The sequence below is a fragment of the Peromyscus californicus genome, unplaced genomic scaffold (genome assembly GCF_007827085.1).
Source record: "Peromyscus californicus insignis strain IS unplaced genomic scaffold, ASM782708v3 Scaffold_17__1_contigs__length_78620276, whole genome shotgun sequence".
Classification (NCBI taxonomy): domain Eukaryota; kingdom Metazoa; phylum Chordata; class Mammalia; order Rodentia; family Cricetidae; genus Peromyscus; species Peromyscus californicus.
In genome coordinates this window covers 65,287,595-65,359,683 of record NW_026294469.1, presented here as the reverse complement: position 1 = coordinate 65,359,683, position 72,089 = coordinate 65,287,595, and positions in this window count along the sequence as shown.

Genomic DNA, 72,089 nt, shown 5'->3' with positions numbered 1-72,089 from the left:
GGGGTACAGTGAAATGGAAACGGCCTCAGGAGCCTGGTGAGAATGCTTGGTGGGTAAGAGTGCTTCCTGTGACTGCCTGGGGACCAGAAGAACCCACACAGAAAACTGGGCATCACTGTGCATGCTTGTAACTCTAGCTCTGCAGGAGGCAGCGGCAGGAGGGACATCCTTACCATCAGCCCAGTTCCAGCTTGAGAGAACCTGTCTCAAGAGAATGAGATAGAGGTTGATAGAGTGGGGCACCCAGCAGTCTCCTCTGGTCTCCATGTGCATTCATGAGCACATGTACCTACACACATGTGCACATACAGTGCCCCCTAAAGAAAAATGGCCTCAGTAGGCTCAGATCACATGCCTCCTTATGGGGAACATTGTACTGCATCTGCCTGTGGCAGGTGTTCAGTCCAATAGATATTCTTGCTCAGCATTCAGCTGCGGTCAGAGGACAGAGGAAAATGAAGAAGAAACCAGGGGAGAGAGAGTACCACCCCTCCCCTTCTTCCACAAGCATTCGTCTGGTCCTTGCTATGTGTTCTCCATGAATATGTACTCGTGAGTGGAGAATCGTGTGTAGCCACTAAAATTGGGCTCACCTGCACACAATAGAAAGCCCAAGAGCAGAACACTGCACAGAACAAGAGGAGGAGTAATTTCTCTTTCAGTCGGAAGTCCAGAAGTGGTCAGGGATGAGCTTGGATGATGGTTCTGCTTCCTTAGTCACCATGGAGGTCCCAGGCGTTCTCCGATTTCTGGCCCGTTGTCTTTAGTTCATGGCTTCTATCTTCAAGGTGGCTTCATGACAAGATGGCTGCCCCAGTTCCTGCTATCAGGTGTCCTATACCAGACGACAGGGAAGAGGAGAAAAAGGCTCTACCTCCCTATCATGGTTTGTAGATCATGTTCGAGTGGAGGGAAAGGTACTTGGATGGGTTTATAAAGGGACCAGGGCAACACATAGTGCTGAAACCTTGAGTGAGATGAAAAATGAATGAAATCTCCTCCATCGAGACTTGGAATGCTGAGGCCAGTGGAAGCCTGCTCTTCTTGCAGAGACCTGTCTGCACTCTAGTTCATAGGTGGTAGAAAAGGGGAGATGGACATGACCAATTCCTGGAGACAGAGAACTCTGGAGAGACTTTCAGCAATGCCAACTGGCAAGGAACTTGTTGGGAGTTGGGACAGGGACCCCTGGGGACTCACAACTGTCTTTCTTGTGGTGGTTGTAGCAGACCTGTAGGCTGCAGGGACGTAAAGGAGGGCTTCTGGGAAGGCCACTGCCTGTGATGAGGATGGATCTCAGGGTTGTTTACATATAAGGATTCAAAGAAGGCCCCCAAAACAGGAGGGAATTCTCTTCTTCATCGAGTAAGACATTTAAGCTCAGAGACAAAATGAATGCTTTAACTCACCCAGCTAAAGTTGTGGCAAAATCCATCAGGTCTTTAGACTCCCAACCACTACATGAACATGTTTTTCAGAATGGTGGAGAGATTGAATAGGGTGCTGGACAGGGACAAGGTTAGGGGGAGGGGGAGGTCAAGCTGTGTGGGACTCTTCCTCTCTGGTCACCATCATCCATCAGGCAGACGGAACACTGGCGGTGTCGTCCACTGAAGGCAGAAAGACATTGTGTGGCTGGGCATTTCCCTATCTCTTTCCTCTGCCTTTCTCTGTGTCTCTCCTGAGTTCCACACCCCCTTTTGCCTCCATCATATTGAATCACCAGGGTGTGAAATATAATAAAGCATTGTACCGTTCAATCTGTCGGCTATTCCTTAAAGGTGTACTCCAGGTAAATATCCCCTTGGCCTGTGAAAAATGAGCTTACCTGCAACAAATGACTTTGATGAACCTCAGCAGCCAGCCTACTATCATTCTTTTCCAATTGGCTTCCCCAGCCAAGCTGATTTCTCCTGCACAAATTTGTCTTGCTGAAGGAAGAGTTTCTCTAATTCACTTTCCTCCTGATGCCCCAGATTCCTGCCTGGGCATCCCCTTATCCACCCACCATCCTCAGAAATGTCTTTCTTCCAGAGTCCAGGAGCTCCTCTTACGGTCATCAGATGCTTCACCGGGTCTATCAGAATCAGAATCCAGATTAATCAGCCCTTTCACGAGCACCTGTTGGGTATGGCAGACTGGAAGTGGGCCATCGTGAAATGATCTGTCATGTTCTTAGTCCTGCAACTCAATACGCTGCTTCCCCTGGTCCACTAGGACCGGGCAATAGCACCCAACCTTCCTCCTTCAAAGGAGTATCCAAGCAGCAAACACTTTGATGTGTGAAAAGGGTTCAAAAACTGTAAACCACCATATGACTAGGAGGACTGGTGTTTTTATTGTGTACCTGCACTCTCTAGGAGATGTGAGAGAAGTAGGTATTGATCGTCACTAATCTAGCCAATATGTACAAAGCGTTAATTATGTGTCGCAATTGACACAGAGCAATGAGGGGTACTTTATGGAATTAAAAAAGGGAAACACGTACTCTCCCAGCACCTACATGAACCAATAGAGGACAGCAGGGGGTACCACATGCTGATAACAAGCAATGCAGTTTGAGAGGTAAGCGGCTCTAGCCTGAGTGCCTGCTCTGCTGTGATAAAGTTTTAAAAATTGTGGCAATTTGGAGGATGAAATCTAGAACTTGGCATGCGAGGCAGGTGCACTACCGCTGAGCTACAGCCCTGGCCCGTGATGTTTAATTTTATTTAATTTTCAGATCAATGGTAAAAGCTAAGCACGAGCATGCGTTGTGGTCTTTCTGGCTATGGGGTGCACAGCGGCTATAATGGTCAGCGGTCACAAGAAACTTCAAAGACGTTGCCACCCACTTGGATTTTAGGGAAAAAAAGGAGAATTTGCATTGGGTCAGTTTGGACAGAGAAGGCCAAACACACTAATGCAGAGGTCGTGAGCGTGTGAACTACACAGGGAGCAGGGACGACCACTGGATGGACAGATGTTCAGATGGAGGGGAACAGCTGGACAGGGTCAGATCTCAGCAGGGCTCAGGCCTCAGGCTGGCTCATTCCTGAATGGGAAAGGAAAGGTGGAGGGCACAGCTTTGTTAAAAACAAGAAGTGGACCCTGGCCCGGCCAGGCAGCGGCTTTCTTGGCCCTCCGCACAGAAGCCTGACACTAATTAGGTTCGTGAGGCAGGTGGTTCTCGCCCTTCCTTTGGCCTCAATTCCCCATCTAGAAGAGGAAAGGGTTAGAAGACAGGTATGTGGAGGCCTCTTCCTTCTGACTGTGAGACGTCTTGACTGTGATTCCATCGTGACTCTGAAGCACGTGTGTATGCAGATCACAGCCGAGTACCTGCGAGGGCTTTTCTCCTCTGCCGTTGCAATTTTAGATAAGTGCTGAATGCCTCTTTATTCTCAAATATAAAAACATCGAGAAGATTAAGCCACAGCCTGTCTCATAATAATCTGGGCATCCAATTCCAGCTTTCTGATGAAGTCACCACTGTTAGAAGAAAATTGGAAAGTTTAATATTTGCAAAAAATGAACAAATAACCCTCCCCGCTTCCCACCAATGATGCAGAATGTTCCGGCACCTCACGTTTCTCTCTCCAGCTTCTTAGTCATGGAGCTTTACTTGGGGATGTGTGAGGTTTCTGGAAACTTGCTGTGGTCAGTCCTCATGTGAATCTAGTCTCTCCTTTGAGGGTAGAGCCTGGGCTGGGATCACAGTATAATTTGTGGCTTTTGCAAGACAGATCACAAAAGCCAGTACAAAAGGGTCCATTTCAAGATTTCATGAAGAGTCAAGTCCTACGTAAAGCAGAGGACAGCAGCCAAACCTTTTCAACACAGGGTTGCCCCGTAAGAATTGTCAAGACACCCCCACTGTCACCCCCGTTTCACAGACGAAGAAGCCGAGGCCCAAGTGTGGGAAGGGACTGGCTAACCACTAGCACTCAGAAACTGCTTCAGCCTCCGGCTGGACCTGTGCCCCATGTTGATGTTATCAACTGGGAGCACACACTTAGCATTTGCTGTGAGTCAGGCTTTGGCCCTGCCGCTTTGCATCTTCTCATTCACACATACCTTCTAAGGAGCCTTTGAAGTGAGGGCTACTGCCCTCTCCCCATTTTGAAGAGGAACAAACTGAGAGCCAGGAATGCTGAGCAACTTGCCCAAGGCCCCGAGGCTACTCAGTGGCATAATTGGTTCCAGAGCACTGCGCTCCCATGGTGCTCCACCCTCTACTTTGGTTCAGAGATAACTACAGAGATAACTCCTTGGGGCATCTGACTAACAGACACCCACTCTACTATTCCTGGGCCCCTCTGTACTCCAGGTAGAAGCCAACACTGATCTTTTCCCAAAGGCAGCAGCAAGAGCACACGGTGCTGGGGACAGTGGCCCAGGGGAAGGAGCGGCATTGTTATAGAAGGACGTGAAGGACAAGGGACTCCTCCCCTACTTCCTTTCCTGTCCCTCGCCTATGACTTTTTATCTGGTTCAATAGTCTAAAATCCCTCCAGCTCATGGGGCTGAGTTCCCTCTCTGTATTCTCCATTGGAACCCACGTCATTCTTCCCTCTTTTAGCTGGTCCCTCTACTTCTCTTTACTACTCTGTGAGCTCACTGCTGCCTCTTCTGATGCTGGGATGCTCCAGAACAGCCCTGGCTAGAACCGCCTCTTAGCATGAATGGATGGGGAAACTGCTAGCCAGGAGCTATTAGCTGGTACTCACGTATCAAAGTTCTCCAGAGAAACAGACATGCATGCATGTCTGTGTGTTCCTGTGCGTGTTTATTTGTTGTCAGGCGTTGGACTGTGAGAGCAGTCAGCAAACTGGACACCCAGGCCCCAGCTCAGCAGGAGTTCTCTCTCATTCAGGGCTTCTGAGGATTCAATGAGGTTGCTCACAGTGGGAAGGCCATCGCCTTCACCCAGAATCCTTTAAATGTTAATCTCGTACAGGACTTTTTTGGGGGCAATGCTGGGGCAATACTCATTGTTCACTGCTGCGCAGGCGGTGTGCTGGCAAGAAGGGCAGGCGGAATGTTAGGGCAGCCGACTGGTCCTCAGCTAACACCTTCCTCCCGAACTGGGAAACTTCCAGGGTGTGTCAGTGTCCCTTACACCATTCCTCTGCATGCCAAGAGGGAGTGGTCTCCCAAAGGGAAGCTGTGCTTCTGGAGTCCTATGCCAGTAAGCCCTCTGTAGCCATGGAGCTAAGACTGCATCTTCCAGCCAAAGCAGCTTCTCCCCCAAACTGTGCTCAGTTCTGGTCATCTGTATGGAAGGAAGGATATTTATGAACCTTTAAAAGCTCATTAGGAATCACATCCTAAATAAAGTATAGGACAGAGCCAACCATTTTCTAGACAGAGCTGCCTCCAGAGAATCGTCAACACATCCATGCTGTCATCCCCATTTCTCAGATGAAGAAACTGAGATCATAATGGGGAGAAGGGCAGACCCCCCCACTGGCTCCAGCACTCCCCCAGAGTGGTGTGGATTGGTGTCACAGCCTGGTGTCACTGGGGCAGAGCAGGGGCAGAAGTGTGGGCTGACGTTGGCATCGCCACTGAAATCTGTGTCCCCACTGGGGAGGTGGCACCCAGATGACAGAGCATTGAGATCCAATAGAAGATGAACTGCTTCAGGCTGTGACACCTGTTCCTGACAAGACTTTATTTGGGCTGTTAGAGTGATGGAAAAGTATGCCCGAAATACATTTTCAAAATAGGAGACCATTTGGCATGATTCAGGATAACATAAAATAATGAAGAGAATTAACATTTACTATGTGACACCCCTGCTGTATTTTTTAGGAAGTATTTTACTTTGTCCTAATTACTGTGTGGTAGGTGCTATTATCCCACTTTCCAGACTTGGAGACTGAGGCAGACAAGTGTGGTAGCCTGCCCACTCTCTAGGTAATAAAGCAGCTTTGGAGTCTATGTAGTCAGACTTCAGAGGAAGAAAGAACAGCAGAGGGTGGAGGGTTTGTGAGGGTGTATGTGTGTGTGTGTGTGTGTGTGTGTGTGTGTGTGTGTGTGTGTGTGTGTGAGAGAGAGAGAGAGAGAGAGAGAGAGAGAGAGAGAGAGAGAGAGAGAGAGAGAGAGAGCGCGCGCAAAGGTCTGGAGGCGATGGGAAGGGCTGAGATCAATATTCCAGGTGGAGGGTGCACCTTGGCAAAGTGAAAGAATGCGTCTTCCTTGAGACAGGAAGGAGGATGGAAGATGGATGATGGTGATGCAGGAAGTCTCTGCGGCCCAGGGAAGAAAGTAAAGGCAGTACAGATCGGATGACCTTGATCTTCCCAACGTAGGCAGGATCTCACACGCCAAGCTGGCCGTCTTTCTCACCCACTTCCCCTCTTTTCTTTCCTGCCACCCCCGCCCCCAACATTTCACATGGAAGAAACAACACAGGCAGTACTTTTTTCATCTAGGTTGAATGTCGATAGTGAGGGATCCGGCCGTTGCATCCGGGAGGACAGGAGGGTAGGTCAGAGCAGATGGCCCCGTGGAGAGGATTCTGTCACCAATGCATGTGGAAGTGGGCAGGGGAGGTGAGTGCTGTTTTGATTTTATTTCAGGACCACTGTGGGGGAAATGTAAATCTTGCTGGGGTGTTACAATTGTCCCAGAGGAGAGAAACAGAAATGCAGATGCCATGAACTTGGGGTCTGGAGTTAGGGAGGACATTTGTGGAAGGATTGAAAAGCAGAGACTAACAAAAGAAAAAGCCAAGGGCTTTTAAAGAAATCAGCGTCAAGTGCCCGGATAACAGAAACTTGGGAAGTGGAAAAGTGTATAAAAGAGCCAGAAAAGAACCCATTTCAGAGAATGTTTCCAGTTTTGTGTCTTTAACTTTTCTCTATGAATTTAAAAATGTAAAATACTCCCACACATACTCTTAAGACATAATTTATTGTGTTTCTCTCATGTTACTACGACCTTCCATTGAACACATTTTGTAAAGAGAGGGCAGGCAGTGAATGTTAACGACAGTCCATTCAGTTATGTGGCTATGAATGTGGAGCCACTTCTGAATTGCTGGTGGGGGAGCCTTCACATGGAGGCACTGCACTTCCTGGGCTCTTTCTCACCTGCTGGGCAGTTGGCTGGTTGGCATCATGCTTCGGTGTTACGTCCTGAGGAGTGTCTCTGTATATATGCCTTTATGCACAGCTTGAGTAATTCTTTAGCATAGGCTTCTGACAATATAACAACTGAGATGAAAGATGTGAATATTTGAAAGATTGACTCTAGAAGGCCTTCTGTCAGACACTGACGGCCCCTCCCCCATGCAGGAGTACACAGGAGATCAGGAGTGCCCCTACTCTGGAGGTCATGGTCAAGAGGAACAGTTCAACAGGCTGAGTCTGGGCTCCGAACCAGCGGGGGAGGCCGCTTGCTGGCTGCGCTGCCCTTGGTGGGGTGGGCCACTGTCATGTGCTTGCTCTGGTCCAAGGATGGTGACCTACAGGAGTCCTGCCCAGAGAGACTACAGCTCTCTAGGTTGGAACTTGCTAGAATCTTGGTGGGGGGTAAGAGGATGACAGAAAAACCACCCTTGTCCCAACTTACCATCTCTGCAGCACCTCCATCTTCCAAAGTCATAAACATGAAAAATCTAATGATTCTAAGAAGCCTTTTCTGTGACGGGCACACACACACACACACACACACACACACACACACACACACACACACATACACTTCAATTTCAAATGATTCATTGATCTGTAGAGGCCTCAGAGTTTATGAACAATAGGTTAAGAACCTCTGTTTCAGAGACCATTAGCGGTTTGCCTTTCTTTCCAGGTAGTTAGCATGTTGGGGCCCTTTTCCGTACTAGAAGTTTCAAGCTGCACAAGGGACAACTTTTATGATTTGAATCTGGCCACCTCAGGCCAAATCCCTGCACCGATAGCTCTTAGTGTGCCATGGTGAGCTGGACTCTGACTCTCGATATGGGGTTCATAAGGGAAGGTGTCTAATCTAGATGGACTGACAAATGGAGAGAGAATTGTGGGAGAGAAAGCACACATGGGCTTACACATGCACACACTCTCACACATGGACTGTTCTTTCATACCTCCAAGCTCCACATGTTCCTGTACATATAGGCACTCCTCTGTATCTCAGATACACTCGCAGTCGTACGTCCTCACACACACATGTGCAATGTGGTGGTATTGTGTTCCCCAAATTATTGTGCACCCTAATAAACTTATCTGGGGTCAGAGACAGAACAGCCACTAGATACCAAGGCTAGAAAATGGTGGCACTCACGCCTTTAGTTCTAGCATTCCAGAGGCAGAAATCCATCTGTTCTGAGGATGCAGCCAATCATGGTGACTCACGCCTTTAATCCCAGAAAGCGAGCCTTTAATCCCAGGGAGTGACGGTAGAAAGGAAAGATATGTAAGGCGTGAAGACCAGAAACTAGAAGCTTTTAGTTGGTTAAGGTTTCAGGCTTTGGAGCAGCAGTTCAGCTGAGATTTTTTCTGGATGAGGACTCAGAGGCTTCCAATCTGAGGAAACAGGATCAGCTGAGAAACTGGCCAGGTGAGGTAACAGTGGCCTGTTCTGTCTCTCTGATCTTCCAGCATTCACCCCAATATCTGGCTTCAGGTTTGCTTTTATTAATAAGAACTTTTAAGATTCATGCTACACGCTGTCTCACACACGTGCAGACATGTGCATCTAAAACTCTAGTTCTCTGTTCCCTCAGGCTCAGCCCTGAGGACCCCCCCTTTCCTTTCCTTACATCCACCCCGTCCCCCTTTCCCTCCCACCCAATGGTAAATACACCCGCCTGAGTTCAGGCAAATGTAAAAGAAACACAGGAGGAGAGTGGTAGATAAATTTAACAAGCATTAAAGTTAATATATAATTTAAATATGTATAAAATTATTCTACTTATCGATTAGAAAATGGGCTGTTGACCATTTCAAGGCAACAATCAATTTTAGAGTTCACAGGTCAGGTCAAGTTTCTTTCTAATGATCTAAGAAAGAAGGCAGCATTAGGGGATAATGAACTCCACGGCGTGCAGACACGATCTATGGCCAGTGGCAGCCGGGTGGGTGCAGATGGAGTTCTCCTGTGGGCCAGTGTAAAAGCCTGGCCCTGCGACAACCCATGACGTAATGGACACAGCCTTTGGAATGACAGGCCAAGTGGTTGCTGGGAGCTCTGGGTTGCTGGTGGTCAGCTGTGGTGGAACCCCATTAATGTGGTTTGAAAGGAGAGCTTCCCCTTTTCTGGGAAGTGGAAGTGGGCTGGGCCAGCACTGTGAACTACCTGAATTAATGGGGGTGGGGAGGCTTCGGGAGGAGTGTGACCTCACTGCAGGACTGTGGGGATAGCTACTTGCTGCTAAGGAGCAAGGCTCCCCAAATTTGTGATCTCTCCTTCGCTGAGAGTAGAAGACTATTTCCAGGGGCTCCCACACCCCTTTGGGAAGCCGAAAGGGACTAGGGTCTGGTGAGGGGTGGGTCAGGCAGGGCAGAATAGGTGAGCAGCTCAGGGAAGAGGCAAGAAAGCTAAGAGGCTGCCCGAGACCCAAGAGAGTAGAATGAGCACATGAGTAAGCCGCAGGGCAGAGTGGAGAGGGGAGAGCCCAAAGAACAGTCCTCAGAGGGCACAAAAGGAAGGCTACCTCTCCCGCTCTGTGCTGATGGGGGCCGGGTTAAAGAAGAGGGCCAGTTGGATGCCCAGATGTCAGAAGGCTCCTACTTCCTGGCCCCCATCTCTCAAACTGTGAAGCAAGACCTCCTCTTTGAGTCCCCCTCCCCCCACCCCTACCCCCCCCCCCCCCCCCCGTTTCCTTAGTTACTGTTCTGTCTCTGAGGCCAGGCTGTCTCAGAGTGTCAGGCTTCTACTGTTGGGGACAGCTCCTGACTCCAGAATGTCATGTTCAATTCCTACATCACAGACCTATGCGGTGCATACAAGACAGACCAGAAAGCCCCTGGCGACACTGACAGTATTGTTCTTGTAGCTCACCCTGGTCCGGTCACTGTGCCCCACCTTCCAGTATGATGAGGCAGCGGCGCTTCACGCTAAAGGACAATCTGCACCGAGGCGTTGATGGGAACAGCAGATTCAAGAGGCTCAGAGCATTTTTTTGGTTGTTGTCACAGCGGCATCTAGAACAACTCACAACCAGGTTTGTCACAGCCCTCCTTCTCTTCCTCATTAATCTCGTGTAGCGGAGGAAGGAGAGATCTGGGCTCAGCTCCACCATGTCTGTACATTACTGAATTAACCAGGCATGTAATTAGTGCTCAGGTGCTCGGTGGAGGAAGCGCAGCTCACGATTACTCAAATTTAGCTTTAATGTTCTGAAGTTGGGGGAGCTGCTTCATTACTCCCTACTGGCTAGCCTTACCCCACCTCCCCTCTCTCCTGTTCATGCCGTGTGACGTTTGGGGCTTCGGTGAAGTTTATGGAAATGTATGTAACGGTTCCACGTGCTGTCAATCCTGTCCTGATGAAGAAAGTCATGATCCGGGTGCTGCGACATCAAGGAGCTTGCAAAAGTCTGTCAGGGAAGCCAGTCTGTCTCTGTGTCTCTCGTGAGTTGAATGAAGATGACTGCTGTCGTTAATTGTTAAGGGGGCCTTGGTGTTTGCCATCTTCTTAGTCTGCTGAGGAGTCTGCTTTCAGGTTTAGGCTGTGTCACAAGAGAGACCTGAGGACTGGATAAGGGAGCCTCCAGATGACATCCAGCCTCACTTTTCTCCAGCTTTATCTTCTACAGTCTTGATGAGCTGGACATTGCAGAGTGTGACATTCCACTGTGTGTGTGTGTGTGTGTGTGTGTGTGTGTGTGTGTGTGTGTGTATGTGTGTGTATGCATTTGTGCATGTGTGTGTGTGTGCATGTGTGTGTGTGTGTGTGTGTGTGTGTGCATGTGTATTACACCTGTCCTGTTTCTGTTTTGAGATGATTCTTACAGCAGCCTATCCCAGTTCAGTCCCCAGTTTGCCTCTGACTTCCACTGAGAAGCACTGATAAGTGCTTTGGGAAAAAAACTGGAAGCTTGGAAGTAACACTCTCTCTCCAGGCACCAAATAGGGCCGCTATATCGTCCCCACCACTGCCTCCACCACTTCAGGTTGGTTCCGGTCCAGCTCAGTCCGATTAAGCCATATGGAGAAGTATGTATGAGGAAGGGATGGAAATGGAGACATGGGAAAGGAGAGGTTTGGTGTCAGCCCCTGCTAGCTCACAGCCTTGCTGGCTTCAGAGAACTGACTTGACACTGTGCGAGTGCTGCCTGAAAGGATGGCAGTTGGTACAATGACTCATCCCTGGAGCATGCGGACTTACAACACGCTTTGCACAGTGTCTTCACGGTCCCTTCCAAGGACTCTCTTACCTCCTCTATGTGTGATCGCTTTATCTTCTTGTTGACAGTGCTTTGAGTTGGGATTTGCGGGTCTGCCTCAGCATGCAGGTGTGGGTTTTTCAGGTATTGACAACGGAGTCTGTGTGCTGTGCCCTTCTCAGTCCCTTCTCTTCCTGCTTGTCTGGAATTTACAATTCCATGAGGCATGAAGTAGGAGGTGATCGGATGGTGCGAGTGACAGGAAATGTCCCATCTCCCCAAATAACGCACTTACGTTCACATTCTGAGACGGCATGTGTGTCCCCTCAGAGTGTCTGGCTTTTTTTGTAGTTCCATTTCATCATTCCTAAAGCCCCGGTGTTTCAACCATATCAGAACATTCCAGTGTGTTCTGAGATACCCAGCATCCCCCTCTCTCTAAGTTACAACTGGCAGTTTCCATTGCATTTTGCTTTCATGCAAAACCACACTGATGGAGTTTTAGACCACCTTCGGATAAGACACGTCTCTAAGCCGCTCATCTCCAAGCAGTACGTGCCAAAACTTTATTGTTTGGATAGTTATTGACTGCCCTGGATTCCCATTGTTGAATCTGCTCCTTTTGATGAAACACACTCTTTAATTAAAAACATCCTCTAGACACTGAGACGGCCGCTCATTCCCCACTGTGCCGCAACTGGTCTTGGGCAGAGAGGGAAAGGCCACGGAGATGGCTGAGGCCCATAACTTAATTCCTGTGCATTAGTCCTGCCTGCACTTACCCTTTCCACTCTTGGCTTCAGAGCTAGTAAAACAAGCAGGATTAGCGAGTGATAAGAGAAGCCCGGGTCGTAATTACGCCCTATGCGACAGGGCAGCACCAACCACCAGATAAATCCCTGGACAATTATTAAAATGGCTCAATGCATTACACAAATTAGAACAGGCTGGGACTTTTGGGGAGGGGGAGTGAGGACCCAGTATTTAAGTGTTCTTGTAAGCCATCTAAGATATTAATGTTGCAAAGCTCCTTATGAATATTTAAGAACGGAAAATGGAGCTTCACTGTAGCCCCACATCACCACAGAAGCTTGTAATACAGTAGCATCCACTTAAGAAGGCAGAGCTGTGTCCATGGCAGATTGTAGCCAGATGAACAAGAGCTGGCGCATGTGCGGTGGTGGCGTTCTTCTTGCTCAGTCTTCCCATGATGCCGTATATCCTGGGAAAGGTTGTAGGTAGACTCCAACAACTCTGATGAGTGGGACGCCCCAACCCCTTCCCCCGACCCTCCAAAGACCTCAGGTTGATGTTGCCTTTCCTGTTTTTGTGTGTGTGTGTGTGGGGGGGGATTTTACTTATTTTTTTGTTTTATGTGTGTGAGTGTTTGCTTACATGTGTGTCTGTGCACCATGAGTGTGCAGCGTCCATGGAGGCCAAAAGCAGGCACTGGGTCCCTGGAACTGGAGTAACAGACTGTTGTGAGCTGCCATGTGGGTGCTGGGAATTGAACCCGAGACCTCTGGAAACATTGAGCCACCTCTCCAGCCCTGCCTCTGTGTTTTAACACAGAACAGACGACCTTTACTCAGCCATTGGCTCACCTTCAGTTTTCCTATCACCCCATGAGAATGAGAGCGGTGGGAGCCTTGGGGTTCTTCAGGCAGTGGTCACTAAGCTGTGTTTGTGGACCTGGTAAGCTGGGTCCTCATGGAGAACAGTTAGTTGCAGATCCTTATGAAGAATGAAGGAAGCCGTCCCCTGGGTGAGGGAAAGGGAGGGAGTGCTCTGCTGGAAGGCATGTCACACCCAGAAATCAAGCGCAGTGGTGCCTTTCCAGGTTGGCCTGATGAGCCCTTTATCTGAGAATAAGACCTGGGCTTCTGTGAGGTGTCTGGAGACAGTCTGAGGCACACAAGGCTGATCAAGGACAGCTGGGACCTCCAGAGAAACAGCGGAGCCTGCAGGGAGGACCTGAGGATGCCTAAGTGTTCTTCATTGTACAGAAATGTTGGAGTTGAGAGGAAAAGAGAATCCATGTCTGGGGGTGGGTCGTTCATGCCCACGACTTAGGGGGAGCAGATAGACAATGATCTCTGTATGTAAAAAGCAAGGCAAGCCTGCTACAGAATGTTCTGGTCCCCTGGGCTGTCCAGATGCATCCTGGGTTTTCTCACCCAAATGGTGTGAAGACCACACATAAAGCTCTAGTTGAGTAGACTATTTCCTCAGAAGCCCATGATAGAGAACTCCTTGATTTTGTTTTATTTGGAAATTTGATAATAAGTGCTATGTGTGGAAGAATCACATGGCCACTTAAGAGTTGTTGTGTTATTTCCACGTGCCATGTACACGTTAGGGAAGTCCTCCCCTCCCATGTATGTGCACAAAAATTCCCCCAAAGAAACATTTTCTGTTCTACTAGATCTTTTGGCCCACTTTGCCAACCCTCACAGCTGTCCCCAGCCTCGGTGAACCACAGAAGGATCTAGGTGCCATTAATTGTAACTTTACTGGATCTAAATGTGTAGAGTTTTAAGAATACCTGGTTCACAGATCTGGACTCAGGTTTTAACTCCGTATTTACCAGCTTGGGAACTTGCTTGACTCAGTTTCCCATGAAGAACTGGGTTTCAAGGAGTATCTTTTTGAGTTTTGTGTGAGGCAATTCAGATAGTAAGTATTCCCCCAAAGGCTCATGTATTAAGGGTTTGGTCCCCAGCTTGTAGTGCTATCGAGTGTTGAGGAGACTTTTAAAGAGTAGGGCCTGGAAATTAGGTCTGGGGGGGGCACCCTCACAGAGCTGTTGGGATCCTGGCTTCTTATCTCTCTTTACTTCTTGGGTACTATGAAGTGGGCAGCTCTCTGTGCCATGTGTTCCCACCGTGACATATTTCTTCACTACGGTTCACCACATGCCCCAAAGCTTTCTAAACCCCATTAAGTTATCAGGAAATCTTTGGTCTCTTCCGTCTCCACTCACCTTCTTTTCCTCCGCAGTGTGCTGGGTACTTAGCACCTTAGCACCCATGTCACTGTGCTTTGCTGGTCTCCTCAGCTTGATGGCTAAGAGCTGTGGTTCTCCTAGTCTGGGGTGGTGAGTGTGAAGCTAATCTTGGATGCCGATTTGATACACCCAGAAAGAGAGAACCTCTACTGCGGGACTGCCTCTGTCAGATTGGCTTGTGAGCATGACTGTCTGCAACATTTTCTTGATTGCTAATTGATGGAGGAGAGCCTAGCCTACTGTGGATGGTGCCACCCATGCGCAGGTGGTCCTGGGGTGTGTAAGAAAGCTAGGTGAGCAAGCCATGGGGAAGCAGGCCAGTACACAGCATTCCTCCATGGGCTCTGATTCAGTTCCTGCCTCCAGGTTCTGGATTGAGTTTGTGCCCTGACCTGCCACAGTGATAAATTTTGACATGGGAATTTTGAGCTGAAACAAACCTTTTCCTCTCCAGGTTGGTTTTGTTACAGTGACAGAGACCAAACAAGAGCAGTGCGCGCTTGGGAAGAGGGTTGTGCCCAGCAGTGTAATGCCTTGAATACAACAGCTGGTATCAGTGAGGGAAGTTCCGGAAGGTTAACTGAGGAGTAAGATGCTCTGAACTCCATCACACCGACTAGGGGGAGCAGCAGGGAGGAGAAAGCCAGCTGGCTCTGCATTCTCTTCTCTGCTGATACATCACAGCATGCACCACTCTGTTTGATCACCCACCCTCTCCCACTATGATGGGAAGCCAATGGTAGCAGTAGACCCTTTCTCCTTCAAGTTGTGTTTTTCAGGTGTTATGGTCACAGTGATAAGAAAAGTGACTAAAACACAGGACAGCACTGAACTGGCTTTCTGTTCTGGGGGAATGCAATTTTAGATCTGGATCAATTTGTGGATATGGTTCACTTTCCAGAGATGTTCTTCAACATGCTGTCTTGAGTATCTAGAATTTCTAAACACTTTCTCAGATGACTTACTGAAAGTTTTATTCACCAAGGCTCCTAAGAACTAAGAGGGCAGAGACAACTTTGTACAATGTGAAGAACGTTAAAAACTGGTAGATACAAAGTTAATGCGGATTTCTCACGAGTGACTTGCTCACCCACCTTTAGCTGAGATTTCAGTAACTGAAATGGGATCCCTGTGTTCCTTGAGGGCTAGCAGGATCATTAGAGGAGGAGACCAAGAAGTGACACTTTACAAACCTCCTGGGACAAAGTGACACATGTATTATTTAATGCTCTTAATTGCACCAGAATCCTTGCTGGTTGGTTTAAACAAAAATGAGTATGTAAACAGATAACAGAAACCCTCCAAAATGCCTTTGGATGGGACCTACCCAGAGAGCCAAGCTTGGAGCTGTGGGGCAGCTCCAGTCAGGCGCTGAGTAGCACTCAGAACTGGCTGCCAGCTGTTCTGTGCTCTCCTTATTACAGAGTTGGCAGCCTCTGCCACTGTGCTTGCCAGATGTCAGCTCTATGGCATTTGGCCTGCTCTCCATTTCACTCACTTCTGAATCCAGTTTTCACACTGACCTGTCTGATTTATCAGAATGTAAGCAAGCACATTCCCGCAACCTACTGCAAGGCAATCTGGGGGCGTCAGGACCATTAGACACTTCACTAAATTGCAACCAACTGTGCTTCTGTCAGCAAATAAGAAGCAGAGAGAGGCCATTGGAAGCAGTTAAGAGTATCTAGTACCACATGGTCTCATAACAGGCTAGCATGGTAGTCAGAACAGTCAGGGCCACAGAGGTCCTAGGGGAGGATAGTGGTCATGAAGGCTTTGGCTTGAAAACATGCGGACAGTCTTCTAAGAATGTCTTAGTCTATACAATGCAAACACACACACACACACACACACACACACACACACACACACACACACACACACATACCCCAAACCCAGTGAACAGAAGTCTTCTTTGATTCCCTGAGGATAATCCTTGCTCTTCATGCAATTCCTAATCTGGAATGATCATCCCAGAATCCATTAGAAAGAGGGGCCAGATATCGGAAAGGACACTAGGATTGTATTGTGTGTACATATACAAAACACATTACAACTACTCTGTGGTTTGTGATATATACAGCAATATAGAGCCTGATTAGAATAAGGATTTTTTTTGTGAAAATAGACCATAACACCTTCTATTTTTGTTTATTTATTTGTTCTTTTAAAAATTAATTTTAGCTTAGCATACAAAGTAATGGATTCATTATGGATTTTCACAAATGTATGTCTTTATACTTGGAGCAAAATCCTTTGGACTTTCATTGATTCTGATCTAATATCTGGAGATCGAGCATTCTATTCATAGTCTTCTGGTCACGGGATCTTATTTGGGCAAGTGATACATTTTGACATCATAGTAAGTCTAGTAAATCCCAAATCCATTCCAGGATTTTTTTCTCAGTTCCTGGCTGGAGAGCTAGATATTTAAAACACCGAGTTATTACAGTGATTTCCCCAAAGTTACTGTGTTAGAAAACGGGGAATGGGGGCTGGTGAGACGGCTCAGTTGGTCAAGTGTTTGCCATGTAACCATGAGGATTTAAGTTCAGATGCCCAGAACAAGTGTCCCCAGGCACAGTAGTATGCTTGTGCCTTAGTCCTGCAGGAGTGGCCATGTGCGGATTGGACCTGGGAGGGCCGTCAGAGACAGGCCTGAAGCTCATTGGCTAGCCAGCCTATCTGGGCCAGTGATCTCCAGGTTCAGTAAAACCCTGTCTCAAAGAGTAAAGGTGAAATGCAATAATGAAAAGACACCTGCTCTCTACTTCTGGCCTCTGTATATATGTGCACACACATGCATGTGTACTCATATGCATGTGTGTACACACCTACACTAACAAGTCTATACAACACACCACACACACAAGTATATCACACATATTGCACAAACATGGGGGGGGGAGAGAGAGAGAGAGAGAGAGAGAGAGAGAGAGAGAGAGAGAGAGAGAATATGAATACCAATCAGGGTCATTATCGTTGAGCTGCATCCCTAGCTCTATGGAAAGAAAATCTGAATGCAAGACTTCAAGCTGTAAACCCAAAGCCATACCTCTCCACAAGGAAACCCTTATCGTCGTCTGAGACTTTGAAGGTCAGGTATGGTGATTCTAATCATAACACCATTTAAATCACTTGTTGACTGAAGAAGGAGACATCCTGGGGAACAGAGTAGATGACTACCGGTGTAATGGCAAACCTCCAGTTTCAGTATTCCAGACAAGGGAAAATAACCTAGCCCCAACTCCTACTCATCAGCTCTCTAAATGGCTAGTGCTGTTTTAAAATTCAGTTCCAGCAAGACCCAATGTGCCTTCACCTGGTAAGGACTGCAGTCCACTTCACCGCTTGCCATGTGTATGTCCCAATTTAGTCTGTAGAGAAAGCTAGTGATCCTTCCTCCAAAACTCAGGCAGATTCAGCATATTGACAGCATCACACTGCTAGGACTCAGAGTGGAAGGTACTGCAGACAGCAGAGGAAGACGTAAGTGCCAGAGGTTAGAGGTTGAATTACACGACAATAGAGGCATCCAGTTATCATTAAACAATTTCTTATTTCTGTGTAATAGCAACTGTACTATGTAGGCGCAGATTTCTATGGGAAATTTTACATGGTTTGAATCAATCTGCAGTTGTTATTTTATATATGTCTTTATGTGTGGACATTGCTTTTTCTCCAGCCTAAAAATGCCCCTTTCTGCTCAGCATTGCCATTCCGTAGAGTATATTGCTGCTGCTGTTTCTCTGTTCTGAGTACTGTTGCTGGAAGAATCTTCATATAAATTGCTTTGGGAAGTTAGTTATTTCCTTCTGGTGAATTCTTTAAAATATGCTTACTCTGTTAAAGGGTCTAGGTGGTTTGAAATGACTATACATGGGCATGTTGTTGCCTGTCAGATTGTGCATGTTTTATTTATTTTGGTTAGTTTACTGTCATGTACCTTAAACTTGCACTATATATGTGTATTTCATTAATTATTAGGGCATCAATACATGACACAACATTATGCTGCTCTTTGCTATTTTATAGTTAATATTCTAGTGTCTTTGATATGTTTGTGGCAGTAACAGAGACCATGCATTCATCGTCCACGCATCTGTCCACCTGTCATACTCCAACACAGATACCATGCTAGCACTGAGGCATACCAAAGAATCTATACCTCCAAGGAACTCTCCTTATTACACACAACAAGAAGATTAGTGATCATAATTGTTATTCAAAATGTTCACAAAGTTGCAATGGTGTTCAGAAGAGGAGCATCAGGGATGGTTATCTAAACTCTATGGTTACCTGCTCTTTGATGATTGTGGAGTACTTCCAAGATGAACCAGCCTTGTGTTCAGGTATAACCCTCAAGAAGGGCAAATCAAGTGTTGGAAGCTAAATAGAGACTTCCCCAGGGTAAGAGGGAGTGAAAGTGGACTGTGAATTCCATAAGAGTTCACACGGATAATGCTGTGGATGAGTGTTAGACAGAGATTGGCAGGGAATGAGATGAATTTATTAAAGTTAGATGAATTTATTAGGAAATACTGGCTCAAGATAATAGAAAACTTTGGCTTGATTAATTTAGGCAGTAATGTAAATTTGTTATCTCATTAAGAAAGAAGTTCAGAGGTAGGCACACTAACTTCATGGTTTGCTGGAGCCACGAAAGACCAGCATCTCTGTGTGGTTGTGCCTGTCTCCTGTTGCTCTGGTGGTCTGCCTCATCACTGCAGGATACCAGCCTGCTGTTCAAAATATGTCTGGTGGATAGACTAAGTTGGTATGTAGGAAAAGGGAGTTCTTCCTTGTGCTTCTTCTAAACCACAAAGTCCTTTTCCAAAAGTTCTACTACAGTATCTCATTCCTTGGCAATTACTGGGTTGTATATCCACCCATCTGTTGCACGAAATCTATATGGTCTTAATAAAAAACCAGAGCCAGATATTGGGGTAAATGTTGAAAAATCGAAGAGACAAAGACACTAGAGAAACTTCTCACCATTACCGAATTCTCAGGCTGAATGGAAGGCAAGATCCTATCTCCAAGAATCCTCTGACTGAAAGCCTCTGAGTCCTCCACCAAAAGGGCTCTAGTTCATGTCTCCTCACACTTTATATGCCTTTCTCCACCCATCCATTTCAATTCCTTCCTAGTGCTAGAATTAATGGCATGTGTGCTTCCCAAAAACTGGTAGCAAAGGCATGAGATCTCAAGTGCCTTTGAGATTAAAGGTATGTGCCATTACTGCCTGGCTATGTTTCTCTGCTAGACCATCTCTGTAGCTAAAGTTTTCCTGCTGGCCCACAGTCAGGGCAAATCTCTCTCACCTGCTAGTCCCACAGCCACTCAGACCCGACCAAGTAAACACAGAGACTTATATTGGTAACAAACTGTATGGCCGTGGCAGGCTTCTTGCTAACTGTTCTTACAGCTTAAATTAATCAATTTCCATTAATCTATACCTTGCCACATGGCTGGTGGCTTACCGGCATCTTCACATGCTGTTTGTCATCTTGGCAGCTGGCAGTGTCTCTTTGACTCAGCCTTCCACTTCCCACCTTTATTCTCCTCCTTGTCCCGCCTATACTTCCTGCCTAGCCAATGGCCAATCAGTGTTTTATTTATTGACTAATCAGCAACACATTTGCCATACAGAACATCCCACAGCACTTCCCTTTTTTTTTTTTCAAAAAGAAAAGTTTTAACCTTAACAAAGTAAAATTACATACAATTTGGGAATTTGGGCATAGCTTCTCTTACTACTTCCTGCTGGAGGGGGGTGCTGTATCTTATGGGGACACAAAGAAAATTTTAGGATTATGGAATAGTCCATGAGGCTGTATCGTCTGAGCCAGTTGCCTTGAAACCATTCTGGATGTTGGATCATCTGGGCCATGGTGTCATCAGAGACCTTTCACGTGGTCTTGGCTGGTCAAACCTGATGTATCTTAATCTTGAACAAATCCATAGCCTCTGGCTTTCTGTGGGAACAAAAGCAGAGATTCTTTTCCAAAGTAACATATTCTTATATCCAAATTTTGAAGTCAAGGTATCTTTAAAATATACATTTTGGCATAACTCAACAGCTTTTACAATCAAATGTTTTTCTGCAGTTAAAAATCCCAAAGACAACACAATCCAGATTCTCTGTGTAATATCCATTTTTACGTGGCTTATTTTTTATACTACCTTTACTGTCTCTTTAAAGACTTTATTTTTAAAAACTATTTCTTTATATAACTGTATATATTCCTTTTTCTTTCTCTTTCAAGCCTACGTACATTTTTACACACATTGTAAACTATTACACCTGAATCTGTCTTATTGTGAACCTATTGCTTTAAACTGCAGCAGCTGTGGCTACTTGCTCCACCCATCTCAGCTTCCCAACATGGCGGTGTTACCTTTTCCACCAGCTGAGAGCTATCGTGGGTCTATGCTTTTATCCAAGCAGTGTGTAGCCCAGAAACCTCTTTTTTTTTGTTTTGTTTTGTACTAGCAAAGTCTAAATCCACCATGCAGCTTAATGTGCCACTTGCAGAGGCCTCATTCCCGCTATACGGTGGCAGGTCGAGCACACACTCTAGGAACCCGTCAGTAGCTCAAACCAGCAGCTGCCGCTCATTTGAGAGACAATTAGGAACTGTTTTTAGCTCTGTTTTAGAATCTTTTTTCTCAGTTTTTAGGTGGAAACTCTTGCCACCACGTTGGACGCCATTTGTAGCTAAAGTTTTCCTGCTGGCCCACAGTCAGGGCAAATCTCTCTCACCTGCTAGTCCCACAGCCACTCAGACCCGACCAAGTAAACACAGAGACTTATATTGGTAACAAACTGTATGGCCGTGGCAGGCTTCTTGCTAACTGTTCTTACAGCTTAAGTTAATCCAATTCCATTAATCTATACCTTGCCACATGGCTGGTGGCTTACCGGCATCTTCACATGCTGTTTGTCATCTTGGCAGCTGGCAGTGTCTCTCTGACTCAGCCTTCCACTTCCCACCTTTATTCTCCTCCTTGTCCCGCCTATACTTCCTGCCTAGCCAATGGCCAATCAGTGTTTTATTTATTGACTAATCAGCAACACATTTGCCATACAGAACATCCCACAGCACATTTCTGTGAGTTCAAAGCCACCCTGAACGACATCAATCTCATGTAGTTCAGGGTGGCTTTGAACTCACAGAGATCCAGATGGATCTCTGCCTCCCAAGTTCTAGGATTAAAAGTGTGTGCACCACTGCCTGGCCTCTATGTTTAATCTAGTGCCTGGCTCTGTCCTCTGATCCTCAGCAAGCTTTATTTGATACACAATATATCACCACACCCACCAAATTGCATCATGGGAATGATATTATAAGGACTAGTGCAGATGCTTTGGGACATACTTATACATTAAGAGTAGGGTCATCTTCTCTGAGAATTGAAGCTGATCAAATTCATAGTATAGCTAGCAAAGAAGCATGAGGAGAAGGACTTTAGTTAGACAACTCATTGCATTTGCTGTATCAAGCCACTGGTATTTATATCCTCTATGAGGCTGCTTGATTCACAGATGTCACATCTGAATTACTTTCTATTAGCTAACAACAAATGACTTTATCAATAGAGGCCTGATAGTAATGAGGGAGTCATAGCAGCACCTTCTTCATGCTTGCCCAGCAAAACACTGGCCAAAGACAGGTAAAGAGATCCATTAAATAAGCATTACATTGCATGCTTTGTATGTGCCAAGCAGTGCCAGTGTCCACAGACATAGGGCACAATAAAATATAGCACTCAGGTCTTTCTCTCAAAGGGCTCACAGTGAAGGTCTTCTAGCTCTTGGCTGGGATAAGTGAAGGCTAGGGTAAGAAGATAAAAGGGAGGTTAAACAGATCACATCTATCTATCTGTCTATCTGTCTGTCTGTCATGAAATTATAAGCAAAGCAATTAGAGATGACATTTATTGAATATATGCTGGAGTGTATTTAAGAACTGTACCTAACTTTTGCATTTGATTTTTTTTTATAGCTAGCTTTATTTCTTTCCCTTATTTGCCATTTCAAAAAGTGACTCTCACAAGCACTGGGTGGCATATTCAAGTTCTCCTAGCTGGTAATGGATCAGGATGCAAATGGATGTCTATAGACTCAGAGTCCATCCTCTTCACTGCTCTGCTATATGGTGTTTACTCAAACAGTAAAGCGCCATGGATTCCCAAAGGAAGGCCATGTTCCTGTCAAGGGTATGACCATGACTATTCTGCACAAAGTGAGCTTCATCTTGGAAAAGAGGAGGAGCCATCAGGTGACCCAGGTATGGAAAGCCATCTAGCACAGGAGAAGAACACGTGCAAAGAGGAGGATGCATCAAAGAGCTAGAAAATGGGGTTTACCAGGTGCTGGGACCAAAGAATTCAGATGGGCCAGATAGAGACCAGATTGTACCTTATATTTAGAAGTTTAGAATTGCTGTCTCATTGACAATGGCCATCTTCTAAATTTCATAACGAAAAGCTAGGTTTTAGAAAGATCTTCCTGAAGCTATGGTTGTTAGTTTTTATTGTTAGACTGACATAACTTAGAGTCACTGGTATAAAGTGAACATCAGTTGAGGAATTGTCCAGAGCAGACTGTGGTCATCTCTGTGACAGATTGTCTTGACTGATGATTGGTGTGGGAGGGCCCAGCCCACTATGGGCGACACCATCCCTAGGCAGGTAGGCCTAGGCTGTATAGGACAACTAGCTGAGCATGGGCCAATGAGCAAGCCAGAGAGTGAGCCAGTAAGCACTGTGCTGCTCTAGCTCCTGCTTGAACTCCTGCTCCGACTTCCCTCGCTGATGGACCGTAATATGAGAGTGTAATCTAAATAAACCCTTTCCTCCATAAGTGGCTTTTAGTCAAAATGTTTTATCACAGCAGCAAAGAAGCCAACTGAAAAAGTAGCATTTTGGTGAACTCAGCCAAGCCTCTGAAGAGACTGCTCAGAGGGGAGACGGGTGTAACTAAGGAGACATTGCAGGGGAGAATCAAGAGAACCAGGTAATTGATTAGACAGTGGAGCTAAAGAAAAGCTATGATGACGACATCCATTTTGCCCGCTTTGTTTGGGAGATTAAGTTTGTTGTGATGCTTTGTGTTTAGAAGTCCTTCTTTTAGGTGGGTGATGAGAACTCAGGTTAGCTTAAGAAAAACGAGTATCTGAAGACACCTGCAGCTGGAGCAAACTGAATCCTACGAAATCTGCTGACAGAGATGGAGGAGAGCTGAAGGTTCAGCACACTGGGCCAGGGCAATGTCTCTCCTGTCCTTGCTTGCCTCTGCTCGGCTTTATCTATGTTCCAACAGATGAGCACGGCAGCTCTAAATATGTATCCTCAGTGTTTGTAGTAGAAAGATAACGTCTCTTATACATGGGCCTTCTTGAGCTGTGGGCCCATCCCTGATCAATGCCTACATATGGAGAAATGGAGATGTGGTAGCATGCCAGGATCAAATAAGAAAGGAGATAATGCCCACCAGGGTTCACAGTAGATGCTGTTGACCAAGAGAGAAGGGGAACAACATGAAAGGGCTTTCAACCAAGACCTGATTTGGATATATGAGATGCACAGCGTCAAACTCCTCAGCAGACTCCAAGCCTCATCATATGTTATTGACATCAGCATTCTAGAGAGATAAGGTGCTTGACAAACAGCAGATGGCTTCCATACAGAAAGGCTAATCAATTCAAACAACAGCCAGCATAAGAAAGTGAAATATGCACAGACGTGAGGACAGCTCAGAGACGAAGGCTCTCTTTGGCTCTCATGGGGAGAGAGAGGCAGCGTGAGGAGAGGGGCTGGGTATCTGGATGATCTGCCACCCCATAGCTCAGCTCGTGGGTTTCTATCCCACTCTGCTGAACTCACAGGAGTTCAGACTGCTGTGGGCTTTGCCATCATAGGACCCTTGCCTGCTTCTTTTACTATCTGGGAAACTCTGACCCCACCCTTTTTGAGTCTCTTAAGTGCTGGGCCAGTTCTCAAGATCATATTCAAGCCCATTTTCTTCCTAAAGGCTTGATTAATTCTCCATGCATGTGTTTGAGACCTAATTAGCCTAACTGGATTACAGGCTCCTTGAGGATGGGTGGCAGGCCTTATTCACTCCTGAATACTCAAGAGCACTCCATGTAGAAGCTCAAATTAAGTTCTTCATAGTTTCATTCATCTACGTCTAATCCTGGGGTGAGCGGAGTAATGTTTCTTGTGAGACAGAAAAAGCATTTGCCATTAACACATTAGAGTACCTTTACAAATCAACAATACAGGTTGAGAAAACCAACAGGGAGGCAGGCAAAGAAAAGTAACCTGGCGTGCATAGAACCACCCAGACTTTGACCAAGGTCAACATCACTGTATTGAATGCAAATTTTAGCTATATAACTCCAGTTTTGTTTACACGTTTAAAGATTAGATTGTGTAGTGTTAGTGAGCACACAGCGACATGACACTCACATAACAAAGATAGGCCAGCACCTTTTCTAAGATGAATTTTGTTAAAATTCTTAGAAATGTCCACATTTTTGAAATCTATACTTACGCTTCTAGACTGTTATCTGGAGAGTGTATGAGCTGAACACATAGGTTTTGTATAAGGCTTATGACCTTGCCGACTCTGACTTATTGCCTAGAAGAACCCCTAGAGGGAGAGAAGCAGGGTTCATATGTAGTTCCTTCCTATCTGACTTAGAAGTAAGAAAAGACTTGACCAGTGGACTGATGCCTGCAGCAATGTTAAGCATCTTCCTTTCTAGGATGCTGGTGGACCTTCATCTGGATCTTCTGCTGTGAACTCCTGTTTCTTGTGCAGTATGATAGCTCTTAGCAGTTTCTGGTCACCTTTGAGGTCCTGAAGATCTTTAGAAGAGCTGATACATTGTGCCAAACGAGGTAGTCGATGGGGCACAGACAAGAAGAAACCTTGTTTTATTATTTATCAGATTACTTATGCAATGTCAACACACTCACCTAGCCATTTATCCACTTACTCATTCAAATATCCATCCTTTCTATCCACCAGTTCATCCAAATACTCACTGTGTTAGTTAGGCTTTTTGTAACTGTGATAGGTGCTTGAGAAAAACAGTTTAAAAGAGCAAGGACTTACTTTGTTCACAGTTTCAGAGGTTTTGGCCCATGGTTGGCTGGCTCCACTGTTTCTGAGCTGATAAGGCAGAACATCATGGCAGATGCCATTGTGGAGCAAGTAACTCACATTGTGGTAGATGAGAAGCAAGGAGAAGAACAAGCAGGGCCAGGGCCAAAGTCACATCTATAGTAATGTCCTCCAACTGACTCTCTTTTTCACAGTTCCAGCAATTCCAATAATGTAGTCAAAGTTTTAATCCATCAGTGGATTCAATAGTTTTTTTTTTAATTTGTGGAACCCATCAAAGGATTAAACCAATAATGAATTCAGAGCCCTTATGACCTGGAGACATCCATGTAGACATATGAACTATACTTTACTGTATGTCTAGACACAATCAAACAGACAATTAGTGTTATCCATCTCATCTGTCTAGTGAAGGAGCCAGCATCCATCCATCCATCCATCCATCCATCCATCCATCCATCCACCCAGCTTTTCATTCATCCATGCATCTATTTAAATTCCCTTCAAGCTTTGTGCCACATGCTGGGCTGGGTGCTGAGTGTTAGGTTTATACAAGTAATAATATGGTTTCTGTCACTAAGTTACTTATAACTCAGGTCTATAATGGACTAGAAAGTGGACAGTTAAGTGGCTCTTTCAGAGATCAACACACATGAAGAGCTCTGAAGCCTTGGATGAAGAGGAATGTATCTCTACCAGAGATAGGATCTAAATGGAAAAGCCTAAGTGTGATTTCCACACTGCCTTGCACATTAACCTAACAATAAGAGTTTTGGGGGATTGGGGTGGGTATTGAACAGAAGTGGGGAGCACTAGGGTAACTGTAAAGACAGTGTGTCTGGGGTTTGGCAGTTCAAGGAGGGGATAAGGACCCAGAAGGGAAGGGGGCAGCATATGATTTGTTGGTTATTCTGAGGCATCTGGGCTTTACTTGAGAGGTAAAGAGGGAGTACATTGGAAACGTTAAGGGAGAGAAATTTTAAATGGTTTTGAGGGGTTCTGTCTCCCCATTATTTGGCAATTTCATTTAGATCTCCTTCACACATGTAAGTATTTTTAGGAAGCTTCTACTGTCTTAGGTTTCCTCAAAACTGCAGAAATGGCCTTAGTTTTAGCTACACCTCCCCCAAATTCCCTTTGGGAAACCAGACTGGTAGCAAGAAGATAGGTAGATTAGAGGCTCAAGGCTGATAAAGGCATGACTATAGTGGTCTCATTATTGATATAAGGAGCTAAACTAAGAGATAGTAAGAGGAAGAAAGGAAAAAAGTCAAGCAATGCTACCGAGGCCATGTAGATAGAGCTCGGTGTCTACCAAGAGCATATAAGTAATATGGGCATTGCGTGGAGGAAGGAAAGGAAACATTGGAGAAACCGAAGGGTTTCTGGCTGTAGCAGGCTAGTCTATTCCTAGATGTTGCAATGAGTGCAATGGATCTATCCTTGCCACATTTCCTCCAGAAGCTCATTCAGCATTCGGCTCTCACCTATGGCCTACCCTTTCTTCCAGTTTGTCTCCTGGAGGGCTTCGCAAGTAGCTGGTATAGATGTGACAGACCCAGCATTGGCATAATTTCCTGGGGGCACAAATGGCTTTCCCAACATCAAGTTCTCAAGTCTGGCCTTAGGGATGGGAGACTGAGGACACATGTCCTTGCCGGGAAGTTTCCCAAGTGGAGTCTGTACTTTATCCAACAATATTTTATTGAGAGTCCCCATTTTGTGTTTTTTATTCAATGCTCATCTCTTATGCTCTGACTGCATTTTTTATTCACGTTCTAGGCCTAGCTTAAATGGCTGCCATTTGCTCTAAGGAGTCTTTCTTAAGTCCTCACATGCTCCAGGTGCCGTGGGTTAGAGCCCTCTTATGTCCCATGTCACATTGACTTTGGGTGGGCTGGGAATCCCTCAGTGGTGGGAGCCACATAGATTCCCCACCCAGTAGTGCAGGCTTGCTCAGTACCCGTATTTACACTCATTCATTTCCCAGCATTTTCAGTGGTTAGCACTCCTCATTGGGATAGCTAATTCCTTTGGTGGTATAAAACTGTTGTTCATTTCTTAGCCACAGATGGTTACTGTGACTGTTGGGGGTCACACATAGAAAATACTTTTAAGTTTTAAAAGCATATAGCCATGGCCTGAAGCTCTCAACACTCCTGTTTCCTTGGATGGATCTGGCTGCTGCAGGCTAGGCATTTGGGCCTGGAAATGTGATGCTTTGAAGGAGCTATAGGAAGCAAAGCCTCCTGCTTCCCACTTGGGAATGGGACTTGTGCCTTTAAGACCTGTCTTGGGAAATCAGCCTGAGCAATATAATTGAGATGAAATTACCCCATATCACACCCACACATTCATTATGAGATTCCTTATTGACACCTTGACAATTTGTTTCAGAAGACATTATTGCATATTCCTCCCTCTGGAATAGATACAGATGCATATAGACATACGAGCCCACACATAATGTATATGTATATCAGTGTGTTTTTATTATATAATTATACGAGGCTATCAATCAGTTTTCATTTGGAACTCTTTGCATTTATAGTTCAGGAAGTTATTTAAAATCAAGAGGTGGAGAAGAGAGCCTCCTAGAAGAACTAAAGAGGCAGGATTGGGTTGAGTGGCTTTGCTGTCTGAGGTCTGCCTCTCCCCAGCACACACGTGCGTGCGCGTGTACACACACACACACACACACACACACACACACACACACACACACGCACACACTTCCCCCTTCTTCATTACTATGGGTTTTGCTACCAGTGGGGATCCAGTTCTTGGAAGCACCTGCAGTGTGAGGACATGGGGAGTCTCCTTGGTATCATATGGAACCATCTTTGCCGCTGCAAACCCTTCTTCTGGGTTTAGGGAAGGTTTTGGCAGTGATAATCTCACAGAATAGTAAAGGGACAGCCAGTGCCAGCCAGACTCAAACCCATGGATAGATCCATGAACATCAAATGTGATGTGTTAGCATGAAAATGAGAATGTTTGTTCTGTGTGCTGTAGAACACTGTGGGGGGCTTGGAATATCCACAGGAATGGGGGGGGCCGCCCATTCTCTTTACATAAAGTACAAAGTGAAAAATAAAACACTGTATGTTAGACGTGTTAGTATTTTGTTTCCCTAACAAAAGAGAAGACATTAATAACTTAATGAGAAGGATTTCTTATTTTGCTGGTGGTTTCAGAGGTTTCAGTCCTTGGCTCCATTGGTTCTGGACCCATGGTGGGGCAGAATATTTGTTCGAGGGCGTGACAAGTTGCAGCCTCCACTGACCTTCTTCCAGTTAGGTCCTAACTCGTCTTAAAGTTCCTAGAACCTCTTCAGATCAAGCCCTATGCTGGGGAGGATGCCATCAATATATGAGACTGTTAGAGGGACACTCATATCCAAATGGTATGGAAAGCCAAGTATTAATTAACAGGAAACATGTGCCTGGTGTTAGTGAGAAACGCATGCCTTCTTCCTTCATGAAAGCAACTGCTTCTTAGCTGAGTCTGCTTGAGTGGCTCAGCACACTGCCTGGTCAGGACTTTCTAGATGGTGATCTCTACAAATCCTTGGGAGTCACCCTTGCACAAGAGAGTGATAAAAGATTTAAAGCCATTTTCATGACCATTAAAGATTCATGGTAGTCGAAATTATATTTAAAGGATTTAACAGCTCTTCCTTTGGCTTTCATTGACAAATGTAGTGTTGAAATTTTTTGTGATAATGCAGATGGGTCTCTAGTCCAATTGAACTTATTCACATCAAGGATTCAGAATGACAGCATCCTGATTTGTGGGATGCGATACATGTGTTGTTGGAGCATCTACTCTGCGGCAGGTTTGGATGGCACTTCAGGGATACAGCCGTAGCAAATAGATGAAAGCATATGGCATCTATGAAGTCTGATCCAGGCTTATTGTCCATCAGTGAGCTTCCCTAGACCTCTCTGCAGCTCTGCCTCTCAGATCACTGCTCTTGGGGTTGTACACAGCCCTGTGCTGGTTAGATTTTGCCAACTTGATGCAACTGGAGTGAGCTGGGAAGAGAGAGCCTCAACGGAGGAATTGCTGTCAACAGATTGGCATGCAGGCATGTCTGAGGGGGTGCGTTTTCTTGACTGACAATTGTTGTAGAAGGGCAGGACCTAGGAGGTATAGGAAACCAGGCTGAGCAAGACCTGAAGAGCAAGCCAGTAAGCAGCATTCTTCAATGATGCCTCCTTCTGCTTGAGTTCCTGCCCTGACTTGCCTCGGTAATTAACTGGGATCTGGACATGTAAGCCAAACAGACTCCTTCCTTCTCCAAGCTGCTTTCGGTCCTGGTGTTTGTCACAGCAACAGAAACCTGACCAGGACAGCCACTCTTGGTGTATCAGCTCCTTCAGCACCTCACCGGACTCTCTGCCTCTGTAACGGTGACAGTGACCACGGTGTTGCAGGACCATAGCACATGCAGTCAGACCCCATGCCACTTCATGCCCCTTCTTCGCCACTAAAGGCAAGGATACCTGTGGCCATAAGAGATCACCCCCAGGGGTTGTGTCTGCCCCAGTGTCCCAAAGCTAAAGGGTTAGATCCCACATCGCTCATTTGCTCATAGCACGTGGATGGAAATGGACAGGACTGGCGGCTTCCTTTTCTCCTCTGCACTTCATTTCCTCATCAGTGATTTTCCTAGTGGCGTTCACATGACAACTGCATCCACGAACCAGAAGGTCAGCCATGTCGAGCACAGTGAGGCAAATAAGGAATGTGGAGGACAAGTGCTCCTGACCCTTGCCTGGCAGATGCTAGGAGTGAGGCATCCATGTCGATCTGTGTTAAATGAGGATGGCTAAGGCCTATGTCCCTCGCTATCAGCCTCTGCTTGCTAGCCACAACGCCCAGCAAGTGGAGGATGGTGACTGAGCCGGCAAGAAGCAGGCTGAGTTGTTTTAGATTGGCAGGAAACAAACTCTTTGCAAGTCAGGGATGAAGTGGGAAGGCCTGTGCATCGCCACGGCTGTGTTTACCAACATTCACCAGGCTCCAGGTCTTGAGATGATGTATTTACCCGTATTTTCACTAGTGACATCCTATAACTCTTTACAAGCCGCCGCCAACTACTTCTCACTTTGTAAATGTAAATCATGAAACCCAGAGATGTAACTTGAACTACCCAAAGGTGACAGGGCTGTTAGGGGGCAAAGCTAGGACCCAGGCTATGGGCATGACAGCAAAGGGAAGTGTGAAAATAGCCCTGGCAATCACAGTCACAATGGCATTTTGGAGACTGTACCCTGCTCGGTGTACTGTGATCTTCATGGGTATTTGAGGAGAAGAGATGTCCCTGGGCATTGGCACTTTCAGACTGTTTAGAGCTGTAAGATCTAGAGAGCTTGTGAAGAGGACACAGTGGCCAGGACTTGCTAGCTCCTCACCTACGAGGCCATTCTCTGGTTCCCCGTCTCTGGCCCCTTTGTTACTACTTGGGTTTGCAAAACCTCAAACAAGGCTGAACTTCCAAGGTTACTCATTCTAAGCCAGCTCCAGACAGCCTGGAAGTACATGGGGTGGGCACTCAGCTGAGATCTACTGCATGAACGGATGGATGGCGTCTTTGCTTCTTTCTCCCTTCATCTGTCTCTCTGCCTAACTCTTACGTCACCAGCAACCCTTGGATTCTTCCTGAAATGCCTTTCCATTAAGTTTTCAGTATTATACTTTCTGTAAATGCTATAGTCAACCTTTCTCTACTTCACCATCTTGCTAATGCAGTCGCAGAGACCAGCCAGCCTTGGACTCCATTGGGTTGGGTCATTGGCAAACCTTGTCTTCACAGTGATTTGTTTAAAACTCAAATGTCCTCTCACCCTGGCTGGAGAACAAATGGCCAAATGAGGGCCATGTCTCCAGAAAAAGACGATTTTTGCTCATTTCTGCACAGTGTTTGCACACAGATCAGATTATTTGCTTTATCAATAGAGAACAATTCATAATTAATACGTTTTCTGCCTCTCTCCACCCCCATAATAGATTTCTCTGCCCATGCAGTAAGATGAATCAAGCCTAACTAAAAAAGTATAAGAACAGGTTTATTTGAGCAAAGCAACTCCTGGGCAGGATCACTAGCTTCAGAGATCGAGGCTGGAGAAGCCACACACCCAAACTAAAGCAGGGAGATTATATAGGTTGTAGGTAAGAGGAGATGATGTGTTCACCACAAGCTGGGTTTGTGCCCAAGTATGGTCAAAAACTGAATGCTTTAGGCAGAGACTAGGGCAGCTGGCAACTTCAGGGGAGGAAGCTGCCATAGCCACCAAAAATTCAGAACTGGGCTTTTGGTGCCTTTCCTTTGTTTGGAGATTCTCTGAGTGGGTAGGGTGTGGAGAGACAGGAATGGGGCTTCTCAGACAGTGCAGGAGGTTCCAACTGAACAGTAATGATACTGTTTAGCAGATTCTACCAAAAGCAAGAATACAAAGCACTCCTTTTTCTTTTTCTTTTTTTACATTCATGGGGGGTTTTGCCTGCATGTATATTTGTGTACCTCATATGTGCTTGGTACCTGTGGAGATCAGAAGATGGTGTTGGATCCCCTGGGACTGGAGTTACAGATGGCTATCAGCCATGGGTGGTGGGAATTGAACCTGGGTCCTCTAGAAGAGCAGCCAGTGCTCCTAACCACTGAACTGTCTTTCCACCTCAGTACTAACTTCTCATACAAGTCTCTGGGAATATTGATAATGTCTCAGAACACAAAATACTTGGATTTTGACTGACACAACATGCATGTATTCCTCTTCTTCCTTTATCAATGGAATGGGCCATAAATGCTCAATTAAACACTATTAAATAAAATACACTATTACATGCTTGTTAGCATCTAAAATGCTTGGCCAGCTAGTCTGGCATTTTTACTTTGTCCAGGGGCATTATCTGCTAAAAGAGAGAGAGAGAGAGTGATAAAAACACAGGACATTTTTGCATGGAATGTGCTCTGTCAACCTGTTTGCAGTTTGGGTATGAAATGTGCCCCCCCCCCAAAAAAAAAAGAATCCCTCATATTCTGAAAGTTGGTGCCAAGCTGGTGGCATTGTTGAGGGGTAACAGGATAATGGGGGTGTTAACTTCATCAATGGATGTCTTTGAAGGCTATGTCTGTCTGACCCCTCTGGTTCTTCTCTCTTCCTGACTACCACGGGATCAACAGTACTGCTCTACCTCACACTTCTGCCACGGTGGACCGAAACTGAGAAACCATGAGTGCAAATAAATCTTCTTTTCTGATAAGTTGCTTTCTCAGGTATTTCTCAGCAACAAGCAGCAACTAACACAGCACCTTCAGCCCCTGGAGAAGACCTTGGCAAGCGCAGGGTTGGCACAGCTGCAGGGTAAGGGAGGAATCTAACAGTCAAGGTACTACCCTCTAGTGGGTACCTCAGCAAAAGGTTCAGAGTCAGTCTGCTTCAATGCCTGATTGTTTTTTCTTAATTTAAGTTTGTGATTGACTTACGATGTGCACTGGTACTTTTAAGAGCTTCGAATCAAACACAGTGAGAGTTCAGAACAAATGTAAATGGCCTCCTAGAAAAGGGAGGGAGGGGGAGACACGACCATAATCTTTTTTAATGGCTGTAAAATGTGGGAAGGATAGATCATGAGCTCGCTGCATGGGGCCCTCGTCTGATCTCAATCCAGTATTGTAATTTAGACATGACTTTTTATTTAATTTCTGACTGAGAAAGGGAAATTAGAAAGCAGCATTATCTCCGCTGCTTCGTTATAATGAACGATATTTCACAGTGCCAGCCCTGGAGTTACCTTCAGAACTTCTTTTATGAGGCGGATGTTGACTCCGGTTGTAGGAGAGCATGAGTTTTCCCACACTTGGGTTGCTTGAGGAGCAGAAAACCTAAGCAAAGTTTTTAATTAGAAGCTGGTTTAGGGCTCGGGTGGCCCACAGGCTGGCAGGTAGGGGAGGCAAACAGAAGGAACATCGAGCCAGGCGGGCACCAGAAGACTCTTAAAACCTGGTGAGGTTGCTCTGTGCTTGCTCACATGTAAGTAACAGTGTCCTTCACTCTCCCAAGCTTGCTTGATGGTTTAACTTTTAAATCCGGGGGATTTATCCCATCTGTAATTAACCCTTGCATCTGGCCAGAGCCGTGTTGCCTCCTGCCTCTTTCCCTCCCCACTCCTGGACACTAAATACATAATGGTTTGATAAATATTTAAGCAGTGATGAGGGAGATAATGCAAGCAATCCATTAGAGCTGCCTGCCTGGGCTGGCGTGGGGGAAAACGGTGGTGTGAAAGTGGACGAAGTGCTAGAATAACGGGCAACTCAGCAGGCTCCTCGACCACAGAGGGCACAGAGCACAGGGCTCCAGTCCCGGAGGCCACGCACCGAAGCCCTGCAGCCCTGTCTCTCAGTGACCCTCCCTCCACTCACCACCATCCCCCTGGGTCAGCCTCACTGCTGAGCAAGATGGGATTGACATGCTCTGGATGGTAGATGGCATGCAATGAGCTCCCTCCGTGTGGGAAATTGGCACCACTGGGGCCACTGAGGACAGCTTGCTGCTGACTTCTATGCCAGGGTGACCCCAAGCTACAATTTGACCAGGATAATCCCAGGTCCTGTCAGTTGTCCAGCACAGTGGTCAATAGTGCCCGCTGTCACTTTTTTAAAAATTAGTCTGTTCTTTGACAATTGCACAGATGTGCACATAACACCACGTTCTGCTCACACTCATCCCTCCCTGTCTCTTATCATTCTCCTAGCCTCACCAGCCTTCCAGTGAGTCCTCATCCGTTCTGTTTGCTTTTGCGTATGACATGCTGGGTTTAACCAGGGCTGTTGATAAGGGCATGGGTATGAAGCTATCCATGGGACTGTAAGTAACTTGCCAGTGTCTGTATCAATTATGCCAATGACTTCCTCTTCTCCAGCAGCAACCTTTGGCTACCCCTTTTAAGCCCCTTAGTTTGAAGACCAAATTCTATGACAATCCCATCTATGAATTTCCAATAAAATGCTTCAGAATGAAGAAGAAATGAGTGGGTAGAAAATGATAGCAAGCAATGGCCATCGTGTGAGATACACTGGATAGGGCTGGAGGAATAGCTCAGCCATTAAAGGCTAGGCTCACAACCAAAAATATAAGAGATACACTGAATAAAGCCAATATATGGGCTCAAACATCCTGCTACCAAAGAACCTCTCCCCATACACATAGAGAGAGAGAGAGGGAGGGAGGGAAGGAGGGAGGGAGGGAGGGAGAGAGAGAGAGAGAGAGAGAGAGAGAGAGAGAGAGAGAGAGAGAGCAAGCCAGCTTTCTTTAACTTGATATAATCAAATTATAAAAAGTTTGTTTCAGCCCACAGTTTTAGATTTCAGCCATGATTGGCTAGCCCTGTTGCTATAAGCCCATGGCACCAGAGAATGGCTGAAGGATATGCTAGACTTAAAAAAAAAACAAAACAACCCACTCACCTTATGTCTAGGAATTGAACAAAGAAGAGGTAAGAATTGGGGTCCCATATACCCCTATGAGGCCATGGACCCAATGGCCTAAACACTTCCTCACCACGCTCTACTCTCAAGGCTCCACCCCTTTCTGTAGTATCAGGCTAGGGAGCAAGGCTCTCTATAACATGGGTCTTTGGGGGAATCCAGACCAAAGCACATGGAATATTGTCTCTGGGTTTTTCTAAATCCCTCTTGCTCTTCATCATACATCCCTCTTGGTCTCCTACAAGCTCACCATTGATTCTCATACCAGCAATCATGCTTAGCACCTCGGGCTCCTTCAGGGTACAGTCAGACCCATTCACTGTAGCTTTGCCACAGCTCCCAGCTCAGTGAAGATGGGTTTATGGATCCATGTATCAACCACAGTTATTTATAATTCCCTACATCTCTCCCTAGCTGAAAAGGTCTTTCACTGTAGCAATTTTTAAAAGATTTATTTGTTTTCATTTATGTGTAGGAGTGTTTTGCCTGAATGTATTTAAGCACACCGTGTCCATGTCTGGTGCCTGCAGAGGTCAAAAGAGGGCACCAGACTCCCTGCACCTAGAGTTACAGATGGGCAGTGAGCCACCATGTGGGTGCTGGGAACTGAACCTGGGTCCTCTGCAGGAGCAGCAAATGCTCTTGAACACTGAGCCATTACTCCAGGCCCGTCACTACAGCAATTTAAAAAAATGCATCTTTATCCAGAATACCATCAGCCATATCTTCAAATAATTGTCAGCAAAGGGCTTCCTTTACACACAAATATACCCAACATGAATCCTAGACGGCCTTCACACATACTCTCCTCCGATGCCTCATTTCTACTCTCTAAATATAGAAAGGCAAAGGTCCCTAATTTTTCATGATCTTATGTCTACTAGTTATTCTCTTTTGAGAAAATAAAGGATTAGACCATTAAAAATTCAAAATTGGGTGGAGGGGTTGGGGAGATTGGTCGATGGGTAAAGAGCTTGCTACACAAATGTGACCTGAGTTAGAATCCATAAACCCATGTAAAATAGGGCATAGTACTACCTATCTGGAAGCCTAGTGTTTTTACAATGATGTGTGCAGTGGAGACAGGAGAGTCTCCAGAAGTTCTTAAGGCAGCTAGCAAGCCACAGAGAAGAGCTTCTATCCCAAACAAGGCAGAAGGTGAGGACCACCACCCAGGGCCGTTCTCTGACCCCTGCCCATGCACTGAGGCAAGTATATACCGTCACTCACACACAGAAACACACACACACACACACACACACACACACACACACACACACACACACCCCAAAATGGTGCCTATTATGCATTCAATTCATCTTTTCTGTTTTTTCCTTCTCATTTCTATTTATTTATTTGTTTGTTTGTTTGTTTGCTCATTTATTTATTTATTCAATGATGCATTCAACAGATATTCCTGAATATGTTGTGCTGGGCTAATACTATTCCCAGTAGGACCTGGACAAACCCCACAGAAGTCTCCGTTTCCTCATGACCAGGGAGACTGAAGAGAACATCACATTGCTAGTTAGTTCCAGAAGCACCACTCAACGCCTCCCTGTTGGACGGGCTATAAATCTATGTGTCTGCCTCTCAAAGTCCCAGAGGATGAATCTGGAGGCTGAGGAGGGAAAGTGTCCTGAGGGGGTTCACACTCTCAAATCTGTTTGTGCATCGACCTTCACTCTGGCCTCAGCTTCCAGCTCAGACTGTGCCTAATGCTTGTGACCCTGCTTCTCTGGTGAGTCTCCTGAGCCCAGCCCAGTTGCCCCAGCCCAGCCCACCAGGCTTACAGGCCCCTGTGGCCTTGATGCCAGCCTCCTTCCTTACTACAGTGTCCTTGGGGCTTTAAAGGCATCTAGAGCTACAGTAATTATCAGATGTCTGCAGAACTCCGTGGGTAAAGCACTTGGCTCTATGAACCATGTGTTAGCCAGAGGGAGGGTGTGCCTGCTTGTATGTACAATGCACACTCTTATCTTATGGTTGCTTTCTACCTTTCCTCACTTTCTGTAATGCCCCCCTCTCTTATTTCACTCATGGCATTTTGAGTGGATGGTTATAGAAATTTAACTTTTTTTTGCATTTAGAGATTCCAATATCAGTTCACTTGAATTCATCACGGACCTTTATTTTCCAAAATAATTGCTAGATGTAACTAATACAGGCACACGACTTTTTCCTTTCTTTTTCCTTTCTTTCTTTCTTTCTTTCTTTCTTTCTTTCTTTCTTTCTTTCTTTCTTTCTTTCTTTCTTTCTTTCTTTCTTTCTTTCCTTCTTTCCTTCCTTCCTTCCTTCCTTCCTTCATTCCTTTCTTTCTTTCTTTTTTTTTTTTTTGAGACAGGGTTTCTCTGTGTAGCTTTGCGTCTTTCTTGGAACTCACTCTGTAGCCCAGGCTGGCCTCGCACCCACAGAGATCCACCTGGCTCTGCCTCCCAGTACTGGGATTAAAGGCGTGCGCCACCACTGCTGTGTGTGCCCAGCTGTTGTTTTGTTTTGTTTTTTACAGTTAAGACTTACGTAATAGAAAGCCATTGACTAGGTACTCTGTTCTTCTTATCTAAGAAATCAGCCTTGCAGTTATCCCTGTGATAGCCATCCCGGTCTTTGGGATGACCCCCTAGCTTGCACTGAGCTCAGCCAATGCAGTAGGATGCACAAGAAAGGGTAGCTGGTGACTGTGAGGTGACAAACACATCCAAGAGAGCAAACAGAAGCAGCATGGTGTGTAGCCTAGGATCAGACTGACTCAGACTCCGATGATGAGCAGGTTGACTTTGAGGATGTTCTTACCAACCGAAGTCCCAGTTCTTCACACTTGAACTGGGGCTAGTGGACACTCTCATCACGAGGTGGGGAGGGCTGAAGAGGGAGCACATAGCGGCAGCATAGTGTCTGTCTCAGTGAGAGTGGCCATGACTGGCAGGTATTCTTATCAGATGGAATCCAAGTCCAGAATACCCTACTGTACAAAAGTTAAGACCTCACAGGGCTGGGGAGTCCAGCAGATCCCGAGTTGCTCACCTTGAGCTGTCCCTGTCTTTGCACATGCTAAGCATGGGCTACTGGTTTCTGAAAGGGACCTCTTAAGCTAAGTCTGAATGTCCTTGTTCTACAAAACCCTCAGGTGTTTCCTCGGGCTAAGAGGCCTCAGGGAAGGGGGCAATATGGCTGATGATGACTGTGAAGTCTAGAACCTTCCTCAAAGCTCCGCTTCTTACACAGGTGAACAGTGAAATTGCTGGCCTAGTTAATTCCATGCATACTTGACTATCATTTATTCTCTTGGAGACTGTAATTGGTACCAGCTTTGGGTGAACCGTAGGATGTTGGTAAGAGCCAGGGGAATAATCCGTGATCTTGACTTGAAGTCGAACCTTAAACTAAACAGACAGCTAGCTACACAAACAGCCAAAAGGTAACATGGGAAGGTAGGAACACAGGCAGCCCTCAGAGCACAAGGTGAACTCCAGATAGTTCACAAAAGGTGGGACTTAGCCATGGTGGGGAAGGGACATCGGAGTCTCTAAGTTAACCCACACTGCAAAGCTCTCTGTTACCTTGACAAAAGAACCACTGGCAATGGCCTTGGAGAAGAAAAGAAGAGGAAAGAACCACTTGGAAGGATTGGGGAGGGAGGGAGGGAGGAAGGGAGGGAGGGAGGGAGGGAGGGAGAGACTCCTTCCCCAGCAACTTGTCTTGGTGATGGTAAGTGACAGCACAGTAACTGGAGACAGGCTTATGGCAGCTGATGGGTGGATTGTGGGCTGAACATTTGTACCCCCCAAGTTCATATGTTGACATCCTAAGCCCCATATGATGGGATTTGAAGGTGGAGACTTTAGAGGGTGGCTAAAGTTACATGAGGTCCTAAAAATGGAGCCCCAAAGTGGGATTAGTACCCTAATCGCCAAGACTTTTCTGCCCTGTGAACACAGCCAGGAGGCACTGTCCACAAGGCCCAAAGAGGGCCCTCTCTGAACCTATACACAGAGTACCCCAGTCTTGGCTTTCAGGCTTCCAAAACTGTGAACAACCATGACTGGGACTTATGCTCTTCCTCTGAGTGGTATTCCCTTAAGCAGCTGCTGGACTGAGCAAAACAGGTGTGCACACCTAGTAACCACCCTGAACATCAGCCACCATCTTCTCCACAGCATCTCAGCAACCACGAGTGTTCATAGGGGTGGGCCCAGCTCTTGCCACAAAGCTCTGTTATTTGCAGAGAGTCCCTCAGGGCTCCCAAGGGGTATGGACTGAATCTGAGGTAGAGTCCTCAGTCCTAGCACAGTTTCCTTCCGGGTGGCAGGAGAGAGGGCAGACCTTGCTGAACAAGAAAGAACCTGCCCAGAGCCATGGAAGCCTTTGCTTCCTGGCTAGAAATTGCCAGTATGACAGTGGGCTGAGCCCTTGCTTCTGCGCAGAGCCACACTTGTCCCTAGGTCTGAGGAGTCCTTTGTCACCCTGGTAAGTTTGGCTCCTTCTCTGTGCAGTTTCTCTGACACCAGTGACTGCTTGTTAAACAAGGTGACTGCCGTGCTGTGTTCGAGTTGGGAACCTAGGTTTGATCTGGAGAACAGGACAACTCATTTCTAGTTCTGAAGTAACAGAAAGCTTGTCTGGATTCCAAGCTTGTGGGTTTTCTTAGGAGCTTTCTGCTGGGCTGAAAATTTGACAAGTGAGCTCTACTGGGCCCTTTCCACTTCCTTGAGTGGCCTGTCAGGGCCCCTTCCTTTACTCTCTTGCTGACATCCATACTACCTGAAATTGCTTCTCCTGGCCACCGGCAGACTGGCCTTGGCTCTGTGCTATGAGTCATGCCTTTAGCCACAGTGTTCTACATGGGTAGAGTTTAACCTCTAGTGGAGACTTTCTCCCTAAAAGAATCTGATAACTGGGGTTCTATTAGGCTGTCAAATTTCATGAGGCTATAATGTACCATTCCTTTCTCAGTCAACTGTGTCTTGATCGGGGCAGTGTATTAACCCCAAATGGTAAACTTCGCAAGCCACAAAACTGTAGGCATTAAGAAGAGACAATCCAGAAGTCCTTTGGTAGACTTCCACCCTGGCAAGTTCTGGCTGGGGTCCCTCCACACTTCAGACACCAGCAGTTGGCTTCAGGGCATCCAAGAAAGTGCTTGCTACCTGCAGTGAAATTTCCCACTGTTCAGGGAGGAGGCAGGAGGCGGGAAGAGTGAGAACGGATGCATAACTTGGTGGGGTCAGGGGCGGGAGAAAGTTTTCTCTAGCTGCATGATGCACCTGGATCAATAAACAGGTTTTTTTTAATTGTTATTCATTTTACAAGTCAATAAAGCTTAATTATGAGAAAGCAGGAAGAGAAGCAGAAGCCATGCTCACATAATATTGTATTCCTTGCAGCAATTCCTGTGGGGCCCTCACACTTGTGTTGCGATGTAGAACAAACCAAATTACGGGGCCTATTCAAAATTCATTTAAAAACATCATTGAGGAGCATCATAATAAAAACACAATGAAGACAAGCTTGGGTTGTTAATTTGTAGTGCTGTGGGTGGGTGTTCAGGGGGTCTGGATGTGTACGGGTGAGTGTGAGAGCGTGTATGGCTTAATTGGTGTTTCCTGGAGCAATGGGTGAGAGTTAGCAGGTCTGAGGCAGAGGATCAGACTGACTCAAAGGGGACACAGGAGGAGTTAGGGACTATTGGGAAATGCCTGCTGTCTTATTTCCTGTTCAGGCTCGAATCCTGGTGCAGTTTTGGGGGAGGGACCAGGATGCATGCAAGAGGCTGGGAATCCCAGAGCTTAGACTCAGAGAGAGAATTCAAGAAGCACCCTATTCCCTGCCTCTATTTCCTATCTAGTTAGGTGAACCCCTTCATCTCGCTGCAGACAAAGGGCCTTATACTCCGCTGAGCTCTTATCTCAATGGAGTATAAGGGACAGTGCTCAGGGCTCCAAGGCCCTTTGATTGTGTGCTGCCCAGGATTCCTGGGGAGCTTTGTATGTCAAAGCAGCCTAATGTGGTACAAATGGGTGGCCTGCAGGGGGTTCAGAGCCTTTCTTGGGAGGTCCCCATTCTGGGTTGGGGTCTAAGGCCCTGACTTCTTGTTGCTGGCTCCTCATAAAGACTTTCCTTGGCCCCATGACCCAAGCTGAGATGGGGCTTCTTGGCCTCATTGCCTGTGACTTCAGCTTCGCCCTCACCAATCCAGCTTCCTTCCTCCCAGGGCTTGCCCCAGCTGCTCTGCTTCTCATTGTCCATCTCCACATTGTGGGATGAGTTCGTTTTTACTACCATATCCTGACCCCATTTGGCCACTGTCCTGTTAGGATCTTGAGCCCATTGCTTTGGGCCTCAGATTTACTGTATCTGGAAAGCAGGTGTTGTAAGTTTTCCTTCCCTTCCTACAGGAGTTTTTTTCCTCCCGAATTAATTAATTCTCTTAATTAATTAATTAAGTAGATCGCTTTGAGATACTTAGACAAAAGGTGCAATTCGAAGTGCAAATTAATTATTTATTCTTAATGAACCCTTCTTTGGAGATAATTTACTCTGATTCTTCAGGGAAACACAGTAGACCCTAGGGAAGAAGAAAATGACAAGGCTGGCTTTTTGTTTGTTTGGGGGGGAGCAGGAAGGGAGGGGAGGTGGTTTATATGTAGTGATTCTCTCCATGGGCTAATAGAGAATTAACCAACTACACTTTCCGTGTTCCACCACGCCTCCTCAGCCCCCCCCCCCCCCGCCACGCCTCCCAGCTCACCGCCACGCCTCCTCAGCCCTCCGCCACGCCTCCTCAGGCTTCTGCCACGCCTCCTCAGCCCAACACCACGCCTCCTCAGCCCCCCTTTCGCCACGCCTCCTCAGCCCCCCCCCCCCCCCCCCCCGCCACGCCTCCCAGCTCACCGCCACTCCTCCTCAGCCCAGGGTGTTAACCCATGATAGTGCACAGGTGGGCAGCTCAGCCGTGGAATGGCTTTTAGATTTAAAGGCCATCTGCTTCTTAATAAGGAATTGCCAGTATTAGAGACAAGGAAGGAAGGGAGAGAGGAGAATGAAAAGAGAAGAGAGAGAGAGAGAGAGAGAGGGAGGGAGGGAGAGAGAGAGAGATGAGAGAGAGAGAGAGAGAGAGATGAGAGAGAGAGAGAGAGAGAGAGAGAGAGAGAGAGAGAGAGAGAGAAAGAGAGAGAGAGAAGGAACAGACACAGAGCAAAGGTAAAGAGGGAAGCATGGAGAAAGCTTTGCAGAGTGTGTTGCTACCCTTTGCGGGCACTCCTGGGACATGTGGAGACTGTCAGCTGCCAGATTCCAGCCCCCTTGGATCCCTCTAAGTTTCTTGCCATCTTTGATCATATCCAGACTTCCAGCGGGTTTCCTTCCTTCCGTCCTCTCTCCCTCCAGTGTCCAGACCTCAAAGTGGGAAGCTGGCACATTTCACCTTCGGCTGAGCTCTACTGAGCCTCTGGAACCACTTAACACTACCCCACCCCTGCCCTCACCTGGGCACATAGCCTCTGGTTATCTCCTGTTCCCTCAGTACCTCTTCCCAGGATGGCTCCTCTCTCTCTCTCTCTCTCTCTCTCTCTCTCTCTCTCTCTCTCTCTCTCTCTCTCTCATTAATATTCTAACAGAAATTGACCACACACAGCCACAGGCTTTACTTCTCAGGCCCAGCACAGGGATGAATAAGGATAGAAAGTGTGGGAAGGTTGCTTTTAAAACTGATTTAGATTATGACAACATCTCGTTTAAAATTCCATGAATAAACTTTTTAAATTTTTATTTATTTACTTGGGTGGATATTCCGTGTATGTGGGCATGTGGGCATGCATCTCACACCTGCAGAGGTCAGAGGGCAACTGATGGGAGTCAATGCTCTTCTTCCACCATGTGGATCCTGGGGACAGAAGTGATTGTCAGACTAGGCATCGGGTAAACACCTTTACATCCTAGCCATCTCACCGGCCCTGGGTAGAGGTTTTAATTATTTCCTTCCTATGCTTCTGTAGAGTTTGGCATTCTTTCCTGTGAAGATAGACAGTTTTTATTCCCACCTTAAACAGATGAATAACAGCCTAAAGAGGACATTGATGGCATCAGCCAGAGGAAGCAGCATTCTCTTTGACACTTTTGATGCTCTGAGGTCACCTGCCTGTGGTGGGAACTGCCTGACCCAGAGGTGAGGAGTTTGGTCACTGGGGCCCAGGAAAAGACAAAAGAGCTGAGTGGGTCAAAGGTCAAGACTCAAGAAATGCCTGTGAAACTCCATCCAGTCTCCCTTGGAGAATCTGAAGTTTTATAAAACATCAAAAGTCTCCCCAAGGAGAAGGGCTTTGGTAATTGGTGAGACACAGACCACAGGATCACAGTGGCTAACCTGGGGTAACTGTTAAAGTTCCTTGTAACTCAGTTTTCTCATCAGTAAGAGGAGGGTAATAATAGCACCTACCCAGGACATCACAAGGGTCAGACGAGTTAAAATGTATGCACAGTTGGCCCATTGGCTGCCTATGATGCCTACCGTATTTACAGCTTATGTTCATATCTGTTTACGTACTAAGACCTTGTGCCTGTTGTTACACAGTGTAATTTAAATGTGAGATATCCGTGTAGCACACTCTGAACACTAGTTGCCTACCCCATGACATCATTTTTGTATGACTTTGGAGCCTTGGTGAGATGGGTCCTGGATGCTGAAAGAAAATTACTAGTAGTGGGTGTCTTAGTAAATGTCCTATTGCTGTGAAAGAGACACCACGACCACAGCGAGCCTTATAAAGGAAAACATTTAATTGGGGCTGGCTTATAGTTTCAGAGGTTTAGTCCATTATCATCATGAGGATAAGCATGGTGGTATACAGGCAGACATGGTGCTGGAGAAGGAGCTGAGAGTTCTACATCTGGATCTGCAGGCAGCAGGAAGAGAGAGACATTAGGCCTGACTTTAGCCTTTGAAACCTCAAAGCCCACCCTTAGTGACACCTTTCCTCCAACAAGGCCAAATCTACTCCAGCAAGGTCACACCTCCTGATGGTGCCACTCCCTGGTCATGAAGCATGCAAATCTAGGAGACTACAGGGGCCATTCCTAGTCAAATCACCACAGAGGGTCTTTGAAGGTCACAGCCCAGCATGACCCAGGTCCTGCTGTCTTTGCTTCCTGGACAACAATGGCCTGAGAAGCTACTCACAGGGGCAGTATTGCCATGTCCCAAGCAGAGTATTATTAACTCTTAATGGTCAGAGTGCCCAAGAAAAATCCTTAGGCCAAAGCTGCTGCAGCTATTATTCAAATTCTGGCATAGTAAAATGTTTACATTTTATATCTTTATAGAATTTGTTTATATGTCTAATCCTGGCACTTTGTTGCTCCTAGGTCATATGACACCACATTGACTCTGCATGTGCTAACTTTTCTAAGAAAGGGAGATCCTGTCTCCCCATTCTTTTATCATCTTTCCACACCATTCTTTGTCCATTAATATAAGTCTCTGTGTAGGGCAGAGGTAACTTCAGCTAATCTAACTTTGTTGCTGTATGTGCCACATAATTACCTAAGTATATAGTGGGAAGAGGTTTGCAATCTGATCTGTGACCAACTCCTCTAGTCCACCAAAACTTGTTGACCTTTTAAAGTTTACTTTGTTTTGAATATCTTGTTCCTGAGTAAACACAGGGACAGATGTTTCATGAATGTCTCATAGCCTCATGAAGAGACCTCTGTCTTCTTTATGTGTGTCACAACATCTAAGGCATAAGGAAGACCTTCAAGTAGATAAGAATATCTCTCTAAAAACAGGAGGGGTAGTATGTTCAGGACTTTCCTGGGGAAGCTTAGAAGCAGTACTCCTGGGAGAAGGCATAAATGATTCATAGGAAAATTTCCATCAGTCCCATATCCCCCAAATGTGCAAATATTAAAAGTCCCCCAGGTATGCAACAGGTTGGGATAAAAACCAAAGGTGGCATAGCAGCCATCAGGTGACTCAGCTTTGCTGGATCTTTGTCAAGTAGCTGTGCTGGCCTTATGACTTTTGCTGTCCCCATCAGATATGGCTGTGCTACTTTCTGTGTGCCAAACCTGTTTAGGGTGAATTATATATCTAAAATAATATCAAAATGTCTTTGCATGATTAACATATGGTTAATTACTTAAGCCAATCTAGTCAGCATTTATTGGGCACCAATTATTGGTAAGGTGGTGGGGGAGACATTCAAGCATGTGAATGGGAAGGCTCATGCACTTTGGATAGGAAGTTACTATGGGTGTTTCTTGAGATGTCAGCCTTTAAGGGAAGAGTTGCCGTAGTTGAATCCTGATGAGGAGGTGTGACTAACTGACCTCTTCTGTAGGACAGCAGCAGGAGAACAAGACAAACTCTTTTGATAAAGTGAAGCTTTGCCATCCATGCTCGTCTGTGCCTATTTCAATGACACAGAATACTAATTTGGACTCTTAAGCCACTTCCCTCATTCCACCAAAGAAGTAAATAAATAGAAATTTCTTTTAATTCATTTTGGAAAACATCTTGCTTTATTTCATCCCTTTGGTGATTTATAACAAAGGAAAAAAACTATGATGAGCTATAACTGAACTGGATTCCTAATATGTAACCCATAACATTGCTTAATTTGGTTTGCTATTAAAGTTTTAATAGAAAATATCATTTGATTGCAATTTAGAAATAAGATGTGATTTTCATATTATAACTAATATGAATAATAAGCCCTAAAATGTCTTAATATAGCAGATATTTCTATTAACACAATGAATATGCTTCAGATGTTGCTGGCATACTAATTCAGTGTACCATTGTCTCCTTGTGCTAACAGGTTAGCTTCCAGAGCCTTCACTGGCCTCATCCAGGCAGCCTAACCAGTGATTAGTTCTCACATCAATTAGTCCTTCAGAGTGCCATGATAATTAAAGTGTTATGCCTGTTTAAATGCAGTTGGCTTCCATGCCAGGCTAAATAGCTCTCAGAAGAGTGTCCCCTTCCTCTTTTTAGTCTGGGCTTGTGGGTAGTTATGCCACCTTGGGATCTGGACTGGGACCTGGGACTCTTTTACTCATAAGAGTTGGCATTTCCAGGTCCCCAGACTGGTGGGTATCACATAAATAAAGAGGCTATGTGCTTTCTTTTCTGTATAAGCAACTCCTATTATTTGTTTACTCATTCATCCAATGATTATGATGAACCAAAACCATACTTTATGCCAGTTTCCTGTAGTATTCTAGAGTTACCATGGTGATTAGAAACAGACACAGGGCTTCTGCTCTTTGCATCAAATAAATCTGACACAGGGTGCATAAACGGATGCTATGGGGAAAATGTGGGTCTAAACATGTAGTAACAGGAAACTGCTCATGCTGGGTTCCAGGGGAAGGCTTTCTCATAAGGTAGAAGTGTAAAGATTGAACAAGAGTATAAGGACAAAGCTGAGGGGTGTTCTGGGCATGTGCAAGTATGCTGTGTGTGCAAGAAGGCCACATGGTGCCTGGGGCCAGAAGAGAATGAGAATGAGTTGTGTTAGATGAGGCTGGCATAGGCAGACTATCCTGAGCCATGCTGGCTAAGGGAAAGAGTCTACCCTGAACCCTAACAATGGGGAAGTTCTGAATGGTGGGCCACGTGGCCAGATAGGCATCATGTGAAAGTCACTCTGGCCATGACTTGGAGAATAGGCTAGACCTGTGTTACCAAGGCAATTTCAAATTAATGGCTTCTCTCTTCTTTCCCCAGGAGTACTAGGGGTTGAACCTCAGGCTTCATGTATGCTTGATGAGCACTCTGCCACTGAGCTACAGCCCCAGCTCTGGACAGAAGGGTATAAAAGAGGAAAGGAAGCTTATATAGAATCCAAGCAGGGGATCCCAGGGACCAAAAGTAACTGAGTAGCAAATGAGTATAAAAGAGAAACGTAATGGAGGAGGAAGTAAATATGAAGGGTATCAATGGGAAAAAGAAAGGAGAGACATTCCCCGGAGTCACCGCTACCCAGCTCACCCCCACCAGTCCAAGCCTGGTAGTGTTTCTTTAGTTCAGCCCACTCTTGAACTGACTTGGGTTCTGCTCAAACACTGGCCCCATCAACTTATCTGACCTGTTCCAGTTATCTGTAGAGTATAGTTGAAGATACTGTGTTGTACATCTGTTGCTTGATAATAATAAACCTATAATAATAAAAAGCCTATCTTTGAAGGGAGAACCCGAACTTCATTGGAGTTAAGGAATCTGTGTTCTCAGGGTGTACCCTAGCACAGCACTGACTCTTAAATAATACATTTTGAATGAATGAATGAATGAATGAATGAGTACATTTGTGTCTCATACAACCAAGCAGATGGTGGCATCGCCTGAGAAAAGGATGGCTGTAATGAGTCTGGGGCTGGATTCATCAAGTAGGAGGCTTGTTAAGACTTCATGTGGGTTTGGCAATACTGAGTTACATAAAGAGTTATGGGTGCTCCTGGTCCCTTTCATTGAGTACCTGCTTTATGCTAGTCTTGGGGTTCTGGAAGCAAATGGAACACAGTCCCTACCCATTGGGAGCTTAGAATTTTCTTTGTTTCTTTCTTTTTAATTTTAGATTTTTATTTATTTGTGTGTGTGTGTGTGTGTGTGTGTGTGTGTGTGTGTGTGTGAGAGAGAGAGAGAGAGAGAGAGAGAGAGAGAGAGAGAGAGAGAGAGAGAGAGAGAGAGAGAGAGAGAGAGCACCCATAGAGTCCAGAAGAGGGCATTAGATCCCTTGGAGCTGGAGTTATAGGTAGTTGTGGGTCATCCAATGTGAATGCTGGGAATGAAACCCCGGTCTTCTGCAAGAGCAAGAAGCATTCTTACCTCTGAGCTATCTCTATATCCTGAGCTTAGTGTTCTCAGGGATAACCTCTGCTAACTTTGCCTGAAGTGCCCGCAGCATCCAGAGTTGGGAAGGCCAGTATTGTTTGTCTCTTGGAAAGGTGTCTGTCAGCATGCCAGAGCTGTAGGTAGCAATTCTGCCTCTCTTCATAGCTCTTGGATAGAGCAGTGATCTCCAAGGGACCAGAGCCTTTATTAGATGTCCTGTGGGCATTTGATCTTTGTAGCATTTTGAGAGGGTGGGCAGACAATAAGAGTGTGGTCAGCATCAATGCTGAGGTCTTCTTCTTCTTAGTGATGGGGTGTGGCATGTTTTACTCCTAAACATGTTCCACAGTAAGATCGCTGAAATATGCCTCATCTGAGGGACTCATTGACAGCCTCAGTTAGCAGATTGATTGATGTATCAGTTACTTTCTCATTACTGTGACTAAATCCCTGACAAGGAGTAGCTTAAGCTGGAAGGGAAGATTGATCTGGGCTTCTGGTTTGAGGGAATACATTCCTGCATGGTGGAGAAGGGATGGCATGGAGGTGTGCCGCTCCATGGTAACAGGAGTATGCAGGGGCTCACTTACATATCAGAGGAGCAGAGGCAGGAAGCAAAGAGAGAGACTGGGGCCAGAAACAAGGCTTAAATAGCCTTCCATCTGGGAGCCTACATCCTCCACCTAGACCTCACCTTTTAAAGGTCTTCAAGTCTCTGGAGTGCAGGTATATCACTGTATATATAACAAATAAATAATTTTTTTAAAAAAAAAGGTCTTCAAGTCTCCCAAATCAGAGACACTAGTTGGAGACCATTTTCAAATACACACAAGCCCACATACAAGCCATACCAGTTGATAAAACTAACTCCAGACAGAATAGCAACTTGCCATCTATTTGTCTTCAAGATGTCACACAAGTGTATCAACCCAAATTGTGCAAGCAGATCACATGTTTTCCCTGAAGTCTGCCTGACCATTGCCTAGCTCAATGACAAGCACCACTGAGCCAGGAACACAAACCACCCATCCCCGGACTCTGCCTTCTTGCTCACCTTGCTAGGCAACCAGACAAGCTCGCCACCTCTTACTCATCTGCGGCCACTGCCTCACTTTGGGCTCAGGCAGGGTCTGATTGTGGAAACAGTGCCCCAAGTGACAGTTGCTGTGTCACCATCCCTCCCCTCAAATGCATATTTCCACCCCAGCAAAGACAGTCACTTAAAGACCCACAGTAGCCCTCACCAGGCTTCTACCTAAAAACCTCCCTTTGCCAATTCTTCAGCACTTTCGACTGGAGGTCTTTTCCGAGCTCATGCCTAGGAGGCTTCTCATAACCTGCACGTTGCTTAGATCGACCACTCATTTCTTTCCTTTTCCATATCTTGTTCGAGCCAAACTGGAGCCTTTGAACATGCCATGATGTTTCAGACCTCTGAATATCTTTGTCCTCACTGTCCCTCGGCCCGGTGTCTCACCATCCATCAGTTCCCAAGTTTACATGCCATCTCTCCACAGTCCGGCTCCACATGTGTTCTCTTTTGTTTTCTATTGCTGTGATAAAACACCATGGCCCGAGGAAACCTGGGGAGGAAAGGGTATATGTAGCTCACACAATCCATCATGAAGGAAAGTCACGGCAGTAATTCAAGGCAGGAACCTGGAAGCAGGGACTGAAGCAGATGCCATGGAGAAATGATGCTTATTGGCTTGACCCCCATGGCTCTCTCAGTTTGCTTTTTTTTTTAATACCATCCAGGCCCACCTGCTCAGGGGTGATACCACCCACAATGGGCTGGGCCCTCCCTGTCAATCATTAATTAAAACAATGCCCTACAGATTTGTCAATGGGACATATGACAAAAACCAGGACATTTTCTGAATAGCCTTTGCCTCTTTCCAAATGATTTTAGCTTGTGTCAAGTTGACAAAAACCAACCAACATGGAGTGACCTCTTCCTAATTTTCTAAAATAGAACTTTCCACCCAGGGTCCTAAAAGTTGGTTCATTGGCCCTCCAGAGCCTCTTGAAATCAAGGACTTTATCTTACATGACTTTCTCCATACTTAGCCCATTGTCCAACACCCAGCAGATGCTCAACACTGAGCAAATGAATGCAAGACTCCACTCCCATCTGTTGCCTCTCGAACAGGGGCTGGAGAGAGCATTTCCTTGGTTCCTGCAGTCAGTCTTGTTTCTAAGAATGACCCTTCAGTTTGTAGATCTGAAGCTTGGTTACAGCTTGTAGATCTGTAGCTTGGTTACTCATTTCTAATTTTGACCTTCCAGGTTTCCTTAGGTGGATATCACCACGATGCTCCTCTACCCTGATCCATTTCATTCCTATACAGCCCTTGGACTAGGGCAGGCTCCACCTTCGCTAACTGCCTGCCTTCTGGTCTGATGTCTCTCACATTCCCTCTGTGCCAACAGGGAGCCAGCCTTCCCTTAGCACAGCTCTCATATTTTAGCTTTTAATCTTTCCTCATAAATTAATCTCTCCTGCTCCCTAATCATGTCTGCTGCCCTTCTCTGCACCCTTTCCACCTTGCCTACCTCTTTTAGGTAATGAGATGCCCATCACTAGGCTGGCTGCAATATCCCAGTCTCCATCTTATCCTCAGAGACTATTTCCTTTTGGCTTTATGTCCTGGGCCCTGCATACGCATACCTAAATCACCCAGCCTTTCTTATTTATTTCTCTGTTGGCTTCCCATTGCGGACACATCTAATCTGTGCTCTTCTCTGGGGCTGCATCTTTCTCAGTGGACCCCCACATTTGTGCCCTCCCTTCACTTTCTAGATCTATCTCTGTTTTAATGAATATCCCCCCCCCTTGTGCTAATGCTCATGCCTCTTAAGTTGACTCTCATCTGGGACCCTCTTACCTTAATACTTCTCTTTTTCCCCAAGTGCAGATCATGTTTCCTCACCCCTTCCCAGTCTAAATGGCTGGCCTTTGGCTTCACAGGACATTCTCATAACATGCAAAGGGGATATTGGCTGTACTAAAAAGTGGTTCACCTTTATTGGAAAATGTCATCTTGCTGTTTTTTTTTTTCCCTCAGCTCTTAAAAATCCTAAAGCTAAGTTTGTGTTTGGTAGGAGTGAAATTCCCCTGAGAAATCCTGTTTTCTATTTTTAGAAAACTAAACTTTAGTTTTAACAATTTGTTAAACTATTATACAGAGATTTTTTTGTTTAACTATTATACAGAGTTTAATATAGATGGGATTTATCCTCACAGTTTACATCTGATGATTTTGACATAAGTAGGTTGGAAGACAATGTTTAATCTGTAGGCCCTTGAGAGACTCCTCTCCTCTTTTTACCCCTGACTCCTCTGCACTGACCCACTGACCCAGGAGAAGTTGGTTTGGCGATGTCTTCAGGCTCTGTAGCCTGGCCACTGTTCACAGTCACCCCAGTGGAGTAGCCTGGCCGCTGTTCACAGTCACCCTAGTGGAATAGCCTGGCCGCTGTTCACAGTCACCCCAGTGGAGTAAACAAGGTGAAAGTAGACAGAGTGGTTCATGGAGGAGAGGCAGCGTATGAGGGAGGCTCCTGCCTACAGAGGGCAGCCTCACTTTGTCCCTTCTGGTCGTCTGGGACCAGTTAACCATCCTAGTTTCTGATTTCTTACTTATAAAAGGGAGAATAATGAAACTTTTCAGGATTGGCAGAAAAGGACAGGAGTTGGGGGTGTGGCTCAGTGGCAGACAGATTGCCTAGCATTTGTAGGATCTAGGTTCAATTCTAAACATTGAAGGAAACAAAAACACCAACAAAAAATAAACACTAAGTGTGGACGTAGGTCCAGGCTAGCACCCGATCCAAGTTCTCATCCTTGACTTCTCAGAGGGGATACCTAACCATAGATGTGTTTCCCCTGGATGTTTTATCCCCTAAAGTCCACCATTAGTCTTAAGAGTTGGTTCTTACCTTAAAAAAGTCAATATCCCCATGGTGTGTATGCCTCAGTCTGGCCAATATCGTCTGGGAGAGTTAGCTCTCTATAAGCCAATGATGTGATAGTTTGGTGGTGGGAAAAGTGACTTTTGTGGGAGAATGTCTGGAGGACCACAACACCCTCTGGGTGAGAGCACTGTTAGGGAGCAGGGTGAGGGCAGAGGATGGAGGATCTCAGTGCCCTCTGGATGAGAACACCCCTGGGGAGCAGGGTGAGGGCAGAGGATGGAGGATCTCAGTGCCCTCTGGGTGAGAACATCCCTGGGGAGCAGGGTGAGGGCAGAAGATGGAGGATCTCAGTGCCCTCTGGGTGAGAGCACTGTTAGGGAGTAGGGTGAGGGCAGAGGATGGAGTATGCAACAATTTTCCCAAAGTTTTGTCTCATGCAGCTGCTCAGGCAGGGTGTCTGGGGTGGGCCTCAGAAATGATATTTCTGGTAAGTTCCCAGTGTTGCCCATGCTCCAGACCACTCCACATGGGAAGGTTCCCACAGAATTTGACAAAGACCTCAGTAAGACCTTAGGCTCTGGGCAATGTGTGGGACCCCTGCAACATGTTGTCTCAGGTCAGGGATGCTCCATCCCCAGCTCCAAGCCAGGAGCCTCTACCAGGCTGATTTAAATTGTCATTGTTTATTTTGACTCAGACCATTGCCCAAGTTCTTTTCCTCATGCATTCTCCTAACAAAGCATCTCACATTCACCCCGTGCCTTTTGTCTCCTCATCCGGCATCGCCAGGTTTTTTAAGGCAATTAAACTCATCTGGCATGATTTGCGCAGCATCACTTCCTGCTATTTACTACTCATGACTTCCCCCCAAAGGTTTCAGAGTTCCCCTCCCTTTGGCTTGCTTGGAAAGTGACTTTTATTTTATGTTTCTCACAAGGGTTGTGCTAGGTTTCAGTTTACACAACCCAAAGCACCCATGCCTTTAGACATACACAGACACACAGGCACAGACATACACACAGACATACATACAGACATACACACAGACACAGACACAGATACACACACACACACACACACACACACACACACACACACACACACACACACATGTTCACACAATGGTTAGGGTCCAGGGTTCCAAGGCCTGGTTCCACCCACAATGGACATGCAATGTCAAAGACAAGGCACACATTCATCCAGCCACCTCCTTTTGCATCTGTTTAGGTGGAAGTAGTCAGCCATAACCGACTCATGGCCATGTGGAAGGGCTGCCTGGAGAACTTGTTATAGATTGGGCTCTCAATCAGTGTCTTTGTAAAACAGTTATGGCTAGACCAGGCCTAATTATATCCCAGTTGGTGCTGACTTAAACTTATACTTCTTCCCAGGCTCTTTAGTGTCTAGAAAACAACTATGGGATACTCTTTGGCCAGTTAGATTTGAGCCTTTGGAGTGGACAGGGTACATGAAATTTTATGTTTATATATATAATATATATATGTAAATATATATTGTATTTGTTTATATATAATATCATATGTTATAATACACACACACACACACACACACACACACACACACACACACACAGACACACATCTCCATGCCCTATTCATACCCTACTTTCAACTTTAGAGAAATGGAAATTACTAGCCTACTATGGGACTGTTACAAAGTGGATCTTTTTTAAAAAATTTTTTTATTTATGTGCATTGTTGTTTTTACCTGTGTGTATGACTGTATGAGGGTGTCAGATACCCTGAAACTGGAGTTACAGACAGTTGTGAGCTTCCATGTAGGTGCTGGGAATTGAACCCAGGTTGTCTGGAAGAGCAGCCAGTGCTCTTAACTGCTAAGCCATCTCTCCGGCCACACAAAGTGGATCTTAATATTTGTTATTATATGCTTGTTTGCCTATATGTGACAGCTCTCTTATTGGGCTACAAATATGCAGTGGGCAAAGACTGTGTCTTATTACAGCATTTTGCAGAAAGCTCCTGTAACAGCAAGTGCCTGATAATTACATTAATTATTTCAATATATTTTACTTAGCAGAGCAATCAAAGCTAGTGTTTTAGTTGGGGTTTGTATTGCTGTAACTATACACTGTGTTCAAAAGTAACTTGGAAAGGATAAGGCTTGCTTCACCTTACAGCTTAGAAGTCCATTACTGAGGGAAGCCGAGGCAGGAACTCAGGGCAGGAACCTGGAGGCAGGAGCTGATGCAGAGGCCATAGAGGGATGCTACTTACTGGCTTGCTCCTCATGGCTTGTTCATCCTGCTTTCTTAGAGAACATAGGACCAACTGCCCAGGGACAACCACCTTCAGTGGGCTGAGCACCCCTGGATCAATCACTAATTAAGAATATGTCCTACAGGCTTGCCCACAGATCAGTCTAGTGGGGACCTTTTCTCAGTTGAGGTTCCCTCCTCTCAGATGACTCCCGCTTGTGTCCAGCTGGCATAAAGCTAGCCAGCACAACCATTTTTCTGGCAAACCCCGTATACTCTTACACCCCTGCCCTGTTTTCTGGGCGCTCAGGAGGCCTGGGTTAGCTCTGAACAGCGGCTCTTTCTGGGCGCTCAGGAGGCCTGGGTTAGCACTGAACAGCGGCTCTTTCTGAGCACTCAGGAGGCCTGGGTTAGCTCTGAACAGCAGCACTTTCTTTGCATATACATATTCACTGTACTAGCTATACATCAAAAGGACATTCTCTCTTCCCTTTGGTTTCTCCTTGGAAGCTCACAGACAGCTAAATGTAGTTCAAAGCCAAAGCTAACTTTGCCTTGGCCCTTCCTTATTTCTCCCAATGGAGCTGAGCTCTCTAGGGCCTCTGGATTTGCCATTTCTATTTTAATGGTTTTAATTTATTTCTGACTTTTATTTTCTGTTCTTTAGGTTTGTTTGAAACGGCAAAGTATAAACTATTCATAAAGTCAAATACAGGAAGACTAGTTGGTTGGCAGAAGTGGACGAGTTTTGCTCGGTGGTGAAAATGTGACCCCTTTCTTCCTTCATGAGCGGAGCTAGGGGGCTTTTTGCCCACAATGCACTGTGGAGATACTCAGGACCACGGCTGCCAAAAGGAGGAAAAAAGGAAGCAGACACAGTCTCAGAAACATGCGAGGGTGGGAATTGCTCCTCACCCGGTCCCGTGTCCCTTTAGTATCTATCATGGAGCTGTAACTGTTCACCAGGCTATGCTATGCTTTGCATAGGGCTGAGGCCTCCATCTGCGGCATGGAAGGCAGAAGTGCCACCCAACTCCTGCTCACCGAGCATGATTTCTCCACCTTCTGGAAACTTCACCTAGGCTGTGGGACCAAAGTGCAGCTCCCTCCAATGTGGTGATATATTGTGTACCCTAATAAAATTTGCCTGAAGATCAGAGAACAGAGCAAGTCACTAGATTAAACATAGAGGCCAGGCAGTGGTGGCACACACCTTTAATCCTAGCACTTAAGAGGCAGAGATAGGTCTAGATCTCTGAGTTCAAAGCCACCCTGGACTACCTGAGATTGACTCAGTCTAGGAAAGAAACAGAGCCAGGCAGTGGTGGCACACACCTTTAATCTCAGTACTTGGGAATCACATGCCTTTAATCCCAGCACTAGGAAGGAAAGGTATATAAGGCACGAGGAAACATGAACTAAGTCTTCTTTCAGCCAGAAGCCCCTTTCGGCTAGAGGCCTTTTGGCTAAGGCTTTTTTGGCTAGAGCCTTTTGGGTGAGGACTCAGAGGATTTCAGTCAGAGGATTCGTGGAGTTGGCGAGATGAGATGTGGCAGTGGCTTGTTCCTTTGTTCCTCTAATATTTCAGCATTTACCCCAATATCCAGCTGTGGGATTTTTATTATAAGACCTTTAGGAAATTCTAGCAACACTCCACTCAGATTATAGGGCAGCAAATTCAAAACATGCCTTAACTGGTATACTTGAAGCAATGGCATTCATTGTTCACCTAAAGTCACCCTGGCCATTGTCTTATTACCAGTTCTAGTAAGTGGATGATTAACATATTAATATTAAAAGTATATGGCTAATTTCATCACTTTCACCTACAGACCTAATATGATGTATTTAAATTTTATTTTATTTTTAAGTTAGGTGTATTTGTGTGTGTGTGTGTGTGTGTGTGTGTGTGTGTGTGTGTGTGTGTGTGTGTGCATGTGTGCACATGAGTGTAAGTGCTTACAGAGGCCAGGACAGGGCATTAGATCCCCTGGAGCTGGAGTTATAGGTGGTTGTCAGCACCCTATATTGGTGCTGGGATTCGAACCGTGGTCTTCTGCTAGAGCAGCAAGTGCTCTTAACTGCTGAGTCATCTCCTCAGCTCCTAATATGAAATATTTTAACATTTAACATCAGGACCTGATCTATAGAGGAAGTGTGTGCTGGTTAGTTTTATGTCAGCTTGACACAAGCTAGAGTCGTTTTGGAAAGGGAAGCTCAATTGAGGAAATCCTCCTATTAGGCTGGCTTGTGGACAAACCCGTGATACATTTTACTGATTGGTGTGGGAGGGCCCAGCTCATTACAGATGATGCCAGCCCCCAGCAGGTGGTCCTGGGTGCTATAAGAAAGCAAGTTGAGCAAGCCAGTAAGTAGCACCCCTCCACAGCCTCTGCATCAGCTCCTGCCCCCAGGTTCCTGCCTTGAGTTCCCACCCTGAGTTCCCTCAGTGATGGAGCATGACCTGAGAGTTAAAAGCTGCAATGAACCTTTCCTTTCCAGGTTTATTTTGGTCCTGGTGTCTTATCACAGCGATGCAAACCCTAACTAAGACGGGAGTCAATCAGGCTTTCATGTCCAATAAGCCCGGCTCATTTGCATTTATTCTTTCTGACAGAATACACTAAAATCATCTGAATGTCTACAATCCTTTCCCGTCATGATCCCCATGTAGTAGAAATTCCTATAATTAATTTTGTTGTTGAAGCCCTTCTATCTTATTCTTAAGAATGTATGCATCACACTCAAGGCTTGTGTCCTTGACCAACTTATGCATCTCCTGTGACAAAAACTTTGTGCTAGTTTTGTCAACTTGATACGAACCTAGACATGTCTTGGAAGAGAGAATCCCAGCTGAGGAATTACCTCCATTCAGCGGGTCTGTGGGTAAATCTGTGGGGGCATTTTCTTGACTAATGATTGGTTTGAGAGTGCCCACTAAAGTATGCTCCTAATTAGTCTTAACAATAAAAACCCGGAGTCAGATATTGAGGGTGAAAGCTGAAAGATCGGAGAAAGCAGAGCAACAGCCACCAGAAATTTCTTACCTCTACAAATCCTCAGCCGGAATCAGGGGCCGAGATCCTGTCTCCACCCACCTTATATTCTTGTCTCTCCCCCCCCCAATTGTGCTGGGATTAAAAGTGTACACCATCACCGCCTGACTTTGTTTCTCTTTAGACTGATTCAATCTCCTGTAGCCCAGGGTGGCCTTGAACTCCTGATCTTCCTGCTTCCTCCCCCGCAAGTGCTGGGATTAAAGGTGTGTGCCACCACTGCCTGGCCTCTATGGTTATCTAGTGACTAGCTCTGCCCTCTGATCTCCAGGCAAGCTTTATTTGTCAGAACACAAACAAAATATCATACAACAACCCACTCACTGTGGGTGATGCCATCTCTGGGCAGGCGGTCCTTGGTGGTATAAGAAAGCAAAGCCCAGGAAGCAAGTCAACAAGCACTGTTCCTCTGTAGTATCTGCTTCAGGTTTTTGCCCTGACTTCCTTGGTGACGTATTGTTACCTGGAAGAACAAGCCAAATGAACCCTTTCCTCCCCAAATTGCCTTTGGTCATGGTGTCTGTTTTAGTTAGGATTTCTATTGCTGTGAAGAGACCACGGCATGACCACGGCAACAGGGTGGCTCACTTACAGTTCAGAGGTTGAGTCTATTAGCATTATGGTGGAACATGGTGGCATGCAGGCAGATAAGGTGTTGAAGAAGCAGCTGAGAGTCCTACATCTTGCAGGCAACAGGAATTAGTCTGAGTATCACACTGAGTGATGCTTGAGCACATATGAGACCTCAAAGTCTGCCTCCACTGTGACATACTTCCTCTAAAAAGGCCATATCTACTCCAACAAAGCCACACCTCCCAATAGTGCCACTCCCTTTGGGGGCCATTTTCTTTCAGTCCACCACAGTGTTCATCACAGTAATAGAAAGCAAACCAAGACATGCTTTCTTACCTCAGCCTTAGGCACGTTACATATCTGAATGCTTCTTTTATTAATGCCAAAAGCATAACAACAACAACAACAATAATAATAATAATAATAAATGCCAGACAAGAGAGTTACTCTGATAGAGTAAATGGAAGAAAATTACAGGATGAGCATTGTGTTTTGGTTGTTGTTTGTTGAGATATTGTCTCACTATGCAGCCCAAACTGGCCTTGAATTTGCTATATAGCCAGAGCTAGCCTAAAACTGATGGTTCTCCTCCTGCCTCAGCTTCCCAAGGACTGGGATCACAGGGTCTTCACACTGCCTAACTGTGTGAATTTTTCTTCTCAGTGACAGATACCCAAGAGAAACATTTATTTTAACTCCCAGTCTCGAGGGTTTCAGTTTTAGGTCAGCTGGATCTATGACTCTGGGCCTGAGACAAAGCAGAATGTCATGGCAGCAGAATCACATGGTAGAATAGAGACTGATCACCTCATGGTGTCCAGGAAGAAGAGAGAAATACACAGAGAGGGGCCAGAGCAAGGTATACCATTCAAAGACACACCCTAGTGTACCTCCTAATAGCCCACTGATGGTTAGGACCCGCATGACTCAGTCTCCCTTCAATGGTGCCACTAGTTGTAGTCTTTAACACATAAGCATTATGCTGGAGGCAAGGAGGACCCCAACTGAATCACACAGAGAACCTACTGTTTTCTGTAGTAAGATCACCTAAGAAACCACTACTGGGCCTGCACCTCTCAAGTATTGATCTCAATCCACCCCATACTAATCAACCTCCTATTTTTTCTGTTGTTTTTTTTTTTTTTACCCTCTTTACAGGAGCCACAATTACAATTTTTAGCTCTGCTTCTCCTGGACCCATAGTCAGGTGACTCTGTAAATGTTGATTGGTTCTCTTTTTGATTTGTTTAAGGAATTCTGTCTTCCCAGAGCAGGAAGGTGGAGCAGGATTCATTATGAATAGCAGGTATATGGTATACAGTGGGCAGTAAATAGTTCCTTATGAGGAGGGTTTAAGATGTCACCATAGTCCTAGCCATGGTTACGTTGTGGTGCCTCTAAGGCAGTGGTTCTCAGCCTATGAGTTCTAACACCCATGGGGGTCACATATCAGATGCCCTGCATATCAAATGTTTACTTTATGGTTCATAATAGTAGCAAAATTATAGTTATGAAGTAGCAACAAAAGAATTTTATGGTTGGGGTCATCACAATATGAGGGACTATATTAAAGGGTCTCAGCATTAGGAAGGTTGAGGATCACTACTCTAAGGTCTATATTCTTATCTACAAGAACAGAAGTAGGGCAGTTTGTAACCCAAGCCCTGGGGTTCGTGTTTGAAGACCCCACAGAGCTGCAAGAGGCTGGTTATTCCTTTCTGGAAGCCAAGAGGAGGAAGGTCCCACAGCACTTTTGCAGTACAGTAGAGGTTACAACTCAAGACACTTGACTGTGTCCAGTGTCAGCAAGTCCATCTGTCAATCTGTGTCAACGCATCCTCTCTTCTTCATGGACTGGCATGAGACCAGCCAGATCAAGCCTGGATTAGAGTAAACCAGTGAAAGCTTCTTCAGCAATATACTGATAGCTGCCTAGAAAGACGAGCCTCACAAAATTCAATATGACTTCAACCACTTTAAAGATGTCTGGCCAAACAAGGGACTTTAGAGGTAATATGTTTTATAAATGTAGAGTCATTTTATAAAGCGAGTGCTCGCCTCTCTCACTCACTGAGTCTCAGTCATGATTTATTTCATCAATGGTGGCTGTATGCAAAAGTGAAGAAAAGTAATTTATGACCTCTGCAAGAGATATGAGTTGTTTGTACATCATATGCTTAGATGCATCAAACTGACTTTCAGTGTTTCTGTATAACAGAATTTATCTTAGTGTACCACCTTTCATTTCCTCCAGAGGTAGGAAACAAATGTAACCAACTCCTGAGAATGCCTATCTTCTCCTCCAAAGGGTCTTTACCTTTTGGGTTAAACTTCTGTCTTCTTCCTGGAGTGATATAATACCTTCCAACCATAAGGAGGTGTGTACCTTGCAGACTATTGAAGTGTACATCATCCTGTGAGTTCTGGGTATGAATTCCACCTTGTTGCTCTTGCAGCACATGACCTTGGTCCTTACAGTTCCCAGTTTCCAGGCCAACGCACTCAACTGTCTCCTTGTGATGCTTGTGAAGCTTTGCTTCTTTTGCAGATGTTCACTGGGCCACTTTATGATGGCTCATCTTGGCTGTCAAATTGGGAAGAAGAAACCTTAACTGAAGAATTGCCTCCATTAGATTGTCTTGTGAGCATGCCTATTGGGGGGGGCGGGGTGTATTTTCTTGATTGTTAATTAGTGTTGAAGGCCCAACCTACTGTGGGTGGTGCCATCCCCAGGCAGGTGAGCAAGCTTGGGCTGTGTAAAACGGTAGCTAAACATAAGCCAAGAGCAAGCTAGTAATCAACATTCTTCCACGGTCTTTGTTTCAGTTCCTGCCTCCAGGTTCCTGTCTTTGAATTGTTGCCTTCACTTCCCTCAGTGACGGGCCTGTAACCTGTAAGCCAAGCAAACCTCTTATCTTCCAAGTTACTTTAATCAGTGTTTTATCACTGTTACAGAAAAACAAACTAGAACATAGTTCTATGTCTGTTTGGGGAGCTTGTTGCCGTGCTGGACTTCTCCTGTGACCACCAGGCCAAACAGCTCTCGGTGCTGATGTACGCTTGACTGTGCACTCTCAACAACCACTGCTCTTCCGCGCAGGCGTCTTGTTGAGTAGGAGAACCTGCTTCCCTGACTGCCCTTCTAAAGGCTGCTCCCCCCTTTGGCTCTCACATTTCCCTGTGCCCACCTGAGGTCTGTAATCAGGACTCCAGTCATTCTGCAGCCCTCCCCTTTCTTTTCTGTCCCCTACATCCTTCCCAGATCCCAGTGTTAAACCTGAAATTCACCAGAGGAAAACCAGTCCACTGTTTTTTATTAAAATATTAGATACTGACCAAGATGGAATTTGATCAGAACCACTCCATGGGAGCTTTCCAGGTGAGTGGCCCCAAAGCACATGCTGTTGGGGCTTATACAGACAAAACCCATAAGTCACCATACTTTCCCATATGGCTTTGTTGTTATTTTTCAAGAACCACAAATCCCAGCATTCCAGGAAGTTACTTGGTCTTTGGGCAGGTAGGGTTTACAGGTTAACTTAGGGTTCAGGTCAGTGCTATGGGCTCCATGGAGGGACTTGCTCATTAGATCTTCAGTCTTACTTGCCCTGATTTTCTCACTACCTGGGTGATCTCCACTTCTGGACCTGGGTGTAGAGAAGACAGGTAGTTAATAAAATGACTCTCATCTTGTATTATTCTCTTGTCCATATTTAAAGCTTATGCTTAGCTCATGACACACCTTTGAAATGCTGTAAAAATTTCTTCCATAAAACACCTTGCTTTCACATCTCCATTCTGCTAAGGTTTTTCTTAAGGCTTCAAGTTTCTGAACAATACAATATTTGTGCATATTTTAAGGTTATAATGTGATGCTTTGATTCCTATAGACATTAGGCATTGATCTTCTCAGGGTAATTACCATATCTGTCACCTTAAACATTGCTTTGTGGTGACTACATTCAATTTCCTGTCTTCTAACTATTTTGAAATATATAATGCATTACTGTTCTGCTAAAGAATTCCAAAAACATTACCTAGAATTTTAAGCTAAAAAGTGGCACCATGTTCCCAGGTCTCTCCAGTCAGCCTCCCTGGAGACGTACCTATTCAGCAAAGAAAAGAAATGTGATAAAGTCACTGAGACTGGGGAATAGCTTGCAGAGAGTCCTACTGTGCTCCTTACCTGTGGTATGAACAGAAGTACAGCACCCATGCTGCTGACACTGTCACCCCAGGACACGCTGCATTTGTCGTGAAGTGTTCTCCTATTTGCCTGTCTAATCTGCAGGCAGTCCCCCCACTGTACACAAAGGCCTGCTGGGGGACTTTTACAGGTACCCAGCAAGCACGGCACAGAGGCCCAGGGGTGTGTGGGACTCTGCCTTACATTTTTTGGGCACTCTATTTCCTCTGCTATTACATCCTCTTGGGGAGTCTGAGCTAACTTCTAAGTGGTTGACTGCTCAGTATTGTACATGCAACCTCCGTCAGCTCTCATCATTATGTTGAAACATTCACTCGGCAAAGCCAGTTCAATTAGAAATTCAAATGTAACATCACGAGAAATGTCAACAATAAAATTATCAATGAAACAACTGGAAGAGTTGTTGGATTGTTAAACTACCATTTCAACTCTTATAAAATTTTTAACTGTCTATAAGAAATGATTTCAAAAATTTAATGCCTACTTGTGTAGCCACGTTTCTTAGGCATGGTGCTTATGGAGAATTTGAAGATAGCCATCATTAGATGGTATTGATCAAGAATCGGTGAACGGTCATTTCAAACATGAAGCAATATGGAAGCATGGAGGCGAGGTCAGCCTTCTCCTGGCAAACTTGAAAGGATTTTATTTGAAAATTTTATACATCTTCAATATTTAATGTTTTCTCCAATACTTATCCTTCTTACTACAATTATACAATATGAGGAAAAGGTAATAAAAATGTCCTATCAAGCCCCATAGAAAGATTTTCAAATAATTTCCAGTCTACTCCAGTATTCAGCATAAATACTGCAACCGTGTTTGTGTACCATTCGGAAGCATGCTTGGGGAGCTTTGCAGCGGGAGCGAGGGTTCCAGATGCAGTCAGTCTATTTGGAGTCCAGTCCCATCTCCTCCACATGCTAGCTGTGAGTGTCAGAAAGCTGCCTAACTGACTGGAACTCAGTCTCCTCGTGAGAGGGAAACACCCTTGACTTCAAGACTGTGCTGAGACCCAAGGACCCTACAGTACTATCAACTCTTCCTTCCACCTCTGTGTGACCTTGGTTTTCTGAACCACATTTCCTGTGAGTTAGGGATTCAAAGGCTGCTGTCACGGACTGATGTGATGCCATGTGACCCTGTTGCCTATTCACAGGTACTATCAGGGGCTAGATCACAAGAAGGGCAAGGCTAGATCACAGAGTCCCCATAAAACAGTGACTTCAAAAAGAGGGGGGACCGGCACCCAGCGCTCTGCTGCCAGCTCGCTGATTTAGTATTCAGAACCAGGATTTATGGAGCCGCCTTCTTCTGTCACATCATCCATCAGAGACAGACACTCAAGAGACGGAAGGGGAAAAAATTAAAAACCTGTTTATTGCTTGACTTGCTCTAGGCATGTTTTAGCTTATTGTTCAGCTCTGCTCATTCCAGTCTGAACAGCTTTCTTCCTTGCCGTGGCTAACGTATAAATTCCGTGAATGGGTGGGTGGTTGGATGTATGCCCACAGATATCGATAGCTCAGGCAAAATAGCATGCACCAGAAATGGCCTCACAAGTCAACTTTTTAATGCTATGGGTAGGTTGGGGACTTCAGGGTCCGTCTGGGTCTAGCTCTAGCTGCCTGGCATCCTTGAGCTGGGCCAACCTTGGCTGGCGCAGGGTGCTGCACTGCGGTGCTGATTGGGCATGCTGCACTTGTTCCTGGCAATGTCAAGGAGAGTTTGTGGGCAGGATGAGCCCAGAATGCACAACTATGCAATGGCAACAAACAGCAAAGCAGGCAGAGGGGTGTGCAGGGGAGGACGGGGAGCCAGCGGGGGTGACTTGATGACATCTAGTAGTTCAAAAACAGAAGAGGTGAATGCTAAAATGTGTGTCCCAAAAGAAGAATATGTTATGAACAATACACACCAAGGACTCTGGGATCCTGGTGGAAAGGCACTTGCTACTGTGAGCTGAACATGGGCTCTGGAGTCAGGTCACCTGGATGGGATTCTCTGCTTCACCATCTCCAGCTGTCAACCTTGAGCGGTTACTTAAACATTTTGGTCCTCAGTTTTCCTCACGTCTTCATCCTTGAAATGGGGGCTAATAATGTTTCTGTTCTCCTCAGGATGGCTTGTTAGTGCTTGAAAGTTGGTTCATGCACATTAATTGCTACCATGTACTTGCAGTGTGTTGCTGGCAGGATTTGCTTCTGCTTCCTAGCTGTGACCCTTCATCAGTTCAGTTGATGCTGCATCCTGGTTACCTCCCCAAAGCTAGTATAGTAAACCTTCAGTGGTAGGATACCCTGTCATCCCACACACCGTGAGGATGGTTAATACTGCTCCCTATAGGAGGTGGTTAACACTGCCTTCTCCCCTGCCCCGCCAGGAGTCAGCTTCTCTGGATCCCTAACATTGAAGGCTTTTGTCTTGTTTTTCACATCTCCATGCTCTATCCCCATTTTGTGTCTTGAGAAAGTCTAAAAGACATGTCCCCACAACCATTTCTGGGGGAATTTTGTAACAGGCCAGGTCTTGAGATGGTCTGAAACAGAGGAATCAGACTCAGGTTCTGCCCATGTGGGGAAATAGGTGACCCAGGCAAGGATGATTTATATTTTTACAGATTAAGAGGAGATGAGGTGCAGTGGGGGACAGGTAGGACCTTCGAGGTGTTGAAAAGATCACAGACTGTCCATGCATCTGACCTGCCTTTTGAAGGAGGCACAACACCACCCTCCACACACACACACCCTTCAAAGGGACAACGTTTGCCCAAGACTAATTCAGACTCAGACTCAGAAAGCGGATGCGCCACTCATCACCTACATCCACAGAGACTTTTTCAGAAAGAGGGTGTTCATGAACACAGCAAGCACTGTCCACTGCATACAGAAGGTCAACAAGAATGATGTAACTGGGAACTACACCACACAGGGACCGGGAAAGCTCCTGCATCATGTGAGGGCAGAATGAATTACACGGCCTGTGGAATCCGGGCTTCCGAGATCCATCTGACACAGTCATGGTTTCTGGGGTCGCCAATGCTCGCCAGCCAAAGCTGTGGGCACAGGAGGTCAGAGGGAAACCAGTAGTGCTGAGGCCTGTGGCTGAACTCTGTTTTGTGACAAGAAAAGTTAAATGAGAGAACTGGGCTTCTGACACAGACAGGTTCAAGCCCCTCTGCTGCTTTCGGCTTTGTGACATTTGTTAACCCCTTGGACCTCATCTTCTTAGCTGTGAAATCAGCATAAGATGACACAACCCACGGGTTGTTTTGAGAATTGTGTTCAGTGCCCAGTTTGTGTCAGGACTCAGAGTGGCAGGAAGTGTCTAAAACCAAGCGAACCCTATGTACTTTACGTGACTGAACTCATTTCGTTCTTCCAGCAACCCTTTGAGAAAGGTACTATTATTATCCCCGCTTTTAGGTGAGGAAATTGAGGTGCAGAAAGGTTAACTAACTTGCCCAAGGCCCCCCACTCATCAGTGGGACAGCAAGCAGTGGGAAACAGGCAGCTCCGCTCGGTGCGGATGGGCGGCACTGAGCTGCCCCTGTGGTGACTGCATCCAGCCCTGTGCGCTGATCAGCTTAATGTGGAAACAGTTCAGAATGGCTGCCGTCAAGTCTTGCTAAATAACGCGAATACGCTATGTATCAAAGAGCACACACACATGGTTGAGCAAGTAGATTCTATGTATGAGTTGCCCACCTAACAGCTGTTTCTCTCTTCCCTCCTCCTGCTCCTCCTCTTGTGTGAGCCCGTTCACAGGTCAGAGGTCACCTTTAGGTGGTGTTCCTCAGGAGCTTTCCACCTTGGCTTTTGAGACAGCATCTCTTACTTACCAATTAGGCTAGGCTGGCCGGCCAGTGAGCCCCATTGATCTTCCTGTCTCTGCTTCTTCATCACTGGGATTACAAGCATGTGCCCATCATGTCTGGCTTTTTGTTCAGGTGCTGGGGGAGCAAACTCAGATCCTGGTGCTTGCACAGCAGATACTTTACCTATTAAGCTAACACACCAGGCCCCAACTAGCCATTTTTTCCCTTCTTTGATGAGCAAAACCCCGGTTCTATTTGGGGGAGCAATGTAGTGAAACCTGGTTGGTCTAAAGCAACCACGGAAGACCTTCTGCATCCCCCTGCTGCCTTATGCTAGGTACCACTAGATGATCAAGGTAGGAGTCTGAAGGACTACTCCTGGGGAAAACATCGCTCTCTAAAAAAGAAGCAGTCAGATTCTCCTTTGCCCGAGGCATTTCCGCTCACAAAGTTAGTCTTCAAGGACCCTGCAGAGTAAGTTGTCATCTCTGCTTGTCCCCTTACTGTGCTTGTTTGTGCCGAGAATGGAGAGCATTTGGGCAGGGAAGGACTGGAGCCTTGTAGACACACTCACTTCGGCAGACAGGCCAGAGGCACCACTGTAAAATGAATATGTAGCTGGATGTATTCGTTCTTCTTCACAGACGATGCAGGTCTGTGTCAGGGCCCATGCGAAGCAGGGAAGACAAACGTGTCTGATGCCACCTGTGCCCTGTTTCTTCCCTATCCACAACATAAAGGGGCCAATCTCTTAAAAAAAAAAAAAGTCATGAAAACCTCCTGTTGACCCCATGGTTCTCCTCTGTGTCTTCATCTCGTCTCTCTCCTGTCGATCACGATACTTCCTTCTCCTGCTCCTCTGAAGGCCAGGCAGACTAGACCCTGCGCACCTGCCTGCCTCTTTAGGCTCAGCGCTTCCTCTGCATGCCACCTTGTGGGCTCCAGCCTTCCCAACATACTGAAGTTCCCGGCTGGAATCAGTGCAGGGTGGCCCCTGCCTCTAATGCTCTCTCAGGTAGAATCATCATGTCCTGAAATTCCTAGTTAGGAATTTCCTTTCCCGCCATCTTGCTTCTTCATTCCCCGTTGTTGAGGACTGAAGACTCCACAAGACTGAATGACGGCTACTGCTAGGCATCTTATTTGGGGGTCTCCCTTGCCTCGCTTAGTGTCTGGCTCCTGGGAAGTACAGAGAATGTCTGACTCATTAAGAAGACACACGTGGCTTCCAGGAGACTCGGAATGAATGCTGACGGAGCACGACAAACCAGCAGGAAGAATTCAAGCCGGGGTCAGGTGACTGGGTTCAGGACTCTGTAAAGAGAACCCTACTGTGAGATTTCTGCCGTTATCCAGAAGAGATGCTGATGGCTAGTGGGAAAGTGGGAGAACACTCATCTAGTCATTTAGGCGGCATTTATGGAGCACTGACTGTGTGCCAGGCTCTGGAGATACAGCAGTGCACAAAAGCAGCCACAGATCTCTGCCCCATCCGTGGAACTTGTAATTTTAACTGAGAAACAAAACAAGACAGATGAACGAGACATGGATATGTCAGGGGAGATGACAAGGCGGCAAGGGAACAGCACACTTCACAGACCCTAAATGAACTGCCAGAGAGCTGCCACGGAGCCCCTTTCATCCCCCACTCGGCTTTCCTGGCAGCCTGCTCTGACCCCCTTCACCTACTGTAACCTTGTCTCATTCAAAGGCACCAAGGGCTGCTTCCCCTGGGCTCGGCATCGGCACAGGCACGTGCCGTGCCCAGCATGAGGTTCCTCATGTGTGTGGCAGTCTTCTGCTCTCTGTCAGGAGCTCCTTGTGGATGGACCAGCAGCCTAGGCTTCTGCTTCCCACTCTTGCAACATCACACTCAGCTCTTGTTAGATCTTCAATAAATACTTGTTAATTTGATGGATTGCATGATTCATAAATAAAATTGCAAGTGAAACCTCTAGTTAAAGTCTCTTAAGGAGTTTTTCCAAGGCTCTGATTACTAAACACTCTACAAAGGGGAAAACATCTTTAGAAGCAGAATTAGGGCACTACTCACTCTGCTTCTAGGATATGAATGCCAAGTGTGAACGCACCACATTTCCCAGGACACAGGGATCCAGGGAGGAAGACTCTATCCCCAAGTCTACAGATAGACTTTTCCTGGACTCAGTTTTTATTATCCATAAAATGGGATGGGTATCTCCAAAATCACTTATGGATGTGAGGATCAAGAGGGACATTTAGGAAAGACGGACTTTTTAAGAGATGGACTTCCATGTACCGTAATGGCTCATTTCAGTTGCACGTCCCTGAGTTTCCAGGGAAGGCAGAGGGATCCCTGGCCATGGGGCACATTCCCTCATGCTCACCCACTCTTCTTGTTTGAAAATGAATCCTTGTGTCACCTGCTGGGCCAGGAAGCACCTACCACCAGTGAAAGGAAGAAAGGGTGGCAGGCATGCACCCTGTGAATCGCAGATAGATAGGCCTGCCTGACAGCTTGCCTATTTTTAATTTAATCTCATGCTGCCCTCGTTAGCATCTGGTTATTATTAGACCATAACCACAATAATAAGTACTGCAGTTGTATCTTTTATTCGCGGAGTGCTTTGCAATCGTTTTTATTAGTTTGTTGCAGCTCAGTTGTCCTGGAAACCAATATGCACGCAAACAGGAAGAAAAATGGGGCTGGGGCCAGGGTAACGTGTCTACCAGGCAGTTCCATTTGTCTTTGACCAGCAGGATGCCAGTGTTCCCTTGGGGGCACTTGAAGAAGTTACATGAAAGTAACCCTTCCTTGAGAAGAAAGCATGGCCTCCACCAAGGGACTGCTATTCAGTGGGAACCCCCATCACACCCACAGGTGAGCTGCTATTAAACAGCTGGTCAGTGGGAGAGCTATAGTTTGGGGCACCAAGAGAGCCTGCTCTTTGTCTTGCATCTGGGATGACATCTGAAGAAATCGCCTTGTACATAAGCGAATGTACGACTCTCTCTCTGGGAGATCAGTCAATTACAGCAAATTGAGCTATTTCATTTCGGCTTGCAAATGGCTTTCAGTTACACAAGTAGACACATTAATCTAATAACTAATGATCATATATTTCACTAATCATACAGCCCTGCATGTGGTATAATATCTAATTATATTTAATATTAAGACATCTTCACATGTGTGGTTTTACCAACTGTCTAGCTCAGGGAGCCTCGCAGGAACAGAGTGGCAAAGAGCAGGAACCAGCTCCTAATGGAGGGCAGGAAGGCAGGAAAGCAGGGTGGCAGGCAGGTAGCAGTGTTTAGGAGGCTGGGCTGTCCCTTGGAGAAGGATTCTGCTTGAAGGGTGTGTGGGGGGGGGGGGCGCGTGGATCAGTGTTCCTTCAGGACCACAGCTACCTTGCAGGATGCTTTTGTGAGACCTGCACTTCCCCAAGTGTCGGGGACGAGCCGATTGGAAGAGGGACCTCTTCCTAACAGCTGATGCGTCTGACAGAGAGTTTAGTTGGAACTGTGAGAGCAGAGCACAGCCTAATTTCAGGCTTTCCACATTTTCCCTCAGCCAGCTACTGTCTCTGAAACCCTGGCCACCTCCCTGGTTGAGCTGGCTCTCCTAGCGTCCATGTTTTCTGGTGTGATTGTAGGCAGCTGCCTGATGATGCCTTTGAACCTCACTTTTCTCTACTTTAAAATGAGAGGTCTGGCAGGTCGTAGGTCAAAAATAACAGTGAAGAAAAAACAGATGAAAAACTAAATATGCTTTGTGAGATTTCTCAAGAGACAGTGGTCAAGATCTTCTGGAATCTTGGGGTTGAGTTTCGAGAGATGCCCTGGAATGTCTCGTCCATCAAATGGGAGTCACCATTCCACGAGACGATGGAAGAGATGAATTTTGGATGTCGCCATCGTCGCTGTGGCTGTCTTTGCCATTTACTCCAACCACAGTAGACAGACCTCGGCAGGTTCAATGTCAGCGGCAAGGGTAGAAATCAGAGGTTTCCCATCAGTGCCCTGCAGCCTGGAGACAGCCGATAAACATGTTTTTTCCTGATTCCAAAGATATCTTCAGGGACAGTTTGGGTCACCATTTAAGAAAGGGGGTCTTTGTGAAAAAGTACAGATCTCCCATGGGAAGGGTTACCTGAAGAACCATTGGTGGCTGATGGCTTCTGAGGGAAGTAGAGTCAGTTTTTTCCAAGGGTATGGCCCCCTGGTAGGATGCTCATACACCAGTGTATGACCCTACATACATGCACCTATGGATGGCACTAATTGGGCCCAATGAATTGTAAAAGTTAATAGTCATAAAGAAGAGGACATGGGAATGTAGGAGGGGATACTGGAGAAGATGGAGGGAGTGGGGATGGCTATGAGCCAAGAGCATTGTATACATGTATAACGATAGCAGAGAATAGAATATTACAGACCTCCGCTTCTTCTGGGAAGATTTAAGATATCTGATCAGGTGGCAATGGACCGGTACCATGTAGTGAGAACTGGTCTGGCTCAGGAGGAGCTGCCCCCGTGAAAGCTGCCCCCTCTTTCTCATACTCCGTAGTCCTTTGCCCTAGACCTGTCTTCCTCACCTTTGTGTAGCTCTGCTGGTCCCTGGAGTCCCATGGTTTGTCGTTTCTGTAATCAATGCCTTAAGAGTTCATGAGTCGGAGAGAAAGGGAGACAGCCAGGGAGACAGTGAGCACTTCAGGCCATCGAAGGCCTGTGCTGGCCTGATTCCCAAAGGCGCCCAAGGGAAAACAACTCAGAGGGATGAGAAATCCAGTGTAGAATTCACAGAAGCAGAAGGAGGAAGAGGAGGAATCTGAGCTCTGTCTGGTGTAGGAAGTCCTTGAAATGTTTTAAGCAAGGAGATGTGTCAGATTTGGAATGGAAATGGAGATTAAGATCAACGTAATGACCATGTGACCTGGGACTCTCCTGAAACACCTCCAAAATGTACCTGGAACCAACCTTTTCCTGTTTCTGACTCCACCTCTTCACACACACACACACACACACACACACACACACACACACACACACACACACTCTGCCTCCATGGGGAGGGCATGAGATGCATCGGAGTTCAGAGAAAGGTAGAGCTGACAGGTAAACAAGGAGCCTGCATCCCTCTGCAGGCTTTGGTCTCTTTAATGACACCCCTCCCTAGGGCTTCCTGCAGTGAGGACAAGAAAGCTACCCCTGGGGGGCTTCCCTCCTTTGCCAATCAATTCTCCTCAATTACCAACAAATCTAAATGTGATTTATCTGTGCAAGAATCATTCCAATATCAGGCGAGAATCTATCAATAAAACCCCCCAAGGCAATCTTGCTCAGAGTTGTCAATAGATGCTCTAAAGCACAAAGGCAGAACAGCCAGCAATCAGAGTATTTTTGACCCCCACCCCCCTTTTTGGGGAGCACTTAATTAAGTCCACCAGAAGCTGTCAAAGATAATTTTCAAAGCACATGACCTCAGCAGCTGACATTTGATAATATTACATTCCACGCTGATTGAAATTGATTTTCCCCTCTTTTCGAAGGGATGGAGTAAAGGTGGGTGGGTAAGGCTTCAAAAGAGGGGAAACCTGGATCCCCTTGGCTGTGGAAATCAGCTAAGGCTTGCAGCCTAAGGGGCCAAAGTGATAGACCACTAGGCTTTCCTGCCTTCAGTGAGATCAGGTAGCCATTTCCAGCTGAACATCATCTGTAAGTTGTGTGTGAACCTGAAGAGAAAAGGTGCAGGAAACTGGCTTGTAAAGACAGAAGAGAAGCATGAGTAGTGCCCAGTGAAGAAGTGTATGGCAGTCAATGGTCTGTGTGTTGGTGGAAATGGTAGCACTGAGTGAGGAAATCCCAAGGAAGGTGCTCATTGGCCGCACTCAGTTGGTGTGAGCTTCACATTTGGCCACACCATCTGTGACAAGTGGGCAAGGTGGCTCTACGTGTATTCTCCTCTGCCTTAGTGCCCTTAGAGAAGCAATTCCAGTGTCTTCCAGCCCTGTCCTTTCCACTCTCCTGGGCAGAACAAGCTAGACGTTTTCTCATTGGCAAAGTCTCACCTCTGAAGCCTCCAGCAGCCCCAGAGTATTTCCCAGGCCCAGACTCCACCCAACACAGAGAATTTCCCTTTGAGTTTAGGCTCCAACTAAGGCTTGATTTTGGATCCTTCGTGGATGTGAGGTGCTGACCACATGGTCCTTGTTTCTGGATTTTCTGGCATTGTTTCTTCCTGTTGGTTCATCCCTTAGTTGACCAGCTTTGCTATACGTTTAGATTCAAGGTTAAAGGCAGGGTTCTCTAACCTGTGTTCAAAATCATTGGCTTAACTAAGGACAGATGTTGACCTCCAAGGAAAGAATTTTCTTTTCTTTTTTAAATCTGCTTCTTAGTTTCTGTCCAATTTCTTTTCATTTTGCTTCAATGTCTGCAGAGAACAGCGTAAGCTCACTCAGTGGTTGTTCTCATCCATCCGTTGGCCTGGGACATAGAAGCTGAAGCC